Source organism: Amphiura filiformis, chromosome 7 (assembly GCF_039555335.1).
Source record: "Amphiura filiformis chromosome 7, Afil_fr2py, whole genome shotgun sequence".
Lineage (NCBI taxonomy): Eukaryota > Metazoa > Echinodermata > Ophiuroidea > Amphilepidida > Amphiuridae > Amphiura > Amphiura filiformis.
In genome coordinates, this window is record NC_092634.1 from 19263795 (window position 1) to 19335883 (window position 72089).

Below are 72089 nucleotides of genomic sequence, written 5' to 3' on the forward strand. Positions count from 1 at the left end.
CAGAATTCAAGTAAATGTCTTTCATAGGTTAATCAAGATGGTGATCATAAGTGAAGATTCTGCTGGAATTGGAGTATTTTTGACCATTTGTGAATGTCTTCCATAGGCACATCATGGCCTTTCACAATTCCCACTCTTGTTTTTTCGTTTATTTTAGCAGCCGGAATTTCACCTAATCTCAATGTCTTCCATACCCTCCAGCCGGAATCTTTGCTAAAAATGACTGCTGGAATTCTAGATGCACATCTCAATTCCAGCTGGAATTGTATTTTTTTTAAATGTCTTCCATAGGGGGGGGGGGGTGCGGAATACATCTGGAATAGCCCAATGCAGATAGTAATCGGATACATCCCATTGATTTATTGCGTGTGGACAAAGTGATTTTCGACCCATTTTTAGACAGATATATATTTAAAATATGTGAGTGGACACTACGAATGAGCCGTAAACTCTGCAAATTGTATTCTGAGATACATAGGTGTCTCAATTAGGCGCGACATGTTTCTCATCATTTGATAGCGTTTAAACCAATCAATAATCCTATTGCTGAAGAGGATAATAATCTTCTACATATAGAATCATTAAATAGTCTTTATTTGCTTTGGCTAAATCCTGTTTAAGTGGTGGGTTACAATTACATTGTATTTTGTCTGGGTACGTATAACAAACAATTAACAATGAGAGGATATTCCCGAAGCTTGTTGACTTGGGGATGATTTGAAATGACCGCCAATTATGACTTTATTACTTGCAATGTGGAAAAAGAGATACATGTAGAACCGAAAAAAGTACCATTTTGTTGAAGGAGCAGAGTTCAACACACCATAACCTTGCTTCTGGAAATCGTTTGAAGTCAAATGATATACCATTTTAAAGCTTATGATATATATTTTCTAAACACGAAATAAAACAAGATTGACCGGGGACCGAGTTTACGGCTGATTCGTAGTGTCCAATCACATATGTAACAACATTGGGAATGAATTCTGAGAAATTAAGCTTTCAAATTGGGTAAAGTTCTTTTTGGACCACACTGTATACAAACTACAGAGAACGCCACATAAAGCTCACAGAGCAGGCAGCAAATTCAAAATCTAATTACAAGCAAAAAGTGAGAAACCATGGAAAGCAAAAATCCAAACCATGGCAAAGAACAAACCCATAGCCAAGCAAATGGCAACCAGAAGAGCGAAAACTAGCTCTGGACCGCACAGACCAGTGGTGTCAATCTGACATTTTTAAAAATCCCATGGAAAATTGCTGAAAAACGACTTGTGCCCCCAATTAGATCCGGTGCCCCCCAATCATGGTCGGTGCCCCCCCCATGTGATGGCCACGCTACTGGCACAGACATGCATTTGCCACACAAATTTTGAGCCAATGGCAGCACTGATGCTCAAATACTTAGCAATGGCTTTGAAATTCAACTATATATGCCTTTTTCGATTGTTCATCAAGGATGTGTTTAAGTCCGGTTTTCTATGTAGGCCTACATAATGACATACACACATACACCCCTACAGTAATATTGAATTGTTATATTTAATTCATCCAGTAACAAATATCAGTAGACCTGTAAAAAGGCAGGCAAACCTGCTTGGCCACTTAAAGGCACATTATAGAACATCTTAAATTGTGATACGATCTGGTCCATGGAGGCCAAACACGGCAAATCTGAAATTGAGATAAAAGGCAAAATATATGGAGCAACTAGAGCGCGGTTACCACACCATAGCTAAACCATGGGCCATTGACAGCGGTTTCTGAGAATTGAAAAAAACAAAAAAACATGAAAATTGAAGGAAAAAACTGGGGGGAAAATCAGCCAATCCACAGTGTCATCCACTACCTCGATCTCAAGGGCTTAACACCCAAGCAGGTCCACTAAGACGTAGTGACCACACTTGGGGGTTTCTCTTCGTACAGCATGATGAAGTGGGCTGTCATGTTCAAATGTGGAAAGGAGAGACTGGATTACGATCCCTGCCCACAGGAAAGCCAGCCACCATCCCCACAGGGTCTAAATTGACAATTCTTAGAAACAGCTGACTGTCAAGTGTCAAGGTTCAATTGTCTCCAACAGAAAAACTAAAAAAAAAAATTACTTCAAACTTTCTATTTAATCATTCAGTGAACTGCAAAGAAAATCAGTTACAACTGTATAGCTCATCTTCTACTTTAAGTCACAAACTTATCAATTGCCCCTCATATCTACTGAAGATAGCACATGAATACAAAACAATCGAAGTGCTCTCTTTAGTAGATAGCATGCATGTAATACAAAACAACAATCTAAGTTATGATCTGCAGTAGTAAGCATGTGTGTAATACAAAATCTACCTGGTATGTGCTATCTTCAGTAGTAAGCATGTGTGTAATACAAATCTACCTGGTACGTGCTATCTTCAGTAGATAGCACATGTGTAATATAAAACAATGTAAGTGATATCTTCAGTAGGAGATTGCATGGGTTTCACACAAAACAATTTAGATGCTAATATTAAGTGCTAGTGACAAACCAGCAGTGGCGTAGCAAGCACTTTTTCAGAGGGTATGCAAATAGGGGGCAAGGGGGAGCCAACTTTTAAGGGGGCAAAGATTGCAAAATGGTCAAAAATGAAGGACAAAACTAATCTTCAGTAGATAGCATGTGTAAAATACAAAACAAACTACGTGCTATCTTCAGTAGATAGCATGCATGTAATACAAAACGACAGTCTAAGTTATGATTTTAAAATCTGATCGGGATATGTTCATTTCAAGTGAAATGTTTACAAAAAGGCCATGTGTCGTGAACTAATAATAGCACAAATTATACATTTTCTTTCAAAATAAAAGGCAAAAATATGGAGTAACTAGAGCGATTACCACACCATAGCTGAACCATGGGCCATTGACAGTTAGCGGTTTCTGAGAATTGAAAAAAAAAAAAATCATGAAAATTAAAGGTAAAAACAGGGGGAAATTCAGCCAATCTGCAGTGCCATCCACTACCTTGGTCTCAAGGGCTTAACACCCAAGCACATAATACCCTTGTATCTACTGAAGATAGCACATGTATACAAAACAATCAAAGTGCTATCTTTAGTAGACAGCACCATTATGGCATGCAAAACGATCCAAGTGTAACCTTTAGCAGGCTTTTAGTTTAAAAAAATTAATTGAGGTGTGTGATAAATAGCACACCTCAATCTTGTGAGGAGTGCTATTTTGTGAATCATGAGTGTTAAGCTTAAAGATTAAAGACACTTCTTATGATAATTTAAGGAGTGTTGTGGAGTGTGATCACACTCGCACTCCTTAAAACTCAAAGCCTGCTTTAGTAGATAGCATATTTGAAATACAAATCAAACTATGTGCTACTATTAATTTGTAAGCACTCTTTAGCAAAGTCATAGCTCATTGAAAATAGTAACCTTTTGCCCACGATTTGTAATTTAAGAGCCAGTCTTCCTTATTATGTACCCAACTGCGATACAAAAAATAATTAAATTTTTTCTAAAAAATTATATTGGTACATATTAACACCAACAACTCACATGTACAATATGAGCATGCACAGCGCCTTCATTCAGCTGAAAAAATCTTGAAATTTCGGCCTCTGTGAGCCTAGTTTACAAATGGCAAACTTTGGAGGGGCATAACATCATCATCCCAACCTGCGTTTTGCATTTTTTTGAAGTACCAAATGGTTACATCACAAAAACCAAGAAAAAAAGTTCTTGATGGTACATAAAAACAGCAAATCCAATGTTTTGATGAAAAGCGCCTCAGGCAAACTTCAAAGCATCATAATGGGCCATGCAATCGAGACCCCAAGTCCAAACAAGTTTGTAATTACAGACCTCCATGGTAAGTTTCATTTTCCAGAAAAAACTTTTTGGGATTTTGATGGCGCACAGAGTTAATAAAGGTCAAAGGTCAAAATTCCCTATTTTCGGGCATTTTTAAGTGCCTGTATTTCTGCGCGTCCCATCAAAGAAGACATAATTTTCTATCAATTAATATAAAAATTAGCTTGGGATCTCTTGATCTTCATATTTTAATGATTTTTTGAAAATTGACTTAGCCTGATTGTGGAGGTCAATATTGACCTCAATTCCCTTGAACAATGACGCGCAGCACAATGTGGGCTTTTTACTGCATTACAAAAAGATACGCCAATAACAATAAGATCCCAATTTCATTTTTCATGATCTAGCTTCTTTGGTGACTAGTAGACAAAAAACAAGCAAAAGCTACTTGGGCGCACTGATATAATAGAGGTCAAAGTTCATGCTTTGTGCCAAATTGGCATTATATTGCCTTATGTGCAGCACAATATGGTATTGATGATAAGAATTCTGTACAGACTTTGTCAAAACATAAACTGTATCATCTTCATAATTTTAACTTCAGACTAATGTTTTATCATCATAATCAAATCCCCAAATAAGCAAATATTGGGTGTATCGATGTGGAAACTGCATAGATGCATTTATGAGAGAATCGTTTTCATAGTCAAACCTGTCTTCAGTAGACAGCAATAGCATGCATGTAAATACAAAGCAACAATCTAAGTTATGATCTTCAGTAGTAAGCATGTGTGTAATACAAAACAATCTAAGTGATATCTTCAGTAGGGGGCTAGTAGAATGCATGTGTTTCATACAAAACAAGTTAGATGCTAATATTAAGTGCTAGTTTCAAACTTGCAGTGGTGTATAACAAGCACTTTTTCAGAGGGTGGGCAAAGAGCGGGCAAGCCAACATTTAAAGGGGTAAACATTGACAAAAATATGCCACTACAAACTCGCAAGCCATCGGTTAGCAGGCAGTCTAAGTCTGCAATCCAGTCTTAGACCATGCTCACACTGCTGTTCAATTAAATTATATCAACTGGGGCAATGCTAAAATCCTATGTAAGGAGTCCACATGAGAATATACAGGACACATTAAAGAATCAATTTTGATCAGAAGACAAGGACCCAATGTCATGAACAAAGACAAAGGGGTCCATTTTTTTAAAGTCATGTGAATGATCCACTCCTGCCTAATAAGACACCATCTTCAGTCAGGATACATCCAAAATTAGAACATTTCCACTTTTTGCAGCTATTTTGCAAAAAATTGGTTGATTTTGCCCACCCTCTTACTGAAATTCACTTTGCCCACCCCTGAAATTCACTCCCCCAATAAAATTAATTGTGCTGTCACTGACCATGATAGGTGAAACCGTCAAGAATCAATTTTGATCAGAAGACTTGGACCCACTGTCATGAACAAAGACAAGGGACCCACTTCATAAGTCATGTGCATGATCCACTCCTGCCTTATAAGACACCACCTTCAGTCAGGATATATCCAACTGGAGGAAGCACCAATCATCATTTTGATGATGCCCATCGATCATGATCAGTGGCGGAACTACAGGGGGCAGGAAGGCATTTCACCAAAATTGGAACATTTCCACTTTTTGCAGCTATTTTGCACAAAATTTGTTAATTTTGCCCACCCCTCTTACTGAAATTCACTTTGCCCACCCCTGAAATTCACTTTGCCTCCCCCCAATAAAATTCGTCACTGACCATGATAGGTGAAACCATCAATGGCAAGTGAAAGTTTTGGTTTTGTTTAAAAGAAACCTTTCATATTGTCTACCAATAACCTTGATGAATCTATTTATATAGCTAGCACCTGTACTATCTTCAGTAGATAATACCTGTTTAATACAAAACAATCTATGTGCTATCTTCAGTATATGGCATCTGTGTAATACAAAACAATCAAAATGTTATCTTCAGTAGATAATTATATTGTTTTGTATGATAAGTGATATCTTTAGCAAATGCATCCTTGTATAACATGTAGAATGGGGTTCGAACCCACAACCTTACGATCATGAGTCCAATGCTCTAGCTACTGCACCACAAAACCCGGAAGTGTATCTTCAGTAGAAAGCACTAACTAATAAAACTAATAATAGCAAAAATTATACATTTTCTTTCAAAATAAAAGGCAAAAATATGGAGTAACTAGAGCGGTTACCACACCATAGCTGAACCATGGGCCAACTTTGAGAAATTTGCACCAAAAATGGTCAAAAAATGCTGATTTTTCAAAGAAAAATCATAAAAAGCCAGATTTTGGCCCAAATTTCAAATATTTTTTGGTGAAATTGGTCAAAATTCAAAAAAATGAAAAAACGGGTCCTAGATATTTTGATCTAGTTTTTAAAAATTAATAAAAAAAAAATTTGGCCCAAATTTTTTTTTGTTAGGATGCACGAAAAAGAAGTGGGCCAAAAACCGTTATTTTGGGGATTTTGGGCCAAAAATGGCATTTTGGCCCAAATTTGACCTCACAGATGAAATTATCAAGTCTTTGCCATTCTAAATAAGTATACTTTTATATACTTTAGACCAACAATTTAGAAGTTATGAGGCCCGAAAGTTTCCATAATTCCAGGGTTCAGACCAACCTTAAATACAAAACATCTTATCTTTAGAGTAAAAATTTCATTTGAATGAACAAAGCTGTCAACAGTGCGATGATTGTCCACGCATACTGTGTGATTAATTATTGCATGTGTCTAACAGGGAAGAGAATCAAACTCACTTGTGATTAGCTAGTGTTTTTCATTAAGTATGCAAGGTTGTGCATTTGCATTGTGTTTTGAAATAAGATCGGGGATATGTTCATTCAAGTGAAATGTTTACTATAAGGCCATGTGTCATGAACTAATAATATGATTATACATTTTCTGGAAGGAAAAATGGTATCTACATACAGTAGTAGGGGCAAGTCTTAAGCAGTCCAAGCAGTATTCTTGTACAGTCCTCATCTCTAATGAAAATGTTGTGTATCATAACGATACATCAACTTGGTGCAACCTTATCAAAGTTTACAATTTCAGATGAGCCATTGCCCCCACTTTGCACCAATAAGGTTGTTTTTGATAGGTGCTATGGTTTTGATGCTACATATTTTTGATGAGAAGCTACTTTGTGACAACTTTGTGATAAAGTTAAAACTTTATTTTGTTTTCAAATTTAAAAGAAGAAAATATGATGCAAAGTGAAAAGTGGCAGTTATGAATGTGGTTAATGACTAAGTTGCATCAGGTATTTTGAGGGTATTGTAAAATATCTAAACATTGTGCTTTGCACTGCTCCTGATATTCCTTGATTCCAAAGCACAATGTTTTAAATAAAATTATTTTACAATACCCTCAAGACAAATGATGCACTGTCATTAACCTCTAAACAAAATGGACTATATTCAGTAGCACCTGTGTAATACAAAACAATCAAGTAGGTAGAATCTGTTAAAATAATAACATATGTGATGCGATCAAGCAACATCAGTCGGAACTCGGAAATATTAATTTTGCGATATAGCCACACAAAGTAAATATTTCCTTTTGTTTCTAGTTGCTTTGATAACTCTTTAGTTGCTCATATCTTTGGAATTGGTTGTTCAATTTCAATGCTGTTTTCTGCAAAATCCAGATTTGTAAATGTTTTTACTATCCTATAAGAAACAGAAAATTTAATATTTCCGAGTTCCAACTGATTTTGCTTGATCACATCACATATTAATAACAAATTACAATATTGCTATGATCTTCAGTTGACAGCATGTGTGGAATGAACTACTTGGCATAGCTTCAGTAGATAGCATACAGACTATCTTGATAGCATATGAAACATACTTAGCATTAGCTTCAGTAGACAGCATGCAGACTATCTAAGTGCTACTTTTAGTGGGATAAAAGTTATTGTGAATCAATTTTGAGGAGATGAGTTTACAGGAGCTTGCAGTGATTATAGTTCTGTTCTCTATAGAATATTTTAGTCTCAATTCCATGAGACTATTAATACCAAACTACCAAGCAGCCCTATATGAATATTCGTAAGGAACGCTTCCTTTCTTCCGGTATAAGGTTGGCTAGCAAGTGGATGTCATCAAGCGCCCATCACCTCTATGGAATTCTCCTCTTTTGAGACAAACAGCTGCACCTCTTCTGTTCGACGCATTGTGATTTTGGTATGGCGAATATGCATGATCACCTGTGATAAAATGAAGATTTATGGAAATTAAAATTAATAAAATAACAGCTCAGTGGTTAACCCATCTTTCTTGGAATCATCAGGCTTTCAGTTCAAGTTTAACACAAATAACACAATACATAATATAGGTTTTTTACTCTTGTAAATCTTCAAATCAAATTGTGATGGAAAAAAATAATGTGCAAGGGCATCAGTATTTTGACTGCTCTGTGCCATAAGTAGGTAAGCGCAATAGCTGCCCTGTGACCATTTTGGCAGTTTACACACAGTATTGTACTCATACTTCACATGGCAGCTATTGCACTTACCCACTTCTGGCACTGAGCAGTCAATTTGGCATTTGAACATCAACAAACTTGTTTCAAACAAGCCCCATACTAAATAGGGACGGGTACATGTAGCAATCAGTAACTACTGATGTGACGGGTCACATATTCTTTAAATTTTAAAAAAAGGTGAGGAATGGCATCCTGGGCAAGTGGCAAGAAATGGTGAGGTACTTAATTCCAGCACACTCAATTGGTCATAACCTTCCTGGGCTGTCTGGCAGGAATTACTGTTATAAAAATTAAAATTGTTAATGACCAATTGAGTCAACATGATAACAATGGTGTTAATTGGGTGCTACTTATGGGTGCACACCACCAAATAGATTTCCTATTCATTTATGTGTTAAAAGGTATGGAGGAATTGATCGTTTTCTCATTGTTAACCCTCCTGGTTCATTCAAAACACCCTTTTACCTAATGTTTATGATATCTTCTACAATATAACCAACAAATATTGGGTAGGTAAGCAGCTCAATGGTTCTTACAATAAAAACACTGATTTTTTACCAGCCATTTACCTTGGTGGTGTGATTTGGTGGTGTGGAATCTACAGGGTTAATTTTTTTCTTAAAACCCCATTTTACATGATCTGCAGCCTTTCTCAACATATCTTGACCATTAAAAGCGAAATTATTCAAGTATTTATGCCGACTCAAATTAATGCAGCATGTGTATTGCTAACCATGTGCTATCTACTGAAGATAGTAACATTAAGATATGATAATCAGGCAGTAGTCAAGCAGCAAACTAAATTCCGTGGCCTTTTTTTTGAAGACAATGTGCCACCTATCCTAACATGTTGTTTGGGTCCCAAGTAACATATTTATGCATGTTTACAAAAATCCAGATGCAGCAGATGGCGGCCATCTTGTTTTTTCAAAAAATGGCCATTTTTCAATAATTTTCCAATATATTTCAAACTGACCTTCCCATTGTGAATTTATTGATACAATAGCAATTGTTTTAGGCCTAGGATATTATTTATGACATGTATGCACTAATATTGACGATTTTGATATTCAAAATGGCCGCCAAATTCAACTTGTTTCCTCTATACATACAATGAGCATTATAAAATATAAGTTTAAGCAAGTAACATGTTAATTAATATACCAACAGATACACAAACTCCACTACACTGCAAATACACACCACACCACCCCACCCCCACCCACCCACCCACCCCCCCACATTCAAATGCTTACCTATAATTCACTCTCTATGATAACATTTTATTTTAAAATAGTTCCTGAATTTAAAATCTGTAACTTCCACCTTAAATGTCTTCATGCCTCCTCATCTGGATATGATAATAATAATTATGTTCCCGCTAAGTTTGATGTACCGGGGCCAGCCCATACTCATACCCGAACCCTTAAGCCTAATCTTTACCCCGATCACCCCTAACTTGGTATCTAACTCATAGGCCCTGTAGGCCTACCCTGTTAAACGTATCGTACTCTGATATCTATACCCAATAACATGTATCCCGTACTAGTACCCGAATGTCCTACCCTAATACCCTCCTCGGTTCACATAACCCTGTATTCTTGGTACCCCTAACCCCATCCCTGGCCAGTAGCACTACCCATCCCTGGGGCCCATAGACCCAGCCAAGGGACCCCTTAACACAACACTGGAACCCATAATCCACTGCCCAGTGGCCCATAACCTGATATGTTCTATAGCTAAATTTGATGTACTCGGACCAGCCCATAACCACACCCTTGGCACCCTACCCATATCCTTATTACCCTAGGTCTCTTACTCCAGTACCCTTACACAGTCCTCGGTACCCCTAACGCCATCCCTGGGACTCCTAAAGCCAAACCTGGAAACCCGGAACTCCATCCCCAGTACCCCTAACCCTATTCCCAGGACACCTAACAACAACTATGGGACCTTTAACTCCATTCTTCCTAGAACCTCTAGTCTAATCCCATCTTTGGTACCGGTAACCCCACATCCGGTACCCCTTAACCCCTTTCCTGGTACCCATTACGCAAGTTCACTTGTGGGACCCCTAGGCTAACTTCATCTCCATTACCCTAACCTTATTCCTGGGACCTCTAACACCAACTTTGGGACTTTTAAACTCCGTTCCTGGAACCTGGAATTCTCATAAGACCCATACAGACCTGCCAACTGTCCCTCATTTTGAGGACTGTCCCTCATTGGGGTTTTCCAAAGTGAAAAAGAGGACAGTCCTGCTTTCTGAAAATTTCAGTGATGGCAAATTTAAATGTAAGAACAGAAGAAAATTATGCAAATGTCACTTTAAAATTTTGCTATAGCATTCTCTTTAGTCTATTGTGATAAATTTAGACCTGCAAAACCTTCCCTGAATTCTGAAAATATTGCACACCTCAAGTCTTTGAATTTGTCGGTACCTGGTTTGTGTACATGTACACAATTTTGGCCTCAATGTCTCTCTTTCTTACTGCGCTAGGTTGGCAGGTCTGCCCATAACCCGTCCCTGGGATCCTAATCCCACCTTTGGTACATGCAACCCCACAACCTGTTTACCCTTAACCAATGCCCGGCACCCCTTACTCTGTTCTTGGTACCCATTTAATGGGCTACCCCAACCCTGGGACCCCTAATTCTATCACCATTACCCCTTACCCTGTTCCCTGGAACCTCTAACACCAACTATGGGACTTTTAACTCTATTCCTGGAACCCGTAACTCCGTCCCCGAGACCCATGACTCATCCCTGGGACCCTAATTTTTCAATTTAATTCAAGTTTATCTGGTTTCTTCTCAAATATATACAAATTATTATTAAATACAGATAATTAAATACATTATAAATTATATATCCCATCTTTGGCTCCTGTAACCCCACATTTGGTTGATTGGTTCCCCATATTCAATGCCTTACACCCCTTACCCTGTTCCTGGTACTCATATCCCTAACTCTTGGCCTCCATCCCCATTACCCTATTCCCGGGGACCTCTAACACAAACTATGTGACCTTAAACTCAATTCATGGAACACCAAACTCTGTCCCTGAGACCCGGCCATGAAACATCCTAATACCATCTTCGGAACCTGTTGGCCCACATCTGGTTCACCATACCCAATGCCCAGTACCCTTATTCAGTTCCTGGTACCCATTTCTCCAACCCTGGTACCCCTCACTCAATCCCCAGTCACCCATATCCTATCCCTTGGACCTCAAACACGCCTCACGATCATGCGACCCATTCCTGGACCCATGACCGGTCATCTCTGAAACCCCTAGCCCCTTCACCGGGACCCATAACCCGTTACCCTGTCCTCAGTACCCCTAGCACTTCCTCAGTGCACCTAACGCTGTCCCCGGTACCCATTATCCAAACCCTGGGACCCTTTACTCCATCCCAATACCCCTCACCCTATCCAATATTTTTCAAATTGACCCTTCCCATTGTGAATTTATTGGTACAGTAGGCATTGTTTTAGGTGCCCTAACACCGACCATGGGACTCTCCCATTCCTGGAACCCCTAACCTCATCCCCCGAACCCCTAACCCTGTCATTGGTACCCCAAACCCCATTGCTGACACCCCTAATGTCACCCCTGGAACCTAGAACCTTCACCTGGATCCATAAACTATTGTCCCTGGGACCTACGGTACCCCATCCCTGGTATCCAAACTCCATCCCTAGAAACCATTGAAAATTCCATCCCCCGGGACCCATAAACTATTTCTGGGACCACTCTGTACCTTTACCCTGTTCTCAATACCTCTCAATGTCTGGCCAATGCCATATCCCTGGGGGGTCTTCCTGTTTGAAGGTGTACAGGAAAGTGCCACGGTTTTGGGGTACCTTTTTCAGCGATTTTGGTATATCGATGGGTGGGTTTTCAGTGGAGACCAGTGCAACCAACTGGGCACATTTGGGCAAAATTGTCCTTAAATGGTTCAAATTTTTTGAAGATCCATGTACCCCTGCTGCCATGTACTTATGGATGTAGTAATACAGCCTGTAGCCCAAACTAGCACCACCAACTGTTCTTGTATAAAGGATACCCATTATGAGCCAAGAAAATGTTTTTGATACATTTTTTGTGGCACTTTAAAATAATAAACGAAATATACTGGGGTGGAGGGGTGGGTAAGGGTGTGGGGTGGGTGTGCATTTAGTATGGGATTTGTGTGTGTTATTATTTTAATATTCATGTCATGTGTCCAATCTCATATGTTACCAGATTGATGTAGGCTTGTTGTATGTTTGAAGGAAATAAATTGATTTCTGTGGCCATTTTGAATTTTTGGCGGCCATTTTGAATTTTTAAATCATTAATATTGGTGCTACTGCATGCCAACATGACAAAACTACTATAACAAGCCTAAAACGATCACTACTGTGCCAATAAAATCACATTGGGAAGGGGCAGTTTAACAAATATTGGAAATATTTTGCCAAAATGGGCGCCATTTTGAAAAACAAAATCTGGATTTGGATTTTTGTAAACATTTTGTATAAATATGTTACTTGGGACCCAAACAACATGCTAGGATAGGTGGCACATTGTCTTCATCAAAAGGCCACAGGCCTTAAAAACTGGGTAGTTTGCTGCCCGACTACAGGGCCTAATTTTTGGCTTCTCAGCCTTTCAGATGTTTTTAATTGAGTCACAGAACACATATGTTAAAGTTGAAACAAAGATTAATATAGCCGTACCTATTGTCAAGTAGGCAAAGCGATAGTTCAGTGAGTTGGACTTACCCATGAAACACAGCATCACAGATGGTCACATACATGGTCATATCTGAACAAAAACAAAATTGAAATCAGACAGATTACTGCAACTGCATTAATTAAACCAAACTCAGTCATGTCTCAGAGTCAGTAACTAGTACCTAGCCTACTTGACAAAACCCCAATTTTTCAGGTTAGGCTTATAGGCCTTAATTGATATCTTGTGCAAGAAGAATGGTCTTGACTAGCTGATAAATAATTACATGTACTTGGGCATGGTAAGAATACTTTTTCAGGTAAGCTTAAAGCCTTAATGTACGATTTCCTTCTAAATTTTAAATTTGAAGGAAATCTTTTAACTTTCAAAATTCAATCTGAAGCCATTTTTGAGCATATTTCCAAATCCCCTAGCCCCCCCCGCCCCATGTAATGCAAATTGCAAATTAGCAAAAAGTTTACCCCAAAACAGACAAATCTGGTTATATACTATTCCACAATTTGTATTTTATCTTGCTCGGTGATCTAAATATAGTGCATCCCCACACAGTGTTTCTAGAGTATCTGTCATACATGTCAAATACAGGGTTAAAAATTTGCTTAAAACCCCATTTTACATGATCTGCAGCCTTTCTTAACATATCTCGACCATTAAAAGCAGGGTTTTCTTTAACGCACAAAACACGCATATTTACGCGTTCAGGCACTTTTCTGACTCCTTCAAATCTCTAGTCCCAAAGTCCAATGCGTACAAAATCTTGAAAACGTACGCATTCAGATATTGCAAGAATTGAATAGAGAAACACCTGATATTGTGTATTTATTCTCGGCTTTTGGCATTTAGGACCTATACTCCAGATATGTAGGACAACGAAGGCTTTATGGACCGGCATTTCACAATTTGCAGCTTTTCTTCAACTGTTCAAATTTAAATTTTACACAGTAAAAGTGCCAAAATGGTCCACCAAATCGCTTCAATTAGGTCTTCATTTTGCAACATTTTCCAAGTTCTAAGGGGGGAACATCACCCTGCGTAGTTGATAAACAAATGGCCACTTTCACTTCTGCTTTCGACATTTGCCAATTTATGTAATGCCTACCATAATAGGGAAAACTTGCCGTCCACGAAAGACTCCATGGACTGCTCATTTCACAAATGTTCAGCTTTTTTCAACTAAAATTTTACACATTAATATTGCCAAAATAATCCACCAAATTGCAAAATTGCCCCACCCCCTTCTGACTGCTCTAGATCCGCCACTGCTCCAAACAGTAGATTTCTTTTCGACTCGGAGGGGGTGGGGGTGTGGGGTGTGTCTTGAAGTATAGTGAATCCAGCACCTTTTGGAGAAAGAATAAGTTTATGGTACAAAAAGTTTTACCATTTTCAACCTAAACTGTTGAAATATGGTGCAAAAGTGGAATAAATTAGCGAGAAGCGCAAAAATGTGCACTTTTGGGGCTAAATGGCCAAATATGAGGTTAATTTGGTCAGAAACCCACATACAGAAGCGTCAACATTGGGGGATGATTGTATGGACCACCCCCTGGCAAAATATTGGGGGAGATCCCCCATCCACACCCCACCCCCCTCCGGATCTACGCCTATGGCTCCACATATTGTTAAAAATGTCTTCAAAATAATATTATAAAAGTACCCCTTGGGCAATGTTTTTGACTCCTTCAGAGGAAAAATTCACAATTGAAAGGGTCAAAAAAATTTGAAAATACCCCTTCAGCAAAATGCTTAAAGAAATCCCTGATTAAAAGTGAAATTATTCCAGTTTTAGTATTGATGCCGACTCAAATTAATGCAGCACGTGTATTGCTAACCATGTGCTATCTACTGAAGATAGCAACATTAAGATAATTATGATAATCAGGCAGGGCCTAATTTTTTGTTTCTCAGCCTTTCAGATATTTGTAATTGAGTCACAGAACAAATTGAAACAAACATTAATACAGCCATACCTATTGTTAAGTAGGCAAAGCAATAGTTCAGTGAGTTGGACTTACCCATGAAACACAGCATCCCCTTTTAATGGCTTTTCTTGTTTGCGGCGGTTTTCTTGTAAATAGTCAAAATGCTTGTGTCTGAAAGCCTAAAATTTGGTTGTACATGATGTTTTGTTTGAAAAATTAATAAATGATCCCATCAAACAACCGTGGGTTCATTCAAAACACCACGTTACCTAATGTTTATGATATGTTCTTCCATAAAACCAACAAATATTGGGTAGGTAAGCAGCAGCTGCCAGCTTGATTTTTCGCAGTGACGTGTTGAAAAATATGTACATCCTGTCAATCTTACAGCACACTGATTATATGTAGTGACGTCATCTGGTGAAGAAGAACAAAATAATTGTAACAAATGTAATCTTTTTATGCTTAGATATTGAGAAAACCATCCACAAAGTACAGCTATCACAAAGATAGGCACATGAGCCTTCTTTTGAAACTTTTTTTCCATTAAATCAATCCCGGTGTGGTTCTTACAATAAAAACACTGATTTTTTTTTACCAGCCATTTACCTTTATGGTGTGATTTGGTGGTGTGGAATCTTATATTCCAGACAAGTGTCTGTGGCAGGTATGGATGTGCTGGATGTACCTTGCCTTTCCTTGCCCAGGATCTGAGCAAGATTTAATCTGAGCCATTCCTCGCCTTTTTAATATGCTACCTTGCCTTTTACCTTTTCTCGCCTAGCCTCGCCAAATATGAGCACTTTCTTGTCTTTGTGGGTTTCTAGTGTTTGGTCTGGCCGGGTCTGTAAGCTGTAGCCACTACAGTATTTACTCGTGGTGATGTTGCATTTTCAAAGAGGGGGCATTTATTAGGTCTTTTTCACAACGGTAATTCAAGAAAAAATAGGTAAGCTTAAAAATCACACCAAAATGACTAACTATATTTGGACTTCGGTTCAAATGTTTGGTTGAAACAACTGATGGGGCATTGATGGGTGGGGGGGCAAAAATAGTGTAAATACGGTCTATAATACGTTCAATATCTAGTTCAATAGCCCGTTGAATGCAGGTGCTCAATAATGTTAAAATTGTAGTGGATTTATTATACTGCAATAAGGCCAAAAAAAAAGTTGTTTGTTTGTCCTCCAGTGCCCGCTCCTCAGATCAAGGCCTGACCATTTTTTTTTAAATTTATTTTTTATAAAAATAAGTAAAAGTCAACATTTTTTCAGATTTGGAGTATCTCTGGACCTAGCTAGAGCTAAATACTAAGATCTTTCATGGTTGAAAGTAAAAAAAGCCCCCCAAAATATTTTGTGTCTTCAATATGCAAAGTTATAACTTTTAGTGACTTCAAAATACATTGGATATGAAACCATTAAAAGACTATGACATGAACACAAATTATAACTTTAACTGCATATTAAATACACAAAATGGTTTTTTTTTAGGTCACCATGAATGATTGTAGCATTTAGCTCTAGCTAGGTCAAGGAATACGCCAAATCTGGAAGAAACAAAAAAATGTCCGCCCGCCCACACGTCCTCTTTCAAAGCTGTGGAGGACAAACAAACATTTATTTTTGGGGGCCTACCTAACAATTGATTTATGTTTTATACGCTAAATACTGGATAATCTGGCTCACTATAAACACGCACATAGAGTAGTGAAGTAAAAATAGTCCTATAGTAAAATAATAAACTAAGCACAATTTTGATTTATCATTGCCCAAATCAATATAAAATTCAAATAACATGGTGAAGTTTTTAACATGGTGAAGTACATGATTTAGGCCTATAATTATGTCAACACTATTATAGTTGATTGTACGAACAACATAATTTTTTTCTAACTCCTTTTTCTTTCATGGCAAGTTTCTTTGAGACGCGAATCAGAAATTCATAATATAAATCTTAATGACCAATAGTCTTAATGACCAATCGTCCCCTATTTGGGACAATGGTCGAGGCCCTTGTCGAGGTCCAATGACCTTTAACCTTTTCCCATCACTCCAACATGATATGGAATCTATATCAGTATCAGAGAGAGCACAGAGATTGCCCGGGAGAGATTGCCCCCCCCCCCCACCCCTGCATTACTGGCTTGCTTTTCAATTTCTTACCTCTGGAAACCTCGAAGTCTGTAACTTGTGATCGATATATACCGCCATTTCTATATACTTTCCTTCTACATTAAGGTTCTTCTAGCTGTAAAATCAAAAATACAAATTAACAAAGAATAATGAAGAATTAAATTTTACACTCCTGTGTAATAAAATAAGATTTATTCCTATTACTTGGCAATTAAAGCAATGTTCAACGGTTTTAGTCACAGGTTTTAAGAGCCTATGCATATGATCCTAGTCCCAATTCTGCTACGAAAAAAGGAAATACTCCTGCTGATCCCTATACAGTCCAACCTCTTTTATCCGGCCATGATGGGACCAAGCATTGTCCGGATAAGTGAAAAATCCGGATAAGTGAATTACATGTAGGCCTAATTCTGCATTGACTGACCAAGTACTGAAATTGGGAAAAAAAAAGATTGTTTCAACACTAATAGATATGTCATTCCTGGCATTCAGAGCATGGAATTAAGGTGTCAAATTATCAAAAACATGTTCTCTAGTGAAGATTTCTAAGCCGGATATAAACAGAGATCCGGATAAAAGAGGTCCAGATAAGAGAGGTTGGACTGTACTGATAAGTTGACAAGGATTTACAAGCATGTCCACTAATTCAACAATAGTCGTGTTCACATTTTGAGTTACACCCGGCGTAAAGTTACGCTAACATTGATAAAAATTCCACAAATTTTTTCGCTACGGTACTCCTACCGCGTGTCCACACCTAGCCTACTCCTAGCACTACGCCGACCAGATCCACCAAGCATTCACTTCTGGTCGGTGTAAACATCGACTACCACTTCCAGTGTTTCTGTGACCTTTTTCAACCATGCAATATGTAATGTCTTAGTTCCAACCAACAAAAGGTGAAACTTACACCGGGTGTCAGGAGTAGCAGCGTTCACATTGCAACTTACACCTGGCGGAGGTTACACCCAGCTTGCTACTCCTGACTTTTGTCAGGAGTAAATCATTGGAAGTACGCCTGGCGGAACTTACGCTGACCATCGTTCACACTGCCAGTACTCCTGGCAACGCCTACCGCTACTCCCAGCAACTTACGCAGGCCCCTGGGGGGTCACTCCCATTGTGGCCTGTACACCATCCGCGATAATGAAAACGCGTAAAAAGGGTAGTTTTTTGTGGGTAAGCACAATAAGCGAGTAGCAAAATTGCAATGAAATACGGGTTGTTTTACAATCTGGGTACATTTGGGCTGAGCACCATATTGTGCCCTGTTTCAAATATTAGATTAACTTATGATTAAAAGTTGCCATGCCTAATTATTGGCCCCTATTAGTTCCACCTACAGCCACAAAGAAACTGTTTGAAATGCTTAGCAAATGATGAAAATATACATTTCTGTATGATTTTGGGACAAAATAACCGTCTCATTTGACCTTTGTGAACTTTGCAAATGATATATCACTGCCAGCAATAACATAAAAACATATTTTGACAGTTCAGAAGTAATGTTTGAAACATGATTGTTCAAAATTGAGAACCACATAAGATTGCGACTGTTTCCTTAAGGTTGGTCTGAACCCTGGAATTATGAAAACTTTCGGGCCTCATAACTTCTAAATTGTTGGTCTAAAGTATATAAAAGTATACATATTTAGAATGGCAAAGACTTGATAAGTTCATCTGTGAGGTCAAATTTGGGCCAAAATGGCACTTTTTTGGCCCAAAATCCCAAAAATAGTGGTTTTTGGCCCACTCCTTTTTCGTGCATCGTAACAAAAAAAATCTTGGGCCAATTTTTTTTTTTTTTTAATTTTTAAAAAACTAGATGAAAATATCTAGGACCCGCTTTTTTTTCATTTTTTTAATTTTGACCAATTTCACCAAAAATATTTGAAATTTGGGCCAAAATCGGGCTTTTTTATGATTTTTTTGAAAAATCAGCATTTTTGACCATTTTTGGCAGCAAATTTCTCAAAGTTGGTGAAATTCAAAAAAATGAAAAAGCGGGTCCTAGATATTTTGATCTAGTTTAAAAAAAATAATACCGTAACCACTCGGGTATAAGCCCATCCCCCTATATGGCAGATTTCACTTCAAAAATGGAGGTGGGCTTATAACCGGGGAGGGGCTAGTACTTGAATTTAGAAATAAGAAAAATCATCCCCATTTGTATATGCCCAATGTACCAGTAATTTCTATCATCTATGTCAATTTCTTAAAATTCGAAGTGTGGAATGTTAATTATCAACTGATATTTTTTATATTGGTTCTTAAATAGAGAAAAGCATTGATTTGATTTAAGAACTTGGCCAAAATTTAGTACTGGGCTTATAGCCGAGTGCACCCTTGTTCCCAGAATGTTTTGAAAAATAGGGGGTGGGCTTATACCTGAAGGTGGGCTTATACCCGAGTGGTTACGGTAATAAAACATTTTTGGCCCAAGAATTTTTTTGTTGCGATGCATGAAAAAGAAGTGGGCCAAAAACCGTTATTTTGGGGATTTGGGGCCAAAAGTGCCATTTTGGCCCAAATTTGACCTCACAGATGAACTTATCAAGTCTTTGCCATTCTAAATATGTATACTTTTATATACTTTGGACCAACAATTTTGACTTATGAGGCCCGAAAGTTTTCATAATTCCAGGGTTGTACCATTTCTTCAAATTTATGTTGAAAATTCCGTCAAAAAATGTCCTCTCCGAATACAAGCTCGTAATCCATAGTTAAAATTGACCCAAGACTAAAATTATATTTTCTTGAAAAACACTTATAGATATCCTACAAACTCATAATAAACACTAAGTCCACTTACACTTAGTTTCCATGTATCACATGTTTGAAAGTTGGACGTCAGGTTTCCGTCAAAATGTGTCCTCTCCGAAAAATTAGGTACCGGTATACAGAAACATGTGTATCAAAAACATGTTTCTGGCATAACTTGAAACTCTGAACACTTGACGCCTAAAATTTTTACAGATTTCCTATTTGACCCATCTACAACACAAAAACAAATAAATTGAGGAAAAACTAGACACTTCATTTTTCACCCCCAGTGAGACAATCTGTGTACCCTGATTGTAAAACAACCCATACGCGGAAATGAAATTTAGGGTATGAAATTTGATGCAAGGAATAAAATCCCTGTTAGGGTGTGAAAACACTTGTTTAGGTTATTGTTTTAGCCAAGGGTTAAATCCTTGTTTAGGGTGCTTAAATTCAAAAGTTGATTATCGCGGATGCATGTGTACAGGCCACAATGGGAGCCCCCCAGGCGCCGGCCAAGGTCCGCCGGGCGTACGTCCGACAACGTGAACACAACTGATAATCATCCTTTTCAGACTATTTACAAATTGACCTGAAATGACCTTTGACCTTAGTATATGTGACCTTGAATACCACCATTACATGCAAGCTCTCATATCGTTGCAATTGGATGTAAAGTGTAAACTATTCATTAGATACATGTACCAGATTTTTTATTTTCAGCCTATTTACAAGTTGAATTGTCAGAACTAAACCAGATGAATTCTCGTGTCTTTCTTGTTCTTTACTCACATAACTGGGTATTAATCTTAGATCACAAAATTACTTCACAAGGGCAGTGGTTCAGCTCTTCTTCTTCTGCAGTGCAAAATGGGGCAATTTCTTTTTAGCCATGTTATAGAAAACTGGTGAAAAACTGGTGAAACTTCGATGACAACATGATGTTTTTTTTTTTCTGAAAATTGTCCTTGCTATCCGCAGCCCGTAGCCAAATGTCTAAGGGCGCGCACCACCAACTTGCTATAATGTAAATCGTGTAAAAATCGGAATTTTGACGAATGAAATAAGGGGGGGGCTAACTCATCATATTTTACAATATTGCTATAAATAATTATAACAAGTTTACTTTACAAGTGACTATAACTTTGGAATTTAGAGTGCTCAAACCCATTACATAAATAATTATATATATTTTTTTTATCTAACTTTATGAGTGCCTTTTTAATTAATTTATTTTTTTAATCTTCCAAAATTTGAGAGCTTATAATTAGCAAAAAAATATTTGTCTTTTATAATTGTCACTGTGCGTGTCAACTTACATTAAAGGAGGATTTCGTGATCCTAGCATCCTCGATCTTTTTATGACATTTTGCAATAGATATCTACGAAAAAATTTCAGTTGCTTCCAATTTTGCGTTTATGAAGTTATGCATGATTTAGTGTATTATACTGCACTGCTCCATAGGCCACTGTTGTAATTTCGTTCTGGTATACCAGTCCGAAGGAAATTCAAATTTGGTGATATTTTGGCTAAACAAATTAATCTGCAAGAACTTTTTGGTACATATGGGGCTGTGCAATCCCGGGTGTACAATAATTATGATTTCCAAACGGCGTGCCAAAAATCGCTTGCCCCCTCTCTCGGCCTGCCAAAAATTGCTTGCCCCACCCCCTCTCGGCCTGCCAAAAAATCTTTGCCCCCCCCCCTTGCACATGCCAATTTGCAAACTTTAAATGGTCTATATACACATGTTGCGAGCGTAGCGAGCAGGAAAATTTGCATATTTAAGCATTTCCGTACGGTTTCCCTACGGAGGCTACGCCTTTTTAGAGCGTTTTATTTAAAAGGCCCCCAAGAACGCGTGCCAAAAATCTCTTTGCCCCCCTCTCAGCTTGCCAAACATTGCTTGCCCCCCCTCGACTCGCCAAAAATTTCTTGCCCACCCAATTTTACCCTCCCCAGGCCTTCATGTGCTTTACAGATTATTCCAATTGAATGAACACAGCCTGACATAGGCATAGAATGACAAATTTGTGCGTACACTGCGCGATATACGCCACCGTGTACGACTGTTCATGCAGGCCTAACACGGACCCATCCATGCCAATGCACTCATGATTGGTTGGTATTGTATGGTACCGGTATCCATTGTGCGCTCGACCGCTCGTGTTGTAGTTTGAAATACGCAATATAGGATGATGATCGCAGTTGCATTGTGTACAGCTGTTGAAAGCTGCATTCATTCAATAGAGGCTGTCAGTGTGACGTCATATGCCGCCATATTGTGGGTACACGCTGCGATTGTCCTTCGATCTCCATGTGTGATGATGCATGATAACAGTTGCATGGCAAGCTGCGCCCTGCGCGTAGTGTCCGATGCATTAACACGCGCAGGGGTAGCGCTAGGTTGCTTTTTGGGGTCCCGGACCCACCAAAATAGGTTTCGGACCCCCTGTTTTTAAATTTTCTGCAATTTCAGGGGTCCCTGTGGACCCCCCAGTTTTTCAATCTAGCGCTATTGCAGACATACTATTTATGCTGCATTTGTGCAACTCGGACTCGCCAATCTCTACTCCGGACCCCCTACTTCTTAATTTTCTGCAAGTTCAGGGGTCCCTGCGGACACTGTAGTGTTTAGTTCTAGCGCTACCCCTGAACACGCGTATCATTTGTACCCACAAGATGGCGAAAGGCTGACGGCGCGGCCTAATTCCCAATGTAAACAATAACATGAACAAGTGGAATAATTTGAGATATTTGACTTAATCTCAACTCCCTCAAACAAATAGCTTGCCAACTGCATCGGCACTAGCTTTGAAATTGAAGTTCAGCATATGTTATGCTGGCTTATGCCCCCAGCATACTTTCCTGCCGCTTTGGCAAGCGGCAGGGCGTTTCAACCAATGACAAGCCTTGATTGTGTCTGTTTGTCTGCAATGCGTTGCGGCGCCACGCCGCTCAGCGGCAGGGTAGTATGAAACCAGCTTTAGCGTGGTTTCTTGTGTGAACATAATTTTATGCGGCACATTGATCGCCCGCATAAAAGTATGTACATGCACCAAGTAACGCTCTGTCCGGAACACGCTTAACTTCAAAGCTAGTGCCAGTGTCTCGAGGTAGATAGACTATAGATAGTGTCACGCATGCATGGTGAAACTAAAACCATGTCCATGAATGATGAAAACAATCAATATTATTTTGTATTTTATAGTATACTATTAGTTATTAGGTGAAGCGGAGGTATAGTGCGGGGAAATTATCAATGGCGAAGTGTCATACTGGGTGAAGCCAAGGCTGAACCCAGTATGACACTGAGCGCACGATAATTTCCCGTACCATCCCGACGCTGAACCTAATAACGATTTTATCATACCACTAAGTCATTCTAAATATTGAAATAATTACGTTTTTAAACATTTTAATTCCTGCTAAATAGGAAAAATATTACAAAAATAGATGACTGTTCGCGTATTACAGGTTGCGTGCATTTTACGCGCCCGGTTTACGCTGATTCGCCTTTATACGCGTACCTCGCCGTACACGCAGATCGGGCTTGCGAAATACGCTCTCACTGACTAGATATAAAGCGTAAAATACGCACTCACTGACTAGATACGAAAATATATCAGGTTAGCGGTGTTCTTTGATGCTTACCTTAGACTAGTGGTATGATAATGTCATGACTGTACACACTGCACAGAATGTTAGTGCAGTTCATGTGTTACTGTAAATAGGCTAAAATATACAAGGTGTATACTTACTTTGCTTAAATCAAATCTGTTTTGTGCATCGACTGTCAGTACATGGTTACAGATTTGAAGTCGCCATGTCCGTACATACATGCATGGATGTATCCTGGAGATATTTTTGCCACTGAGCAGCAACTTCTGATTCAGAACGTGACGTCGAACGGATCTATCCAAATAACATGGCGGGTGCGGGTTGACTATTGTATACGTTCTTAATTGATTGAGGATTAAGCTGTTTAATTTGAAATGAATTCTAGATGCTTTTACAGCCATTGCATATGTTTAAAATTCTACAAAAAATGTTTACAAAAAATAAATTTCATAAATGATTGAAAAAAAAAAAAATGTTTGTACAAAAACATAAAAATTAGGCCCCATGAAAATATTACGGCAGTACGGGGAATTTCGAAATCATCAATTTGGCGACACAAAATATCGGGAGTTATTGATAACAACATCATCCCAAAGACAGACAAATAATACTGTTTTATAATCAAATTTGATATTTTTGTGACATTTTTACACACAATTAGTATTTGCAGTCGCTCAAGTTAATATATTGTATCGTAGTTTCTGAATAATAAAGGCCACTTTTAATGATATCATCGAATTTCATATGAATGCCCTAAGTCGCCATCTATACTTTGAACGTAAATAGTATTTAATACGCATTTTCTAATAAAACATTCTTTCTCCCTAAAAAAAAAAAAAAAACCTTACAAATACAATATAAAATCTTCGAATATAATGACATTAGTTGGCAGAAGTAACATGACTGAAAAATAATAGAGATTACGTGAGATACACGGAAGTGAAAATTAGGGCATATGCCTTAACTGCTAGTCAACTTACAAATCGCGAGTTGGGGCATTTTTGAATGCCCTAACTCGCTATTTATAATAATAATAATAATAATAATAATAATAATAATAATAATAATAATAATAATAATAATAAAATTAAAAATTAAACGACCCTGCTTGAAAGGTCCGTCCGCCCGCAGAACATGTTTTTTGTTGTCTCTGGCAATCATAACATTATGCCTTATATGTAGAAAAATAGTTATCAAGCACGAATCACATCGTGTTTTTTTTAAACAAACCATTGACCATATAAACGAATAGCCAGCTCTCAACACGCGATATTCAAAATTCCCGCGCCAAAATTGTCTAGTACAATGACGTGTTGAGAGACGGCTGTTTTTATTCATTTTAATGGCCAATATGAGTTCGTTTAAAATAAAAATTACGCGATTTGTGCTTGATAATTGCCGGAGACATGTTTGTTCTGGCAAACTGTGGTCAAAATTGTTCAAAACATATGGCTACAATGGCTCATTATTAGATTGCCAGAAAGAAAGATTACAGAAAAACGCCAGAAGACATATTCTACTTGAAAGGTATGTACACCATAATTTGTAACCATATTTGTTCTGGCATGATCAGCATCTTAATTAAAATGCAGCAAAAGTCATTTTGCAGCCTGTTGCTATAGTTGGTCGGTAACTCAATTTCTTGGAAGGAATATAGTCGTGAATGGCTTTGGTGCAAAAACACCTCCGTATGTTCCTTCAAAGGTTACACGTGCCACGTCGTCTGGTTTGACAAGTGAAAATCGGTGAAGGAGATGGGTGAAAATGACATATAGCTCCATTTTGGCAATGTTTTCCCCTGGACACATGCGCCGACCTGTTGAAACGATACGAAACACACAACATAGTAACGATCATCTATGATACCTGTTGATAGGTTAACATAATCATTAATATTTTGTAATTATCAAAACTATCAAGTACATGCAAGAATTCAATTTGCCCCCTGTCCTCCAGTGCATGATAGTTTAGGTGCATGCCGACGTATCTTATGATGCTTGGGCATATGAAGATTAAACTGGTTATCCAAATTTATGCTTGTTAAGGCAACGAAAACTAAATTATTCAGATTTGTGTTTGTATATCTTAAACGATTACTCGCAAATTCTAGTATAATTTAAGTAAAATGTAAGTAAATTCAACAATATTTACCAAGTCCGAAAGGAATAACTCTGCTCTTTTCAAAATACTCTCCATTTTCATCGATGAACCTTTCAGGTCTGAACTGGTCTGGTTCTGGAAATGCAATCGGGTCTCTCATCACGGCGTAAGCGTTTGAAATGATTGCCGCACCTTTCGGAATATGGTACCCAGAGAGTGATGTCTCATAACCAGCCGCGTGATAACCACCGAGTGGTACCAGTGTCACATGGCGTTGAATCTCCAGCAAAACAGCTCTGGTGTATGGCAGGTTGTTTTGATCAGAAAGCAACGGAAGCCGATTACGGCCTACAACTGAATCTATTTCTTCCTGAACCTTCTGCTGGATATCTGGATGTGCCATCATGTATAAGCAACACCATTCTAAGGTAGTAGACACCGTATCCCCTCCTGCTAGAAACAAGATACTCAATACAGCTTTCATATTACGTTTTTGCAGGTACGAGTACGGGTCATCTGGTTTTGGCTTTTCAGCCATTTCTTTCAAACATAGATCAATGAAATCAAGTGGGTTTTCGGCATCGAAGTTTTCGCGGTGTTCATCAATCAGTTTGTCGAGAAAGGCGATTATTTCTTCTTGAAGCTTTAACAATTCCTTGCTGTCTTTGCTTGGAAAATAGTATGGGAGAAAAGCAGACCAACCTCCAGATCCAGCAAGTCCCAGAATACTGTGATTAAGATCAAGCAGATGACGAAATGTGTCATCATCGTACTCATGACGCTTCCCAAACAAGATCTTAAACAGAACGTTGGCAGATGTGTTCATCAAGTAATGATGTGGATTACACGGTATTCCCACTTGGGTGTTTAACTCATCTACCAAAGCCTTAGATTCATCCACAATATCGGCTTCATAGCTACGTTTTCCGATACCCAAACTTCGAAAAGCAGTGAGGAGAAATTTCCTCAGCTCATCGTTGTGTTTGTAAGAATGCACTGATAAAAAGACGGGAATAAAAAATAAAACAGCAGTTAACAAACAACTTGTCATTTTAATGTGGATTATTTCTATACAATAATTGGTCGTTGGCAACTTGACAAGGTAAACATAACAGTTACTGCCATAAAACATTTAAAACGGAATTGTTGATGTTGTTGTTGACGTTGTTTGTAATTTTCTGTTTCTTTCTTTGTTTCTGAATAATATTATGAAGTTAGGCCACGGAGTTAGGCTACAATGGGTTTCGGTATGCGATTATTATATTCCTCATCCCCATTCTTATTAAAAGCAAGACTAAACTAAGGATGGCAATTTTAAAGCAATACATAATTATTTGCACATTATGATCCTGTGACAAGTACACATATATATTATTTGTTTTGTTACTGTTAGGGAACAAGCCAAAAGATCGATGACGTCCTATAAACGAGTTTCGTTTCTCGCCCGACCCCCTCCTTCTCCACCAGAAACGTAATCCTGAAATGTTGGAAATTTGCCAGGGCTCATATATGTATACTTTACAAGGAATTAAACTAGACAATGGGCATAATAGGTTACCCTTTAATGTTGTGGAGGGTATGAGGAGGGTAAATTAAGTTCCGTCATTTCTACAAAAGTGAAGACTTTTTACTTTGTCATAATTTTTCACCTATAACAAAAACATAAAAAACTAGAGTCAACAGACGCTGAATACAAGCCGCAATTTGACCCCTATAACTTGACCCCTGGGTTACGGATGGGGTCAACTGCTCTTACATTGTGCTTAGGATGTCATAAGAAATATTCCTGGTGAATTTCAGCTTAATCGGAACTTATACATGGATTTTGATTTTTGAAAATTTTTGATTGACCTTTTGACCCCCTTAATGACCTTTGACCTCAATGAAAAAACCCTTATATACACCGACAAAATGCATTGTTCCAATTTTAATTAAAAAAATTCTATTATGTTTAGTTGTCGAGATAAAAATTCTTAAAGTTATTTAGCTAAAAACAGGAAGTGACCCCTTAATGACCTTTGACCCCCAAAATAAAAATACCATACATACATCAGGTAACACTGATTCATGTATGATGGTTATATTACTCTGGTCTGTCTACATTTTGAGACAAATTTTTTTGAACATTTTTGATAATTTTAGTTTTAGACCGGAAGTAACCCCTTAATGACCTTTGACCCCAAAACTGTAGGCATCCTAAAGACCCTGGCTAGTAGCAATGCATATGTGCTAATGGCGACTCTCTGCTATGTAATTTGTAAAAACAGTGATTTTTTGAATATTTTTTAGACTTTGACCGGAAATGACCCCTTAATGACCTTTGACCCCTTATCTGAGCACACCCTATAGACACCGACTAAAGTCGAGTCACATGATATAACCATGTCCTCATCGCATGAAATTTGTGGAAGGAGTAGCATTTTTGTGAAATCACATTTTTGACCATTATAGCTAGGTCAAAGGTCACAGCAAGGTCAAAGTCAAATGGAAGGTTTGGGCTAGCCCAGTGGTCTTTTGGGTCAAGTTTGGTTGAAATATGTCAATCCCTTGCGGAGCTACATGCAGTTGATTGCGGTTGCCAGAAAGAAGAAGAACTAGTGGCAAATGGTGGTCATAGACCACAAACCTAGCTGGGGCATGTTGGTGTTGTGGAGGTATCTGACCCCTGTAAAATGTTCCAAAAATGTTTCCCTAGTCATGAGGTTTGTTGTCACCGAGTTTGAGTCCCGTACTCCTAACAGATGTCCAGAAAATGCAATTTTAAGATTTGACCCCAAATGACCTTTGACCTGAACTGGTGACCCATGCAAAATGTTCCAAAAATGTTCCCCTGGTCATCAAGTTTGTTGTCACCGAGTTTGAGCCCTGTACCCCTTACAGATGTCCAGAAGATACATTTCTAGGATTTGACCTCTGCATGACCTTTGACCTGACACCTGCAATATGTTCCCCTGGTCACGAGATTTGTTGTCACTGAGTTTGAGCCACATATCCCTTACAGATATCCACAAAATGAAATTATAAGATTTGACCTTTGACCTGACCCCTGCAAAGTGTTCCCCAGATCATAAAGTTTCTTGTCACCAAGTTTGAGCCCCATACCCCTTACAGATGTCCAGAAAATGCATTCCTAAATTTGACCTCTGCATGACCTTTGACCTGACCCCTCCAAAATGTTCCCCAGGTCATGAGATTTGTTGTCACCAAGTTTGAGCCCATACCCTTACAGATGTCCAGCTAATGCAATTGTACGATTTTACCCCCTTAATGACCTTTGACCCCAATTCTGTATGCAAGTTAGAGGCGCGTGGTATAGCTGATGCATATATGCAAATGACATCATTGTACTATATAATATGTGGCAGAAGAAGCATTTTGAAGGTATTTGGTTAAATACCGGAAATGCCCCCTTAATGACCTTTGACCCCAATTCTGTTTAGACACTATGGGCACTGGATATAGCCGATACATATGTGCAAGTTACGTAATTGTAGGATGTAACATGTAGGAGGAGAAGCATTTTGAAGTTTGTTGCCAGAAAGAAGAAAGAACTAGATCTGGTTACAGATCTGGACCTAGCCGGAGCCGGAAATGCCAGTCTTAAAGTTTATGGACATCTCATACCATTAATGGTGCATCACTGTAGCATGTAGGGGCTTTATCCGTCTTCCATAGGCTGAGATACAGCTACTTTTCCGTAGTTTTAAACATTTTTTTGCAAATTTGACGTTTTGACCTCCTTAATGACCTTTGACCCCAATACAAAAAAAACCTCATATACACCACGAAAATGTATTGTTACAGTTTATATAAAAAAAATCTAATATGCTTAGTTATGGAGATAAAAATTCTTGAACTTATTTAGCTTAAAACCGGAAATGACGTCTAAATGACCTTTGACCAAAAAATAAAAATACCGTGCACACATCAGGTAACACTAATGCATATATGAAGTTAATGCAACTCTGGTCTGGTTATGTTTTGAGATAAAAAAATTAACATATTTGATGATTTGTGGTTTTTGACCGGAAGCGACCCCTTAATGACCTTTGACCCCGAAACAGTAGACACCCCAAAGACCCTGGTTGGTAGCAATGCATGTGCTAAAGACAACACTCTGCTATGTAATTTGTAAAAACAGTGATTTTTGAATATTTGTAGCTTTCAGACCGGAAATGACCCCCTTAATGACCTTTGACCCAAATTCTGTGAATAATTTATAGGCACTGGATATAGCCAATGCATATGTGCAAGTGACGTCATTGTAGGATGTAACATGTAGGAGAAGAAGCATTTTGAAGATATTTGGTTTTATACCGGAAATGACCCCTTAATGACCTTTGACCCCAAATTTGTGAACATCCTATAGACACTGGATATAGCCGATGCATATGTGCAAATGACGTCATTGTAGGATGTAACATGTAGGAGAAGAAGCATTTTGAATTTGTTGCCAGAAGAAGAAAGAAAGATCCGATAGCATCACAAGACCTAGCCGGTGTCCCGGCTAGGTAAAGAAAGAAGAGGAATCGGATAGAAAAACAGTACCTAGCTCGGGGGGTTGAAAACCCCCCAGCTAGGTAAGAAGAAGAACTGAGAAGAGACAGCACAAGCCGACGTTTGACGTCGGCTTGTAATACCTTGATAACTAATTATTGAACTACAGCTTTGAACTTCTTGATCCGCCATTGTCTGGAAAAAGGGGATTCTAAAACACAACATGTTATGATGTGTACAATGTATACGTACGAGAAGGCCTATGGCTACTTTGAGATTCCAGTTTTAGGTTTCCGCATTCCTCGAGGCTAGTGAAACAGGGTCCCAAAACAACCAACCCTATCAGGTGTGTATCCGGCACGATTTGGCGATTGGTTGTACGTATTGTTACCAGGGGTAGTGTTTTAAGGCGTCTTGGGGTCCAGGTCTGATTTGACAGGTCTGCGTGATTTGGACCGCTTAATTTTGTACGTCTGTGTAGAATTAGATGCCTGGACACCTCTATTTGCCAATTTGGACCCAGGGGCTTAACCAGACCTGACATTCGGGGGGGGCAAGATTGAAAAATTTCCCAATTTCTGATCAAAAGTTGTAGTATTTTATGTGCGAACGGCTTGCCGCGAAGCGTTAAACGGGTGGGGTCCAGGGGCCCGCCTTAGGGCCCCTGGGGGAGTCAAAGCCCCGGCGGAGTCAAGGGGCGGAGGCCCCTGAAGATCTTGGTTTTGGGCATATTAGAAACTAAAAACTCAGTGTTTCAGAGTACAGATTTCACAATGAAAGTATAGTATACATGGTATAGATCTTCTTACTTCTTTCTTTCCCTTTTCTCTTCCTCCTTCCCCTTTTCTCTTCTCTTTTCCCCCTTTTTCTTCCCTCTTTTTTTCTTTTCTTCTTTTCTTCTTTCCTATTTCTCTTCTTCCCTCTTTCTTTCCCTTTTTATGTTTAATAGCTTACTGTGACTACCGAACCATTCGGATTGCAAGAAGTTGTTGTATCCCCTATTGTTCAGCGCAGGGTCATTCAAGCCTTCTTGCATACTAGAGAAATCGTTGATAACCACAACAACCAGTCCGAATAGATTAAAGCTGTAAATCTTTCCATATTTGTGTCCAAGTCGTGTCAATATCATATGCAACTCTTCTCCTTTGTACATATACCACATCAATTGAGGAAAGAAACCCAGTATTGGGAAACGCCATGGTCCTGGTGGCAAATTTGCAGCCACCACGCAACCGTAAAGAATACCAACAGCAATACGATTGACTTAACATTCAACAAATCGATTAAACTACTAAGTGTCATCTTGAACACTTAATTGTGATAGAATTCCTTATAAAGTTTCATAAAGTATCAACTATAAAATCTGTAAGTTTGACTTGGTGCTATACAATATACATGACCAACCCCGGATGACGTGTAGCTTCAACATGCTGCGGTTCAATTAATCGCATTAAAACGAAATCCGAGACCTTTTGTCATGCAAAGTGTATACGACACACATGGACAATAAATAGCAAGTTTAGAGAAAGAATATGTTCACGGTTAAGCTCATTCATTCTGACCTGGTATTTAAGGGACTGTGCAATAATTATGAGCCCTGGGGGAGGGTAAAATGGGGGGGGGCAAGAAATTGTTGGCAAGCCGAAGGGGGGCAATTTTCGGCCAGCCGAGAGGACGTGGGCAAGCGATTTTTGACACACATTCATGGGCGCCTTTTAAATAAAACACTCTAAAAAGGGCTTAGGAAAACAGTACGGAAATGATTTAAGGGGATACTACACCCCTTGATAAATTTGTGACTATTTTTGTATTTTTCTCAAAAAATAATAAAACACTAGTAACAAAAGTTATGTATATTATAGGGACAAGGAATCCAGTTACTACGCTGGAATTTCAGTGACTAAAGACAAGCGGTACATTATTTATGATAAGAAAAGAGGTACATTCTAGCCATTACAAACTATCTCTATTGCAATGAGGACATTTGATAATTAGGTATGATGTCATGGCTCAATAGAGCATTCAGCCAATAAGAATAAACCCTGTGTATGTATCACGCAGACACTCACTGATCGATTCACTTGACTGGTCAAGTGGCTATTGTAAGCATTGTATTGTTAACTGATTTTGGCTCGATGTTTCGATCAACTTGCAGATCGGTCAAAATTTATGAATATTGATGGGTACGGTGGGTGAAATTTTGTTAATGATACCAAAATTAAGCTCGAAAATAGGAGATGGTCGACTGAAATAGTAGAACCAGGTTTTTTATGAATGAACATCGTATAGCTGAATAACAAAAGAATCCACACATCCAGGGTTTGTGCAACCTCGGAATAGGATCGATGAAAAGTCTATGGTCATTAGTGTGTGACCTTGTAGTAAACTGAGCATTCGATCAAGTAAAGTGTGGTATATATAAACAGAAAAATGGCTAGGTACGGTGGTAAAAAGTTCAGTTTTTCTATAAAATGTTGTATGGTTGTTGAGAAAAGGCATTACAGATTTTGGAAATCCAGGTTTTTTTGCACAACTTTGCTTGTGGAGCTCTCTACGAGTTGACAAAAACATGCTATGTACAATTTCCCTATACTAAAAATACCATGCATGAGTGGTCTATTATAAAGTTGACTGCGTCTATGGAGTTTGTCCTCTGATAGTTTATAATGCGGTACCTCTTTTCTGATCATAAATAACGTACCGCTTGTCTTGAGTCACTGAAATTCCAGTGGGAGAGGTGTAAAATGGTACTGCATGGGATGCAAGAAGATTGCTTTCAAAAGGAATCGAGAAAGATAAAGGCCAGGAAAATGTTGAAAGATGCAAAATGTCCTGCTTGATGCGGTCACGTCACATGAGCAGGCCTAGATAGACCAGAATCATATGAGGAATATGTGTCTCCTCTGGTGGGGAAATAATTTTAAAATCATTCTTCCCGTTTATCTCTTTCATTTGACACCACCTGGGTGGTCATAATATTCTTGGCATATTGGGATGTCCATACAAGGAAATTGAACAATCCAACAAGAGGTTCAGAAACACTGTCAGATGTCTAATGCTACATTTATTTGAATGAGACAAAACATCAACTGACAGTGGTACATGGGTATAATGTCATTAACACATCTGTGTTACCCCTACATTTTATGTAATTTTCTTATAGATCAGAGTAAGTACATTCCAGCAATATAAAAATGTTTGGGGGGTTATACCTTTCATAAAATGATACAATTCATAAAGTGACTGAAATCAAATGAAATTTTCTTATTGTCTTGGAGAACAGATACCTATCATATAGCCTAAAGCAGCTTATTATTTTATATTTTTACAAAAACACCTGTAGATAATTATGTCAGCTTTCCTTTGATATCAAATTTATTGATAAACAGTGATATTATTTTTAAGGAAAATATCAACACATTTTGCACACTACGAGGCTCCCAAAATGAAAATTGCCTTACAATTTGTACCGCCAGCACCCCTACTTTATTTAGCCAATTGGATTGAGTCCCATTTTATAGATGTTCAAGATATCTTATTGGCAGTTTCTATAGTTAATCATTGGTATTTTAGTGATCATTTGTTACAAAATTTACTATTTCTTTTTACTCCAATGATACATGAAAAAAACTAACTACCACTGTGAAAATATGACGCCACTCACCCATTTTAGATGTTGAGTTCAACCACATACCCCTATTTTTATTTAGCTCAAGGTAGTTTATTGTTTCAACTATTTTACAGAATAGAAGTTTAGATAATAATGTCAGCTTTCTTTTGATACCAAATTATTGATATACACTAATCATGCTAATTTGTAAAGAAAATTTCAAAATTTTTGCACTGCGAGGTACCAAAAATGAAATTCACCATATAGTTTGAACATAGTGAGCCTCCACCATGCACCAACGACTTGGTCAATTGAATTGAGTGACATTCTGCATCTGTTCAAGATATCTTATTGAAACTTTCCTATAATCAATCATTTATCTCAGCTTTCATTATGATACCAAATTACTGTCATATCTTTTTTAATTCCAAAGATATGATCAAAAACAAAAAACGAAACGATCACAGTGAAAAGTGTGACTCCACCACCCTTTTTGGGTGTTCAAGTCAAAACGCATGGCCTTATATATTTGTTACACGTGATCTTACCCGCGTATAAAAATAGCAAGCCGTCGTCTCATACCAACGTAGATATTATAAGAGTTCTAACTATTGCTTTGTTTCTGTAGTTAGTAGTAGGAACCTAAATTTCGTACTAAATTCCGCTACAGGTTTTTCTCTTTCGGGAACAAAGCCCACACAGTATTGTTACTATGCGTTCGCTTTGTAATATTTCATCCAACTGAAACTATAGCATTGCAATATACAGGGAAATCAGATACATGAGTTTGTGGACTCAACACGGTTTATATGCTAGTCTCAGATGAAATTCTAAGCTCAATGTATTTATTTTTTTAGGCCTAATATTTCTCATGATATTGATATACATATGAATTGTAATATCACAATTGTCTAATATATATATAAAAAAAAAGCGGCTGATTTTATCCATATGTTTAAAAACCATGAAATTTGTAATACAGACTTGACATTTAATATGGAATATATTATATTATGGTGCTAATAATTTAGCGAATTTGTCTAAAATGGCGGATTTTGGGAGGCTGAATTTGAACTTTGTGGAAGACACAATTTCGGACCATGTTCTGTTATTATCAAATTTATTGGGGTTTGAGGTGATATTTCCTAAACTTCGTCAGCAATTGGCATTCATCACTGCTTAAATACACTTGCAATGTACCAATTTTTTGAACATGGGAGGAGCTTAAAACATGTCTCTTAAAAGTGTTACATACTCAGAAAGTTTGAATGGCCACCATGAGGTCAAATGCTATAAACTTACGGCAAAAAACAACTGCGCGGATTCTTGGTCGTCCACTGAACTCACGCTTTTTCTTTGTGTACAGTTAACTACAGTAAGTTTATAACATTTGGTCCCAGGGGCCATTCAGACTTTCGAGTGCGTACCACTTTTAGAGCCATATTTTTAAAGCTCCTCCCACTTTCAAAACTGGTAGATCACATGTGCATTTCAGTTCTAACGAACACTTATTGGTATTAAGTTAGTAATATCACCTCAAACCTCGATAAATTTAATATATTAGAATAATGTTCCTCAAAATCAGAAAATTTGCCCCCACAAAAATCAAATTCGATCTCCTTAAATCTGCCATTTTAGGCTAATTCACTGCATTATGAGCGCCATAATGTCAACTAAAGGAAAGCATATTTTCTGTCAAACAGTATTTTACATCATCTCCCGACACACCCCAATGAAAATTTACTCCGTGCGGTTTATGCGGACACCTTCCACCTTCCAGACCAGTCTTGGAGTTTTGCGAAAAAATATTCCATACTAAATGTCAAGTCTGTACTTAATTTGGAATTTTTTTCTGTGAACAACAACAGTATGCGTTCTGTCCATTAAGAGCGTTTATAGTCCCTTTTCTCACAGCGGGCACATCTCATTTCATGACGTCACCGTTTTTCTAGGCCAAATCTATCTCGTTTGAAGGAACTCACCGCTTAAGTTGGTTTTTTCTTTATATCAATTTTAAACGTCTTATTTTCTCAAAAAAGGAGTAATTTTCATTGTCCTCATAATATTAGCTTGCCAATGATATGATGTTGTTTTTGCTATAGACCTGCCCTTTAAAGAAGAACAAGGAACTGACACATAGCTCAAAATTATAAATAAGACAATTTTAACACTACATATCAAATACACTTATCTGCCATGTAAGTTTGTTCTGGTTTTACTGGAACATTTGCTCGGCTATTTTGTATTTTTGTTGCTACATTTTAACCCCCCCATTCAGAACTCCAAAACTTGTATGACCCCGCCCCCCCCCTACATATTTTTCAGCCCCCTACCAAGATATTTCTGAACACTCCCTTAGGGTGTAATATTTAATGGGGTTTTCTGCAAAATGCAGCTTTGCAAATGTTTTTTACTGTCCTATAAGAAACTGAAAATTAATATTTCCGAGTTGCGACTGATTTTGCTTGATCGCATCACATATAGCCTACATGTTTTTCCACCACCTCTTATTATTTACATATTTTGTGATATTGGTTTCCTTGCATTTAACCCCGGCATTTAACATCACAGGTATTTCATGAAAATAATAATGGTGCTGCTTTAAATACCAGGTCAGAATGAATGAACTTGAACGTGAACATGAGCATGAACATGTTCTTTCTCTAACTGGCTGTTAATATTGTGTATGTGTCGTATACACTTTGCACAAAAGATCGCGGATATTGTTTTTACATCTGTACATATCAACAATTCAACATGATCAACTGAACATGCATGTTGAACCTTTTGGTCATGCATATTGTACAGTACCAAGTCGCACTAATAGTTGATACTTTATGAGATTTTATAAGGAATTCTATCACAATTAAGTGTTCAAGATGAGACTTCGTAGCTTAATCGATTGCTTGGATGTAAAGTCAATCGTATTGCTGGTGTTGTTATTCCTTATGGTTGTGTGGTGGCTGCAAAGACCACGCAATTTGCCACCAGGACCATGGCGTTTCCCAATACTGGGGTTCTTTCCTAAATTGGTTTGGTATATGTACAAAGGAGAAGAGTTGCATATGATATTGACACGACTTGGACACAAATATGGAAAGATTTACAGCTTTAATTTATTCGGACTGGTTGTTGTGGTTATCAACGATTTCTCTAGTATGCAAGAAGGCTTGAATGACCCTGCGCTGAACAATAGGGGATACAACAACTTCTTGCAATCCGAATGGTTCGGTAGTCACAGTAAGCTATTAAATATGCATAAAATTAATATACAACTAATAAACAAACTTAATAATATGCTTAAGGAACTGTGGAATAATTTGTGAACTCCCAGGAGCGGGTTTGTGGGAAGCCGTGGGGGGGGGGGGGAGGCACTAAATGATGTAAGAATGGGGTCAGTGGGTAAAACAATCTTAAAAAGAAAGAAGGAAAATGAAATCAGGAGAATTTGGTGAAGTATTGTTTTAGAATGCGGAATATGGGTCCTAAATGTTATTCTGGCCCAGAACACTGAAAAAAGTAAATTTGACCCATTAAGTTGTTTTACCGACTGTTGTCCCCTATAATAAAATTCCGAAATCTGACGTATCAACGTTGTATCATAAACAAATAATTTGACACGGATTTATGGCCTTTATGGTAATAAAATATGTATCGATTAGGGAATGATTACAGCAAGATGTTTTGATGCTGCCGTACTCCTCTCGACAATCAACCAATCAGAGAAAGTCTCTCTAATCGCTCGTACTGCCGTTCCCGCTAACTTCAAAAGTAGAAATCGCATTTTGCACATCCAACATGTCCAAAAATCAACAATACAGTTAGGGCGCTGGACAACCGATTGTTATTGTTCTGCAAGGCTCACTCAGTCATTTACTAAGGCAATACAAACGATCAAATTTGGTATTCAAATGAACAAAATTTTGAGTTACACCTTTTCAGTGTAAAATTTTTTTCTCTGCCAAATGAAAAGCAATAATTTTCATTTTTTCAGTACATGTCAGGAAAAACTGTAATGCTTGATACTGTATTTTTTTCAAATCTTAGTGTTAAACTTAGTCGTGAAATTCAGTCATTTAGTGTAAGATTTACGATTTTGATAGGCTTCAACTCTGCCCGCGAGCCATTTTTTGGATCAACCTTTTAGCTTTTCAAAGTAATATAGTTCGCTAAAGAAGGATTTTTCCCAACTTTCTAACGCACATCACCGTGAGCGATATATCATAGTTTTGTCAGAATTTCCGTTTTGATTCCATAATTTTTTACTACCAGCTGAAAAGTTTTCAAATCCACGCGTGAAATCTTAGGCTAATATAGCATTGTGGATCGATATCTCTGGGTGCCCGGCCTGGATACAGTGTTGCCAGAACTTCAATATAGCAATAGTGTTTCAATTGTCATGAAGGTGACTGGGTATAGTGCCTTTTGTTTGTGTTTGTCTGAAATTGCTTAAACCCACCGAAAGTCATAATGAAGCAGCCAAAACAATATAAGGTTAAACATGGAAGTTTATAACAACCTATTATAATGACCTAAAGGAAAAATCATTTATGGCAACAATGAGCCTTGCATTGTAAGTCATGGTTAAAATGTGTTGAGTACCCACCCCACCCCCCATAGGCCTACATAATATTACATACCGGTACCTTATAATATTTATATAGCACGGCTATAGCTATACATTTAGAAAGTAGGTCCTATAGCGCTAAATTATGACAAATAGGCCTACACAAACCCGAACGCAAGTCTGAAGGGTGTAATGAAAATGCCAACCCGCGATGGGGGGGAGGTCATTCAAAATTCACCTGGAGATAGGAGGGACAGAAAATTAAAATCCTCTAATAACACGCGAATTTTTCTAGGTTTGGACAGTGGATTTTCCCATGGACCTCATCCTAGGTAAATAAACAAACAAACAAACAAACAAACAGACAAAATGGTTTTCATAATCATGGAATCCATAGCCCCTATAAATTGAAATTGCAGGCTATCACGGGAGCAAATTTCAAAATTCACCTCATTTACCAGAATTGGGGATTTGGGCTACCAAATCGCTGGTCAGGCAATCCTGGTTTTCAATGGAAAAGGGACCTGGTTGACAACAATTGAAATATCGATTATTTCTGCTGGTTGCTCTCGAGATAAAGTACTGAGTTTGACATTTTCGGAGCATGAAGGGAAAAAGGGTAAAATAAAAACGGAAATTCTGACAAAACTATAATATATAGACCATACACGATGTGCTTTACAGAGGTGGGAATTATCTTTCTTTAGCAAACTATATTAGTTTGAGACGCTAAAAAATGAATTCCGTAAAAAGCTCGCGGGCGAACTATCACACTAAAAGACAAAATATGATGCTTGAATTTTAACACCAAGATTTAAAAAATATGTATATCCAAGCACTATGTCTTTAACTGACATTACTGAAGAAAAAAAAATATTGCTTTATATTTGACCGAGAAAATAAATTTAATAGCAAAAAGGTGTATCTCTGAATTGTGCTGATTTTAACATGTATCGATCGACTTTTAGCGCGACTATGCATTTCTAAAGAATTGGTTGTCCAGCGTCCTAACTGAATAAATTGAAGCAAAATTTGAGGAAAAAATATGCTGATTCAATTAAAGACCCATTCAGAACTATTCAGAGATTTGCTCATCCGGATGATCGTAAAAATCATCAAAATTCATATTTTGGTATCGTTTTCATTGTCATCCAAGGCATTTGTTTCATATACAGTGATATAGGTCTAATTGACAACATTTTATGCAGAACAAGTTTATTTGGCTCTCAATCGCTAACATGCATGACCACATTGTCGACTCCAATTCGTTTATTTCACTGAATACTGTGTGAACTATATCTAGGCCTATACTCACACGCAAAATACGGGAGTTGTGAGAGATATATCAACTGACTATGCTGACGGCCAGCATGAAAATGATGACGTAACAGCTGTTGCTCAGTCGCTAGTATGCTTGACTCGCAATGCATTATGGGATTTCACTCTCATGTAATCTCTTTCTCAGTCAGTTACTGACATATGTAAAAGAAACCCATGACAAATGACTGTTAAAAAGACCAACTATGTTTAATCTCTTCCTCAGTCATGTACTGCCATACAAAACAAACTCATGCCAAATACAGAGTGTGCATGCGCTTAACCTACAATTTTCGATCTCATTTTGAGCTCGACTATGATTTTGAATGGTGTATCAACAATCGTATGCAAGTCATTTCGGTGAAATTAAATAAGGAAGCATCGCCTGCGGGCGCTGCGTCAAAAATATCAGTACAGGAGGTGCATAGGAACAAAAGTTGAATGATTTTCGGGGCTGTGCAATAATTATGAGCCCTGGTGGAGAATAAGGGGGGAGGTAAGAAATTTTTGGCAATCCAAAAGTGGGGATGCAAGCAAGTTTAGGCAAGCTGAGAGGGAGGGCAAGCCGTTTTTGATATACATTCACGGGGTACCTTTTAAATAGAACACTCTAAAAGGCTTGGAAAACAGTACGGAGCGGGGATTTTTTGGCAGGCCGTGAAGGGAGGGGGCAATATTTGGCAGGCCGAAGGAGGAGTGCGATCATTTTTTGGCACGCCCTCCCGAGCGGCTCATAATTATTGCACAGCCCCTGGGCACAGCCCCTAATATATCTGCTGAACCATCTTCCAAACACCGATGGTTTAATTGCTTTTCCAGCTGTTTAGTAAGTTTTAAAATTGACCTCCAAACTACTGCAAACTTTTGTTCGTATATATTTGTCCTTAAAGTTTCACGGTCATTGGTGGTCATTGGTTTTAGGAACAATAACACGAAATCTGTTCATTATATTAGAATAATCCAATCTGGAGATCCAATGACCCGTAAGATCTGTTCATTATACATATGACCTTAACCTAGTCAATTTTGTAAGGTAAAGGAGACGATCCTGTATAAACAGTGATCGGAGTGCCCGTCTCTCTTTCATTGGCGATCGGATTGGGCCAGACCCCTCCATGTAATGTTGCTATAGGGGTATTGCTACACTTCCTCTACAGCGAGCCTGTTACCTTCCCAGCATTTAAGAATGCCGGTACCCATTTAAACACCTGGTGGAGAGGAGTAATCGAGATAAAGTGCCTTACTCAAGGGCACAACACGATGGCGTCGCCGGGGCTCGAACCCGCAACCTTCCGATTATGAGTCAGTGCCCGTTCCGCTAGGCCACCGTGCTCCCTAAATTTTGTACAAATGACTATATTTGATTATATTTTATAGGGATTTTCAACGTGTTCCGATATAATGACACCAAAAACTCACAAAATTAAGAATAAAACCACAGAAAATTTGAACTTAAAGAAACCATTATGTGTATGGTAGAGTGTATTCATATATCGCCTCTAAAACTAGTGTCAACTAAAAAATAAATTTAAAAAAAAACACGCCCTAAAAAGGGTCTATTATTCCAGGCTGAAATTTATAGCTTTTGATTGTGGCCAAAATAAACAAAAAATGCCCCTTAAGAACGTCTGCTAAATATTCCCATGCCTGTCAGCAGGACCTGCCCACTCCGAACGATGGTAACAAGCAGGGTTAGCGGTGACCTGCTGAGTCCAGGGGTCCAAACAGTGGCGTAACTAGTGTGCGGGCAGGGGCAGGCTGCCCCTGGGCACAAAAAACTTGGAAGAAGAGCAAAAAATTGGAAAGGGGGAAAAGGGGGAAGGAGAGAAAAGAGGGAAGAGAAAGGGAAAGAAGAGAAAAAGAGAAAAAGGAAAGAAAGAGGAAGAAGAGAAAAGGAAAGAAGAAAAGAAAAAAGAGGGAAGAAAAAGGAGAAGAAAAAAGGGGAAGAAGGAAGAGAAAAGGGAAAGAAAGAAGGAAGAAGATCTATAATACTTTCATTGTGAAATTTGTACTCTGAGTTTCTAATATGCCAAAAACCAAGATCTTCAGGGGCGGAGACTCCGTCGGGGCTTTGCCCCTGGACCCCACCAGGGTCCCTACCAGCTAACCAAAAACGTTTTCTGAACGTTGTGAGAACGTACCGTTGACGTTTTCTAGACGTTTTGATAAAACGTTTTTAAAACGTAATTTTGTTGAAGGTTTTGACGTTTTAAAAACGTTATTAAAGACGTTCTAAAAACGTTTTCACAACGTAAAAGACGTTTTTAAGACCTATCTTTCCGTTACCCAAGACGTATCCAGGACCTACAGAAAACGTATTGGACGTTCTAGCACGCAACTAACGTGCTAAGAACGTTGCAGAAACGTCCAAAACGTCCTGAAAACGTTATAGCAACGTAAAAAACGTATTGGAGGATGCATTACTCACCACCAGAAAACGTATGTTACGTTTCTACTACGTTTTTAGAACGTTTTCTTGACGTTTTAGTGACGTTTAGAAAACGTGCTATGTTTTATTACTTTAAGACAATGAAAATAAAGCGAAAATGTAATTTAATAAAAGTCCAAAACAGATATCAAATATTATTAAATTAGGCTAATACAAAATTCATGAAACAAGTTAGTTTGGCAAATTAGTGATACTTACGACTTACGACACATAATAAATCACACAAGACAATTGATGTTGATTTGATGTGTGATTCATTAAACTTTATTCCTGTGTATGAATATTATTCTTCATTCATTTTCGTTGAAAATACTGCTGAAACATAAATTAATTTATACAAACATGCTATGCAAAATCACCCCATGGAACATGTGGAACTTGTGTTACCATGTATCGAGTCAACTATTGTCATGACCACTGATGACTGTTTATACACTCTATAACTCGATTTATAATAATTATTGTTTAATACATATGCATGGATGGAATACTCATGAAACCCGATTATTGTACATTTATAGGATAAAGTTTTAAAACATGATTTATATACATGAAAACTCTCAAATATAAGTTACTATTTATAATTGAAGACAGAATAATATTCAAAAGACTAGTTTGCGTATAATGTCCTGTCAACCAGACCAAAAATGCCGTTCTGCGTAGGTCAGCAACCAATCACACCGCGCCTTTGCCCTGACGTCAGACGCAAACTAATGTTTTCAATTCGGTCTTCAGTTAAATTCGACAAACTTAATTGATTACTCTCACGTACAAAGCGCAGTTAACACACTAAGAAATAAAAAGTTCTAAAAAGATTCTAAAGTTGTCCTCTCAGGAGAACCCTTAGAGGTTTTCTAAAGAACCAAATATGGTTCCAAGACCATCGAAAATGCCCCCAAACTAAAGAACCTTTTAGAGGTTCAAGATCTAAGAGGGCGGGTTCTCCTGAGAGGACAATTATTTCTTAGAGAGTTGATGATGACTAGACTTGAAAGTGCTGGTAACTTTTGCCAACACTTTGCTCAAATTAAGTCATAATTATTGTTCATGGTTTACTTTAATTTTGTAGAATTTTGCCATAGGCCTACTGTGTTCGTAATGAGTTATAATGTCTAGCCCTCTCTAATTTAATTAGCATTTATGCAAAGTAACGTGGTCCGGTTTGACACTTTGACAAGAACGTATTTGCGCGATGTTGACAAGTCGCACAACGAATATATGGCGACGGAATTAACAACACGTATTTTGATTGACCAAGTTTTAAGGCAGAATTCTGTAAAATAAAAGTACTATGAACATTTTTAAATGCATTTATTTTAGGCATAATATTGGCAAATGTACAGTTCATGAGCCTTTTCACGGCTCATTACCTAAATTGATTAAACGCAGGCCTATAAAGGTGATAAGTCTGCATTTCCCTTATGGAACTAGCCCCGTTCTCAAACCGCGACGCCTCTCGAACAGCGAGCGGAGCGAGCAGCGAGCGCAGTGGAAAATCATCATACAGGTATCACAGTACAGAGTGCTAGGAACTACGGTACCCAAAGCATTAACAGCAAATTAGTCCTATAAACGAAATTACTTTCGTTTTCGGCCATCATCTCCTCCCTGCCAGAAACGTAAATCCACAAATGTTGAAAATTATCTTCTTAAAAGAAATATTTTACAAACGTCATTGAGATTTGAAACCCACTCCCAAAAACCTCGATCTTTTTTGGTTGTTCCTTTAAGGGATGGGGTATGAACGTTTGGACAAAATTTATTGTGGGGCATGAGAGCATGTCGAATTGCATTCTGAATACGAAGAATGTCCTTCTGATATCAATTTTTTTTTTAATTCGCAATATAATACACATTTTATGTGAAATGATTAAAATTGATATTTTGAAAAGTAACAGTACTTGCAGTTAACTTTATAAATTTGATGTTTTATACTTAAAGTGTATTTATTTAGGATAAAAAGCCGACGATCAATTTAGAAAATTTTGACCTTTCGTATTGGAGATATGGATTTTTTTTCTCCCAAACACCCAAAAAATAGGTCTTTTTGGGAAAAATTCCATATCTTCAATATGGAAAGTCAAAATATTCAATTGATCGTCGGCTTTTCCTCCCAGCTACATACACTTTAAGAATATATCATTACATTTATAACATTTACTTCGAGGACTGTTAATATCAAAAATGTGAAAAATATCAAATTTTAATAATTTGTCATAAAATTGGTATTATACCGTTAATTTAAATAAAATTCCTTTAAAAGGGAAAGCCAGCCTCAATGTAGAAGAGGTCTTGTAATTAGTTTTGGTCAATGTGAAAGGCATTTTTAGGATCACGCTTACATCTACATGACAGTCCACCAAACCATCAACGATGAGAACATGCACACTGAAACAGCAGAAAACATTAATTCCTAATCTCATGTCAACTCTTTTAATTCATTACATGTACTCCAAATTGTTCTGGTCTGTTTGTTTTGTTGTTGTTGTTGTTGTTGTTGTCGTTGGGTTTTTGTCTTTTCAGCTTTTTACCCACGATATCTCAATTTCCAATTTTGTAATACCAGAACTTACGAACTCAATATCTTCGCTTAGGAATGTCCGATTTCACTGCTTTCGATATATACACTGCCGGTTTGAGTTAACTTACATGTACATTTTATTTTAAAATAACTTAATTAATTCGCAATGTATAGTTTAAGCCTACTATATTATAATAGATAGTGGCCAGCACATTTATAAAGGACTGGTTACTCACTACAATCTTCACTCTTAAACTGTGTTTTTCTGAATGTGCTGATCATGTTGATTGCTAGTCGGAAACTCCTGCGAAGCTATGGACATGGCATCTTACATACTCCATTCTATAACAGTCTGCCTAGTGCCTTGTGTGTTTTCTCTTCAATCATTTTTGTTGAATGTAATTTTATGAATCAAATAGTTATGTGTCATTTTATTTATAATAAAGAAGTTATTAAATTAATAAAGTAAGACAATTTATTTATCTATAAGTGCATGTCAAATGGGGTACATTGTTCAATACTATATGCATAAATTATGCCCATATTATAGCTAGGCCCTAAAAACTTTATTTTGCATCGGATTTTTCCGTTGAAAAGACAAAACTGATATTTATGATAGCAACCATTTCATCAATAACATTTTGAGTCATTTTTATCCATAAAACGACACAGGATATGATAGATAACTACTTTCACATCAATATCGTCCATATGATCACAGATTGTTGAGAATCTGTGATATGATCCGGGATATGATGAAGATTTTGATTCTATAGATCTGTTATCAACATGATATCACGCTGTTCAGTGGTCAAGGAGTAAGGACCCCAGTCAAGGACACTGATATGACATCATAGGTGATGTCAGATTTTCTTCTGCTGACCATATGATGCTATATTATATTAACTATTATTGTTACATTTAGGCCTTTAAACTTTTAAAGTCATAATTAATTAGTTCAAACATAACTTTGGTAATACTCACTCGTTTTCGTTCGTTGAAACTGCAAAACATACTTACTTTTCCTAACAAATCGAATTAAAATATTTAAAAAAATTTAACCACAAAAGTAAAAAAAAAAAATCATTCCAATACCACTAAAATATAATCTCTTGAGTAAACTGACCCCAAACCTGAAACAGGTACCAGCCCCGAATGGGCTGGCGAAAAAGAAAGAAAATTATTTGATATCAGAAAGACATTCTTCGTATTCAGAATGCAATTCGATATGTCTGATGTGCTCTCATGTCCCACAAAAAATACTGTCGAAACGCTCAATGTCATTAAACACGTCAAATAATTTGAATACGCACAGTCTAGTCTCAAAGATAAAATAAAGTTCAATTGAAGTGTTGTGTGAAAACTCCTCAAATTGAATTATTACCTCTTTACTAGTGTCCCCAAATACAACGTAAAAACCACTAATTTACATTGTTTACGCAACATACCAATTATTATCTTCACTTCCGTTGCTGATGGGCAGAGCGATTAACTGTAAAGTAAACCGTTGAAAAGAGCGTACTTGCGCGATGTTGACAAGGCGCAACTTGCGAGTATGGCGACAGAAATAACAACACGTACGGCGTGCAAAGCACACATAGTAGGCCTACGCTTCGGATCGGAAGCGCATTGTGAACATCGCGAAAGTATGCTCTCGTCAAAAGTTTTACAGCAAATTAAAATCACGGTATAGTTACTATAATCGATAAGTCGCTATAATCTGAGGCAGAATTTAAAAGTCCGAGTACCGGTACGACATTTTCGGTCTGGTTGGCAGGATGTCAGACGCAAATTAGTCTTTTTAATTCGGGCTCAGATTATAGCATGCCCTCGAGCGTCAAGTCGCAAACCATACATGGCCTTTAATGCAACTTTGACCAAAGGGCCGTTCATATTACGCCGCAATTGCGGTGCGGTGCGGTGCGGTGCTGCACTGCAGAATACTTACGATATTGCAATGAAGTTCAATACATTTTAACTTGGAAATGCGACGAGTAGCGTTGAGTTGAGGCAAAAAGCCCGGGGCAAAAAGTAATCGATATATCGGTACCGCATCGCACTGCATTGCGGCGTAGTTTGAACGGACCTCGACGCTGCAACAATAAGGCTTTTTGAAGTATGACGGGCACAAATGGAGATGGTGTACTTTTATTTGGGTAATCTTGTCGAATATATATACTTCAATAGACAGTGAGCACCTTGTCCGACAATGTTGTAATTAAAACTAGCATGTTTACCAGTACAGTGTCTGTGGTCTTCAGTTTCAATGTGTCCCCTAGTCTTGTTCTTCTCTTCCTGTTGGGGCCACGTTCATTTTCAGCTATTTTCGCCGCGCTCATCATCCTCCAATTCCCCTACAGGTACCGCTGCATCCACATTCCCAGCTTTCTATAGATAATAAAATGGTAAACAATCTATTTATAAGCATGATCATCATTTTGGGAAACATCATTTTTTAAATTGAACTGAAACCCGATTCCCCTTAAATCTATCAGCTCACTAAAATAGCAGCCCTGATAAAAAATATATATAAATAGGCATAAGAAATTCTATGAATAAAAAAAATTCTATCAGGTTATGGTCACCCTTAGATATCCAGACAACTTATTTATATTATCAGTATCATTAATTCTGAGTAATTTTCAAGGTCTGTATAAACCATAACGAAATCATAATGCGCGCGTGGGGTGTGTGTAAGGGGAGGGGGCATGGTGCCCTAAAAACCTAAGAGAAGTGAAAATAAACAAAAATGCTCCATAGAGAAATTAACATCACGTAGGTGTGTGAAATGTAAGGCCAAAAAGTATGTCTCAGATACATTTGGTAAAATAGCTTTGTGCTATGCTTTATTATTTTTTTAAACATTATTTTTAAAAGAAAATGAGCTGTGCGATATGCGATATTTTTTTCATTTTACATTCAACGAACAATATTTATGCACTTTTGATATTCAGATACAGAAACATAGTAATACACTGCAAAAACAGTGTCTAGAGATTGAACACTTTTTTTTTTGTCCTCAATTTGTAAATACGTTTTAAAACCTAAACACGAATGTCAAATTTCAAAACATCATATGTTTAATATCTAAACACAAGACATATTTAATTCCTAAACATGTTTAGCATTTAAACGTGTTTACAAATAGAGGACAAGGTGGTGTCTAGAATGAGTGCTTATATTATAATCCCTAGACATTGTTTTAGGCCTACATGAATTAAATAAATGAATTTGGCATTTCAGCAATGATATTTGAACTTACTTTATACTTTTTTCCACCTGGAAGATTTGGTGTTCTTTTCAGATAATCTCTAAGTCACTTCTCTATCTCAACCTCCTTAGCTTGAGGATGATTCTTCATGCAAGCTTCTATAGAAAGGTGGAAATGATATGAGTTCAGTATTAAATTAAACTCCTTTATCAAAATAAATGGTCTGTATCTCAATATTAGGATTTTCCAAAAGCCTACATGTCGACGTGTTACCATACGTGCGGTCTGTGGTCTTAGGGGAAATATTTTTTATTTGATAAGTTTATGAATAAAGTATACACATATAATCTAAAATAACAACAACAAAAAACAAGTTGGAAACAGATGTCCGATTTAGGGGTCAGATTTAAATATCCATATTTTAATTTTATAATCACAGAATGTGAGTATATTAAACCCACTATGATTGGTTCAGACAGCATGACAAATTATATGCATTCATAGATTGTATCTTGGGCCTATGAAACTTACTGACGATAACTTTGTAGAAAGGGCTATCTTTAATGCTCAGCTTGCCTTTTCTCCCTATACACTGTAGGAGGACCACAAATTGTTCGTTCCCAGCTTCCTCATCATCCTCCTGATGGTTTCGTTGAGATCATGTCCTCCAACAAGACTAAGGTGTCGTATCTGGAATAAAGACATATGAATCAAAGCTAAATATTTTAATGCATTATCGCATGGAATTTGGAAGTCAATATCGTTTATGATGTTGCCTTTGTTAATGGTTCAGTATCTTGTGATACTTTGACCCACAACTGAATAAAGTTATTGTGATTTTCATCGCAAGTGCAAATGTCAAACATATTTTGAATTATGGCCTATTTATGAATGATCATGATTATTAGTACTTCAATTGTGTAAATCAACCACAATTTCATATTGTGTACTTTTGATCACACGAAAATGGCATCTTAATTCATAATTTTGTTTTTAAAGCTAGTATTGGGTGGAGGCAAGGGAATATTTTGCACAGGTTATGATTGTTTGGTATAAAATGCCAGTTCCTGAGAAATATTAAAATATTTAAAGAACCTCTTGTGTCTATTCGATATTCCTATATATTTTAGGAATAATTTTGGCTGAGTGGAATTTTAATATAAAACCACATATGCGGCCCTCATGTGCATGTTTTGCAAAAAGCAAAACTTATAGTTAAAGTGCACCAAAATATTGACATAGTTTTTTGTATTTCAATCAGGTACAATAAAAAGCTATCTTGTCATGTTTCTCTACAAAGTTCTAATTGATAACTAACTAAACTGCAGATTGCGTAACTCTATCAATGTTGCAAAATATGGAATATGGATATTTTTCGACAATGTTCTTAGCACATCGAAAAATGTTTCAACAGAACGAAGGACAATATCTTGAACTTCTGAACCAGCAGTTACCAGACCTTAAGGCCTATGATATTATGACATGTTACATGTACAAAATAAGTTACAAAATTAACTTGCTTTTAAAACTTTATACGAAGGAGAACAACTAAGATTACAAGAGATGGTAATATAATACTAATGGATATGCGTTTTCCCAGTCGCCACCCAAACAGGGTGATGGGTTATGTATTTTTAAATTGTGATCTGTTTAATTAATAAAATGTCATATTTTGTTTTGGTGTCATTTGAAAGCTAAAACACCACTAACATTAGTAACAACCCTGTAAATATGAACAATATAGCTTTTCAACTACTGGAGATGTGTGGTTGATCGAAAGTTGCGAGGAAGGATGGCGATGGGGAAGAGGAGCACATACAGTCTATGGAACAGGGCGTTTCGCATGTGTAACTTGAATAAATTAATGACTACAGGGGCTACATGAACTTGATTTGGTCTTAATTTACAGCTAAAAAATTCTACTAGTTGTTTTAATCATTTTGAACTCTTATGCATGCATACCTAGGGCTAAAGAATCGTCCTGGTCATCGTTCTCTTTGATTTTTTTTCAGACAGAAGCGCAATTCAGACGTCCCATTTTAATTCAGTACTTTCAGGCAACACAAACCTAATTAATTACACTAAAATAAAAACAAATGTGTTCCACTTCCAAGCAATCAATATACATCATTATTCATTTGCAATCATTTCATAAATATTGCAACATTCCATTGTTTAGGGCAAAAATTAGCGTACTTGAACTTATCTGGGTAATATATGATTTATAGGTCATACCATCTGTTGTCTTTAACCATGGACTTGGAGTTTGTGACTAACCCAGAACATAGGTCTAGACTGAGGTGGTACAGGTGAAGTTCTGGGTGCACAAAATACACCTCTGGGTGCAATAACCGGCAACATGATAATCATTTCAATGGATTTCCAGTAAACCCTTCTGTCTGACTTTAAAGCAATTATTCAAATTGTGCGGTTTTGGGCGCTAAATACTCCCTATTAATCACATATTGCTTACATATTGGGTAACAACGGCCACTCTTTTTTGCACTTGTAATTATTAATGTTACTTCTCACGTGTTCTGTTTTATACTTGATGACTTCTCTTACTACTTTCAGGAATTTGTCTGTGTAAATATACATATGATATAGATGAGAATAATAATATAGCCTACTTAATTGTAATTAAATCAGGCACTAAGTTGTCCGACGATTTGATGATCGAGTGTCATGAGTGTCATGTTAATATAATACTCATCTAACACATTATGTCAGATAGACTTATGAAATAGGTTTAACAATTTGACAAACATGACAAAACTCAAGTCAATAAACCACCTTGAATTTCAATCAAATAATTAATTGTAGGCACGGCCTTTCAATTCTGACAACATCGTCGATCTTTTTCAATTTTGAGATTGCAATTTTATAAAGCGCTCAATCACGACGAATAGGCCAGCCCCTATACGAATGCATCACGAACATACAAGTATTTTATTCAGTAGTACCAATACGGAATTAAACCATGAATATCATCAAACCTTACAACATACTTTTAAGTCAAGAATGGTAAATAATTAGAAAAACAATATCCTATTATACACTTCTAGTGCCGTTTCTATTCATCGTTATGTATTCTTCCCCCGTGCATTATTTTCGCGAACTACCCTTCACAGCCCAAATTATATAAACCTGCACGCTAAACAATGCATTATCTAAAACCTGCACGCTAAACAATAGATTCTAGATAATACGTGCACGCTCAAATACTAGAAATACTACTTTCACATAACCATAAAGTAGAGTTAGGTGGCGCTTTAGACACAGAGATCACATAACTATATAATTGTCTGTTCGATATATATACCAACAAAAAGTACAAATATACATTCTGTTTTTTTTTAATGTATACGGTTACCACCGTGTTCTATAATAGTGTACAATCGCCGCTAAGGTGCGATATCTCGCTAGACTAGACCAGTCCTCGTTTACGGAGTTTAGGATTAGGGTTTAGGGTTGGGATAGGGCAGTCTTGTAATAAGACTAGTAGAGTTGCACCCTTGCAAATATCATTGTCATAAATTATGATTAATGACCTTAAATAAATCAAACATCAAATGAGAATATTCGAGCTTCTATTAATTAAAAAGGGCCAAAAACAGGTGGATCATAATTATACAAGATGACACCATTGCAAAAATATTCAGCATTTTACAAATGAAATACATGTAGGCCTATATCTAAAATAACATAGCCGGGCCCAAGAAACACACACTAGCGCATAATATCATGATCATGCTTTATAATACCATAGGCCTTCAAACACATGTGTTTGAAGGCCTATGATAATACTGAACAAATTGTTAAATCCCAATGTCGTGTGTTTTAATATAAGTAGTTCAAATTATAGAGCTTTAATACACACGGCTCAGCCATTCTTACCCACTCACGTTCTAATCCTTGGCCATTATCCTATACATAAAGTCCAGTTGATATTCACCGTAGTACTAGTCTGACATCTAAATCGATCGTTTCCAACTGGTTCAGTGCTCTCTGTGTTCGAAACCACAATATTAAATGATCACAACATAAAGTCAAGTCAATTAAACCATGCGTGAATAAGTTACCTAAGTATGACGCATGGCGCAAATACCATTGATTACAGGGATTGATTTTCTTTACCAGTTAAATGCTACGTAGTTGGTCAATGTCCTGACGGTGTTTTTAAAATGTAAGATATTTTCCCTAATATTAAAACTAATATAATGAATGCAGCAATTAATAATTGTTTTAATAGCCATTCTACACTCAAGTGTATGACGGATATCGTACTCGTGCAAATGCATTCGTCAAGATAAGAGGTATTTAGCTCGAGCCATCGGCTCTCAAGCTAAATCAACAATAACTCCACGGCGCGTCGATTATCTTGGCATTGCACTCAATTATCCTTATCAAAAACATCTTATTAAGTTTAAGTCCTCAGCTTTTAAAACTTTCCTCGAATCAAATTACATCAACCGTCATTATATTGTGGATGCCATATGTTACTCATTATACTTCACTGATTAAATTGACTAAAACATACACGCTTTATCATGTTTAATGCAAATATAGTAATAATAAAACACAATCTTACCTTTGTTTGGTAGAACTGAACGAAACAGATATAGTTCCTTTTGATGAGCAACTTGATGTATATATATTCCTTTTAATAGAACCGCATGCCATGATCGCATAAACGATCGTGTGAAACGAATTCCAGGTTTGAATTTTGGGTTGCAGACGATTCACAAAACATAAAAATATATCACACTTAAAGATGTCCAAGTCAAACACCTGGGTCATACATCACCTCTAAGACACAGTTCCTCACTAACCAGAAGCTTATGCAAGGCTTAGGCTGACTTTAAAATGTTAGTTGCAAAAGCTTTAACTCTACAAATTGAGATCAACGTCCGAAAGGATGTAGTCGAATGCATATAACGTGCTGTGATGATGAGATTGTTATAATCAAAAAGGACTGCGTGAAACACTTGCCAAATTAGGTACTTGTTTCCTGATTGATGCACATATATAAAGAATTAAACAGTTAAACTTGTATTCATCAACAATATGTGACGTGTCATGTCAAAAGGAGACACTTTTGGGCAGGTTATCAATTTTGAGGTTTTTCCATATCTTAAATATAGAGATATTTTGCTCCACAACGCCGTTTTCCCCAATGAAATCGGACATTTAAGCGAAGATAATGAGTTCGTAAGTTATGGTATCATAAAATTGGAAATTGAGATATCGGCCTTTAAAAATATTGGTGACAATGATGAGAAGTAGGGAATTACATTGAAAAATATCTCAAAAAAATACAAGATGCCAGTTATATTCCGGTCTGACAATATCAGACAATATTTTTAACATTTAACATTACAAATTCGCAAAAAAACCCAAAGTGTGAAAAATCACCCCCGGGCAGATTTTTGGCTATTTCTCCATTATGATCCTGCCCAAAAGTGTCTCCTTTTGACATGACACGTCACATATACAGACATCATTGACTTCACAATTGCTGAGATTTATGCGCGCACAGCAGGCGAACATTAAGTTTCATATTTTGAAGTGAAAGTTGATAACATTTGGGTTCATTTTCACGAAGCGCGCAAAAATATGCAATTTTACAACTATTTTATACCAAATCAAGGCGTTTAGGGCTATCTATAAACAACAACGAAATTTTTTCTTTCACTTATCTTTGAGATGTCGGGGGGGGTTGTCATAAGAATTCAAGGAATTATTTAATCCCTGTTGATTTAATATTTAGTCGGCTTTGTCATGTGTATCTTGTCTTTTTTTTTTTTTTTTTCAATCCTTCGATTCCGTCCTTTTCCTCAGTCTTCTGACATGATAGCTCCTCTTTTTCCTTTCTGTTAATTGCTGATGTACCAGATATCAGGGTATGCCATAGACAAATTGCTTTTTTTTACCGGTCAAGTTTACGGGGAGATGCGCGTATTATTCACACAAAATGTTATACTATTTTGGCCCCTAATCACGGTGAAGTGGATGAATATGAAGGTGAATTTGAATTCGATGAAGTACGCGGAGCGCGAGAAAATTTCAATTCTAAACTATTTCATCCAAAAATCAAGGTATAATACCGAATAGGCCTATTGCATGTATTTTTTTAGAGTAAATATACTTGAACCAGGGAAGTGTTTGCCTGAAAACGGGTGGGTGACATTTGATATCCCAAAGTGTATGCGGATGTCCTCCTGTCCCCAGGATTTACGACTATACAGTGCCTTAAACCAGGCTACGTGTTAATACATTTTGATAATATGAAATAATAATTAAACGCTTTAGAAAGACTTTAATTGACGTTGCACAAAACGTTCGGAAAACGTTCTGGAAATAACGTATTATTGGCAAAATAACGTAAAAAATCGCGTTTAAAAACGTTTTCTGAACGTCATGGTAAAACGAACAATATTTTAACCAAGTCGAAAACGTTTTTAAAACGTTTTTAAAACGATTTTATAAAAGACCAAACTCGTTTTCTAAACAATTTTTGTGGTTTGCTGGGTAAGGCGGACCCCAGGACTCCACCCGTTTAACGCTTCGCGGCAAGCCGCTCGCACATAAATACTACAACTTTTGATCCGAAATTGGGACATTTTTCAATCTTGCCCCCCGAATGTCAGGTCTGGTTACGCCCTGGGTCCAAATTGGAAAATAAAGGAGTCCAGGCATCTAATTCTACACAGACGTACAAAATTAAGGGGTCCAAATCACACGGACCTGTCAAATCAAGGAGTCCTGGACCCCAATACGCCTTTAAAAAAACACTACCCCTGGTATCAAGACGTACAACCAATCGCCAAACCGTGCCGGATACACGCCTGATAGGGATGGTTGTTTTGGGACCCCGTTTCACTGGCCTCGTGGAAAGCGGAGACCTGAAACTGGAATCTCAAAGTAGCCATAGGCCTTCTCGTACGTATACATCGTACACCGTACATGTTGTGTTTTAGAATCCCCTTTTTCCAGACAATGGCGGATCAAGAAGTTAAAAGCTGTAGTTCAATAATTAGTTATCAAAAGGTATTTTTTATGTTTTTTGTTATAGGTTAAAAGTGTAAGACAAAGTAAAAGGTCTTCACTTTTGTGGAAATGACTTAATTTACCCTCCACATACCCTCCACTACATTAAAGGGTAACTTATTATGACCATTGTCTGGTTTAATTCCAGTTTATATAAGAGCCAATTTTCAACATTTCAGGATTACGTTGCTGGCGGAAGGGCGAGAAACGAAACTAGTTTCGTTTATAGGACGTCATCGATCTTTTGGCTTGTTCCTGACAGTAACAAAACAAATAATATGTGTACTTGTCACGGGATCATAATGTGAAATAATATGTATTGCTTTCAAATTGCCATCCTTAGTTTAGTCTTGCTTTTAATAAGAATGGGGATGAGGAATATAATAATCGCATACCAAAACCCATTGTAGCCTAACTCCGTGGCTAACTTCATAATATTATTCAGAAACAAAGAAAAAACTGAAAATTACAAACAACGTCAACAACAACATCAACAATTCTGTTTTAAATGTTTTATGGCAGTAACTGTTATGTTTACCGTGTCAAGTTGCCAACGACTAATTATTGTATAGAAATAATCCACATTAAAATAACATTATTATGGGAAAGAAAAAAAGCAAGGTACACCAACTTGATGTGGGGTAACAAGTAAAATGCAGACTAGACAGTATGCAGGGGGACAAAAACAGCAAACGTAGGCAGAAGAAGTAGGCAAAGTTCGATAGCCAAACATTACCATTTCAAGGCCCACAGAAGTAAGTGCTGAACCTGCAAAAACAACAAGGATCAATGGTAATACAAAACTGCACTAGAACAAGTGATGAAAATCACTGTGCATATAAACAGACACGCTAAACCAAACATCCAGAGTAGGCACAAAACAGGCAAAGTTCGTTGCCAATTCTAGAGCCCACAAAAGTGTCAGGAAAACAGTACACTGGAAGTGATGAAAATCACTGTGTACATTTTTTTTAAACATTATTATGGTTTTACTTAACTGCTGTTTTATTTTTTATTCCCGTCTTTTTAACAGTGCATTCTTACAAACACAACGATGAGCTGAGGAAATTTCTCCTCACTGCTTTTCGAAGTTTGGGTATCGGAAAACGTAGCTATGAAGCCGATATTGTGGATGAATCTAAGGCTCTGGTGGATGAGTTAAACACCCAAGTGCGAAAACCGTGTAATCCACATCATTATTTGATGAACACATCTGCCAACGTTCTGTTTAAGATCTTGTTTGGGAAGCGTCATAGAGTACGATGATGAAAAATTTCGTCATCTGCTTGATCTTAATCACAGAATTCTGGGACTTGCTGGGTCTGAGGCTGGTCTGCTTTTCTCCCATACTATTTTCCAAGCAAAGACAGCAAGGAATTGTTAAAGCTTCAAGAAGAAATAATCGCCTTTCTCGACAAACTGATTGATGAACACCGCGAAAACTTCGATGCCGAAAACCCACTTGATTTCATTGATCTATGTTTGAAAGAAATGGCTGAAAAGCCAAAACCAGATGACCCGTACTCGTACCTGCAAAAACGTAATATGAAAGCTGTATTGAGTATCTTGTTTCTAGCAGGAGGGACACAGTGTCTACTACCTTAGAATGGTGTTGCTTATACATGATGGCACATCCAGATATCCAACAGAAGGTTCAGGAAGAAATAGATTCAGTTGTAGGCCGTAATCGGCTTCCGTTGCTTTCTGATCAAAACAACCTGCCATACACCAGAGCTGTTTTGCTGGATTCAACGCCATGTGACACTGGTACCACTTGGTGGTTATCACGCGGCTGGTAATGAGACATCACTTTCTGGGTACCATATTCCGAAAGGTGCGGCAATCATTTCAAACGCTTACGCCGTGATGAGAGAGACCCGATTGCATTTCCAGAACCAGACCAGTTCAGACCTGAAAGGTTCATCGATGAAAATGGAAAGTATTTTGAAAAGAGTAGAGTTATTCCTTTCGGACTTGGTAAGTATTGTCGAATTTACTTACATTTTACTTACTTTATACTAGTATTTGCGAGTAACCGTTTAAGATGGACAAACAAATCTGAATAATATAGTTTTCGTTGCCAATAACAGGCTTAAAATTGGATGACCAGTTTCATCTTCATATTATGCCCAATCATCAGAAGATACGCCGGCATGCACCTAAACTATCATGCACTGGAGGACAGGGGGCAAATTGAATTCTTGCATGTACTTGATTTTGATAATTACAAGATATTATTGATTATGTTAACCTATCAACAGGTATCATAGATGATCGTTACTATGTTGTGTGTTTCGTATCGTTTCAACAGGTCGTCGCATGTGTCCAGGGGAAAACATTGCCAAAATGGAGCTATATGTCATTTTCACCCATCTCCTTCACCGATTTTCACTTGTCAAACCAGACGACGTGGCACGTGTAACCTTTGAAGGAACATACGGAGGTGTTTTTTGCACCAAAGCCATTCGACTATATTTCTTCCAAGAAATTGAGTTACCGAGCAACTATGGCAACAGGCTGCAAAATGACCTTTGATCCATTTTAATTAAGATTAAGATTATCATGCCAGAACAAATATGTTACTAGGAGACAAAACATTCGCTCTGCGGGTGTACATACCTTTCAAGTAGAATATGTCTTCTGGCGTTTTTTCTGTAATCTTTCTTTCTGGCAATCTAATAATAAGCCATTGTAGCCATATGCTAGTCCGACGAGTAGGACCTGACTATACTCTAACTCTGATCGCTCAAGAAAAATACACTAAATTACCAACTATACTCTAACTCTGATCGCTCAAGAAAGATTAACCACAAAAATACACTAACCGCCCCTCCCGCCTCCCGAAAAAGGCGGCGCTGTCACTGGACTTTCGCGATTCGTCTTTCTTGCACCATGTCAGATAGTGATCATAGTGTGAAATAAGTATAGTCCGGTAACTTAGAAAAAAAAAAGTCCTACTCGTTGGGCGGCGCGGTCACTGAACTTTCGCGATTCGTCTTTTTTGCACCATGTCAGGTAGTGATCCTAGTGTGAAATGAGTATAGTTTGGTAACTTAGAAAAAAATGTCCTACTCTTCGGACTACCATATGCTTTGAACAATTTTGACCACAGTTGACCAGAACAAACATGTCTCGGCAATTATCAAGCACAGAATCAAGTAATTTTATTTTAAACGAACTCATATTGGCCATTAAAATGAATAAAAACAGCCGTCTCTCAACACGTCATTGCACTAGCCAATTTCGGCGCGGGAATTTTGAATATCGCGTGTTGAGAGCCGGCTATTCGTTTTTATGGTCAATGGTTTGTTTAATAAAAAAAATCATGTGATTCATTGCTTGATAACTATTTTCTAACATATAAGGCATAATGTTATGATTGCCAGAGACAACAAAAACATGTTATGCGGGCGGACGGACCTTTCAAGCAGGGTCGTTTTATTTTAATTTTTTATTATTATTATTATTATTATTATTATTATTATTATTATTATTATTATTATTATTATTATTATTATTATGATATTTTAGCTAGTGACTCTAAAAACCGTGGCACCAAAATCTGTAAATAAATTTTTCAGGTGATTTTTATGGAAATTCGTTTCAACGCAGACACAAAGAAAACTTTAGTCCACAAAAAATATGTCCAGATGCCTTTAGAATGGTCACCAAATGGTTTCTGTAAGGTATTCATAACCTCCGCGTATCACGCCGTATGTGCGTCCCAATTAAATTGCTCGTTAGATGATATACGCACACCGGCGCGGAGGTTATTGATATCCATCAATGACCTCCGCGTATGCTTACGCGATACAATGACTTCCGCGTAGTGCGCATATGTTGCGCCGAAACTCTATACTCGCACGCAACTACCATATTTGCACATGGCGTGATTGCGCAGTGCTGTAATTGGCAAGTCCGTTTTAGCCTGTTTGACTTTTTGAAGGGCGAAATATAAGTTTTGATAAAAATTGTTTATTTCAACAAATTTCGGAGAATATAATCTTGAGATTTGGTTGAGTGATGAGTTAAAAGTGACGGTTATGAATTCGGTTAATAACTTTGCATCAGTTATATGTCAGGTGCGCCCCTCGGGATATTCCTCGGTTCCAAAGGCAAAATGTTTAGATTTTTCACAATGCCCTCCAAATAACTAATGCGCAGTTATTAACCTATAATTCATAATCTCCGCGTATCACGCCATATGTGCGTCCCAATCAAATTGGTCATTAGCGGCGCGGAGGTTATTGATATCCATCAATGACCTCCGCGTGTGCGCATCTGTTGCGCCGGAATACTTCACGCGCACGCAACTACCATATTTGCACATGGCGTGATTGCGTAGTGCTGTAATTGGTAAGTCCGTTTTAGCCTGTTCGACTTTTGAAGGGCAAAATATACGTTTTGATAAAATTGTTTATTTCAACAAATTTCACAGAATAAAATCTTGAGATTTGGTTGAGTGATGAGTTAAAAATGACGGTTATGAATTCGGTTAATAACTTTGCATCAGTTATATGTCGGGCATTGTGAAAAATCTAAACATTTTGGACCTCGGAATATCCCTCGGGGCTGCGCCCTCGGGATATTCCTCGGTTCCAAAGGCAAAATGTTTAGATTTTTCACAATGCCCTCCAAATAACTAATGCGCAGTTATTAACCTATAATCAGGATAACGGTTACGGTAGAAGGTTGCACGAAAATTGTGCTTGAGTGAAAGTAACACTTAGGCCTCGTATCCATAGGCTGTTCCCTTGTGGCGTGTGCCCTTGTTCCGGGTTTACTGTTTCCCATGTGACCTGCCACACAGACAACGAACCGTAGCGGCCACTAAGCAAACCAAAGGTTCGTTGTCTGTGTGGCAGGTCACATGGGAAAAAGTAAACACGGAACAAGGGCACACGCCACAAGGGAACAGCCTATGGATACGAGGCCTAAAAGGTAACCGACGTATTGGATGTGTTGGGGGGCACAGGAATTTCAATTGTAATAAGGTCCCGTGTTACTTCACAGAGGTAAACACCACTCCTCCCAACGCCATACATAAATTTTACTTTGTCCCATTTCCTTAAAATTAAACTTGGCAGAGGTGGGCCTCGAACCCATCCATGCCGCCTGCATGGCTATCGAACTAAAAACGTCAATGTATGGTTCCGATGCGCTAGCCCGTTCGCCCACTGAGTGTTAAGTAGCCATTTTGATACGAAGCTATGTACATATTCCTCAACATATTGGGTATAGAATTAACAATATAATGACAGAAAACGTACAATATTTTCTGAATTTACCTTAAAAACATTAATGTGTATTATAATAGAGCTACCACTATTAATATTGTTGGTGTGTTTGGTATGATTCAAGGTCATTCGTTACCGCTTTACACCTGTGTGGATGGGACTCTTCATGTTTGCATGTTTTGAAAGCGCTTGATAGTAAACACATTATGCTAACTATCGAGTTTTTACGGTATGATCATTATACCTTAACATGTGTACATGAGCTACATAGGTCAAACATAAATTGGCCCAAGGCCCAGTAAATAAAGCACCTAAAGTCCCGGGTGGGGGGCACCCCAACTTTGGAGGTGACGCGTACGTAGGGCTGTTAAGATCCCCCTTTTCAGCATCGCTGTCACCCAAAGACCCCATATTTTTTTACGAACACATGCTCAGTCACCCGAAGACCCCTATTTTTCCATTTGATCTGTCACCCAAAGACCCTTACAAGTTCAATTTGAACAGCAACTTTCATTTATCACTGATTTTGTTACTTATTTTGAAAAAACGATGAAATTTGAAGCCATTTAGAACTAGAAATTCGATTTTCGAGGTTTTTGTGGCGCTGTTTCGGCTCACACCCAACGATTCCATTTGCTCTCACCGAATGCCAAAAATCATGCTCTCACCCAATGACCCCATACTTTTTACATTTTACTAGTAAGTACTAAATATGCATAAAATTAATATAGAACGAAAAGCTAATAATTTTTAAATGACATTTACCCCAACCCCCTAAAACACGCATTCATGATTTTCGCACAGTATGTAGTAAGGAGTTCCAGCTTTAAATTGACAGCTTACTGGTGCGTGCATGTGGTTGTCCAAGTTATTTTATTTTATTGGTTGAAGGTTTCGGCCAATGCAATGCTGCCACCTTCTTGGGTGACGAATTCAAAACGCATGGCCATATACAAGATCGAATAATGCATTTCCTGTGGTGAATGCTTAATTCCGACGAGGCGACAGCACCATCGATGGTCTTGTTTTGTGATCGATTTTAAACATTGTTAACAACCTAACACCAATGTCAAATTCCACGGCATGTTTCTAAATAAAAGCCGTCAAATTCCTAAACATCTTTAATTAACATTTTGCATGTTTACAAATTAGTTACAACAAAGATTTTAGGAAAGTATTTCATCGATGTTCTTGTTTTGAGATCGATTTTAAAAACTGTTAACAACCTAACACCAATGTCAAATTCCAATACGTGTTTCTAAAGAAAAGCCGTCATTTTCCTAAACATCTTGCATGTTTACACAAACCCGTGTACCCATTGTAGCCTAACACCGTGGCCTAACTTTATACTGAAAAAACCCCAAAAACAACAACAACAAAAAGAAACAAACGCAAATAACGTCAACAACAACATCAAAATTCCTTTTTATGTCAGTACCTCTTGTTATGTTAGCTAGTCAACTTGTCATAATTATGTGCAGTTGTCTAAATAACTGTTATTTATGTGTGTTTTTTTCAAGAAGATATAATCGCCTCTCTCGAAAAACTTATTGATGAACACCGCGAACACTTCGACGCCGACAACCCACTTGATTTCATTGATCTTTATTTGAAGGAAATGGGTGAAAAGCCAACACCAGATGACCCTTACTCGTACCAATCAATCAATCAATCAATCAATCAATCAATCAATCAATCAATCAATCAATCAATCAATCAATCTTTATTTTTCATCAATCTCATAAAGCATACAATGTAACAAGAGGTAAATTAAATTATTGCACATTAAGGGTAGATGCAGTATTGTTGGTCGAAGCAGCCAAAAAAATCGATTTTTTTATTGTCTGAATCAATATATTAGTGAAAAATAACACTGGGATGTTTTGCAAAAGTTCATTCTACAAATCATATACTTTGAAAACTTGCTTAATTTATTGTTGTTAATGAGTTATGTACATTTTACAAAAGTGTTGTTGTTTCAGCCCTCTTTACAACATAACTCAAGAACCACAGGACCTATCAAAGCATTTCTGTGATATTTGAATTCTTCTACACGCTCGCAAGGAAATGAGCAATGCAATTTTTTGCCGAAGCTCACTACCATTCGCAAGATGTTGTGAACTACCAAATCGCAACACTTTAAAATAGTGTATTACCTTAACAAGTATTGATGAAGGCAGGTACATCACAAGGCCAAGAGGCCTGAAAACGATGTACCACCTTATAACATATAATTATAATTGTACATTAAATAATTAAAACATTAATTATACACAAGAACATAAAAACATACAAAGAACCCATCTTAAGTTATAAAAATACAAATTAAAGCAAACAAATAATTAGCAGTGTTTGTGTGATAATACATTATGGTGAATTGTATGCAGAGTCGGCAAAGACAAGAAATTATGAGATTATGAGAGGTATTAATTAGATTTTAAATACCTTATAATGCTATTTTTGAATTCATATACCCGTTTAGCTTCTTTAATTTCACTTGGCAAACTATTCCATAGCCTAGGACCAAGTGTTAGAACATCAGTCATTTTATGGATATCAGTACGATAATTTTCTTTCTTTCTGGTATTATAATTGTGAATAGACTTCATGTTTATGAACAAATTGTCAAATGATCTTGGTAATAAACTCATATGATATTTGAACATAAAAATACCCAGTTATTTATTAAATAGTTGACATATATTAAGTAAATTGTACTTTTCGAACAGTGATTTAGTGTGGCAAAGATACGAACTATTTGTGATAATTCTAACTGCTCTTTTTTGGAGCTTCACAATTCTGTTTAAATTATATTTATTAGCAGAGCCCCACAATACTATACCGTAAGTTAAATTTAAGACGCCAATATTCCTAGAACAAGTCTTACAAATGTTGTTAATGCGTGACCTCCAAGTAAGGTTTTCATCAAGTGTAATTCCCAGAAATTTGACATCATACACACGTGAAAGTTTGCATCCATCGAGAAATATATTGTGAACTTCAGTTATATTTTTTGTTTGATGAGGTGTTCCAATAAACATAAGATTTGTTTTACTGGCATTTAAGGATAACTTGTTACACTTAAACCAGTTAACAATTTCCTTCAACACTTTATTCAAATTATCACAAAGCCTCTGAATATTGTTATCAGAAAGAAAAACAGTTGTATCATCTGCAAATAATATGAAAGATAGAAGTTTTGATGTTTCACTGATGTCATTCATATATACAATAAATAGTAGTGGCCCCAGGATGGAACCCTGTGGCACCCACATTTAACACTGGTATGAGATGAATTTGCAGAATTAAAGGATACATATTGTTTACGATTTGACAAATAGTTTTCGAACCAGTCATATGATACACCACGAAAGCCATAATGGTACAACTTTTGTAATAAAATGTCATGATCAATAGTATCAAAGGCCTTTGAAAGGTCCATGAGGATACTTGCAGTACACATATTTTCATCAATAGCCTTATTTGTATCTTTAATAAAGTCTAATACAGCCATAATACGTAGAATGTTTATGACGGAACCCGTATTGTCTACTGTACAGTAATTCTTTGGCATTTAAAAAGTTACTACATCTTTCATGAACAATTCTTTCAAGAATTTTGGAGAAACAAGGCAACACAGATACTGGTCTATAATTACCAAATGATTGTGGAGAGTCTTTCTTGTATATAGGCACGACCTTTGCTATTTTCATGGCATCAGGAACTATTCCTTCTGTGAGCGACTTGTTACATATGATTTTCAATGGATATACAATTTCATTAGCAACCAATTTTACCACATCAGACTTTATTTGATCATAACCTGGACTTTTTCTATTACCCAAATTATTAATAATCGTCAGGATTTCGTTTTCGTCAGTTGGTTGGAAAAAACAAGTAGAGTTGCAGCTATTAATTAGGTATTCATCAAAATTTTTACCTTGATGTTTTATAGAAGCAGCTAATGTGGGACCAATGCTTGCAAAAAACCCATTGAATTTGTTTGCTACTTTAGGGGGGTCAGTATAAGTTTCGTTGTTGCTTACAAACTTCTGACAAGATGTCTTTTTCGGACATCTGAGCACCGAATTCAAAATTTTCCATGTATTTCGCATATTAAACCTTTCTTTGTTCAGTTGAGAACTGAAATAATTTTGTTTTGCCCTCCTTAATAAGGAGTTTAACCTATTACGATACATCTTATATCTATGTACATTTGCATCAGTAGGTTTTTGGATTTGTTTTTTGAACAGCTTGTTCTTTCTACGAATACATTTCAGCAGAGAATAGGTTATCCAAGGTGCCCTAGGCATCCTATTTTTAGTACGAGATTTCTTAACTACCTTTTTAGGAATACATTCATCACAAACCTCTTTAAATTTATCAATAAACTTGTTGTATGATACATTAGCATCATGATTTTCACACACATTGGCCCAGTCAACCTTGCGAAGGTTATCTTTAAGTGTATCAATGTTTTGAACACTCATATCCCTAATTTCTATAACAACATCATTGGTATCTTCACCATAAACACTTAGGTTTGTAGACACAAATATAGGAAGATGGTCACTTATATCAGTAAGAATAATGCCAGATGTTTGATTTGCATAATTGTTGGTAAAAAAGTTATCAATAAGAGTTGCTGATTTTCTAGTTATCCGAGTCGGTTTAGTTATACTAGGGTATAAAGAGTATGATGTTATACAATGTATCTCAGTCTACGCAATCATCTCAGGTTGAGTTACCAAACATTTTTCTCAGTAATACACAATCTTTGATGAACAAATTTGATGAAGCAAAAATCATCTTTGAACAGCAAAGTGTTGATGTGGGCGTGATAACAGAATCATGGTTCAAATCCAGCTTTCAAGAACACCAGTTAAACATCTTTGGTTATGAACTGTTTACCATAAGTAGAGACAACATGCGTGGAGGTGGGGTTGTGGTGTACGTACGAGACTCTTTGCCTGCGACCGCCATGGATTGCATCGAGGTCCCTAAAGATTTAGAATGTATCTGGGTGAAAATTCGACCAAAAAGACTCCCACGAGGTATCTCTGCAATCGCTGTATGCGCAGTATACATCACCACTGATTCACCATATCAAAATCTGCTGGAGGAACATTTGATCCAAAGCATCGATCTACTGCGAACCAAATATCCTGAAATTGGGATAGCAATTCTTGGCGATTTTAATCGAATGAACATATATCCTGTTACTAGGGGTAATGACTTGAGCCAACTTATTGATTTTCCTACTCGTGGTGATGCCACACTTGATTTAATTCTCACTAACCATGCACTTAAATCTCGGTATAATAAACCCGTTCCAATGTCACCCTTAGGGTTTAGTGATCATGTTTGTGTTTTGTGGAAATCCAAGTTTCAGGCCAAAACAAAAACACTTTTAAGATCAACAAGTTACGCCCTTTGAAGAAATCTGGCATAAGTGCTTTTGGTCAGTGGGTTCAGGATCAAGATTGGCATGAGGTTCTTGAGTGTTGTGACACACAAAATAAAGCAGATGTGTTCTATTCAATGCTAGATATCGCCAATGATTCCTGTTTTCCTGTTAAGAAAACAAAAATGCACAATAATGATAAACCGTGGCTTACAACACATATTAAAAAGCTTATTCAGGAGCGTCAAGTTGCATTTGCAAATAAAGACCAGCAGCAGTGGCGCAAACTTAGAAATTTAGTGAAACGTGAAATTGAAAAAGCTAAACTTCACTACCATGCCACCAGAATTAGGAACTTACAAACAACAGAACCTAGGAAATGGCATCAACAAATTAGAACTGTTACAAACTCTAGTAAACCTGATCTCAAGATAAACATCCAGGGTATTGAGGACAAAGATTTGAAAGGCATTGCCAATGCTATTAATTCCAAGTTCGTTCATGTGTCTGATTGTTTAGATCCTCTTGACTGTAGCAGGTTACCATCTTATCTTCCTGCTGAAGAGCCAGTTCCTCAGTTATACCCATGGGAAGTTTATGCTGAGTTAAGCAAACTTAAATCTGCCAAATCCTGTGGCCCTGATCAAGTTCCACCCAAACTGGCCAAAGAGTTTGCATATGAGTTAAGTGTGCCTCTTACCGATATTTTGAATACTTCATATCGTGAGGGTTATGTTCCCGAGCAGTGGAAGAAGGCAATTGTCATCCCTATTCCTAAACAGTACCCACCAAGTATTGACAGGTTGAGACCTGTTTCGCTCACATCAATTTTTGCCAAAATAGCTGAAGGTTTCATTACTGATTGGGTTCTAAATGATATTCAAAATGATATTGACATCCGCCAATATGGTAACGTAAAAGGAGTGTCAACTTCTCATTATTTAGTTTCTCTTGTTCATTATCTTTTCCAGGGAGCGGAGAGGAGTCGCAATATAGGGACAGTGGTACTTACGGATTTCTCGAAAGCGTTCGACCTTGTCGACCACACGCTTCTTATTGGTAAGATCGTCGATATGGGAGTCCGTAGGTCCATTGTTCCTTGGATTTGCGATTTCCTCCGCAACCGTCAACAGTGTGTAAGATACAACAGTGTACTTTCAGATTATTCAACTCTTCATGGTGGTGTACCCCAGGGTACAAAATTTGGCCCAATTGGGTTTCAAATTCTTATAAATGAAGCTGCCCAAGAAGCTGGTAGTCGCTGTTGGAAATATGTTGATGACTTGACATTTGCTGAGAATTTTTCCGGTGGTTGTGCTAGTTCACTTCAGGATGATCTTGAACAGTTCTCAGAGTGGGCTAGTGGGCTAGCCACCTGAAATTGAATCCCAGCAAGTGTCAAGCCATGCAAATTGCTTTTTCTAATCCATTGCCACCGCATCGCGACTTAAGAATTGGTACTGAACCACTATCATACGTCACCGAAGCCAAAGTTCTTGGTTTGTGGCTACAGAACAACCTTAAATGGAATGTCCAGATGGACGCGATGTTAAAAAGGCTAATTCCCGGTTGTTCATGCTACGAACCTTGAAACGCTTTGGTTTCTCCACTCAAGAGCTTGGTGTCGTATATAGTGGATATGTCAGGCCAATTCTTGAGTACGCTGATGTGGTGTGGCATTCTGGTATCTCAGCTAAACAGTGCAATGAAATAGAAGCCATTCAAAAACGTGCATGCAGAACAATCCTGGGTCGGCACTATTTATCCTATAGTGATGCGCTTAAAGTTTGCAAGCTTGACACCCTTTCTGATAGGAGGGAGGAGCACTGTCTTAGGTTCGCCGAAGGGCTTGCCAAATCTGATCGAACAAGTTCTCTCATCCCTCCTACCAGAAAGGAGTGTCATGGCCGTTCTTTGCGTAACAGTAATAATTTTTCTCAGTTTAGGACTAGGACTAATCGTTTCAGAAATAGTCCTCTTCCCTTTTTTGTTGATATTCTTAATAAATAAGTTTTGCTTTTTCTTTGCCACCCAGAGTTGTTCTGCATGCTATACTTTTATATGATAATCTTTTCGTGTCATTTTATAATGTTAAAAAGTGCAATATTATGATAAATGTTTTACTGTGACTTTTATATATGCAATTTTCTTAAATAATGTAATTCAAATTGTATATTTTTGTGTGTGTCTTATCATGTGCAATTTTTTGCTTTAATATTTAATTCTGATTGTTTTATATGTGTATTTTTATATTGTAATTTATTGTATGTAATTTGGCCCACGGGCCACGAATTTGCAATAAAAAATATCAATCAAAATCAAATCTACAAATTCACCAGTTGGTTTATGAACATCGTCATTAAATAGGTTAATGTTAAAATCACCCATTATATATAGAAGCTTATTTTCCTGACCCGTTATTTTACATAATACAGCATCAACATACTTATTAAACTCAACAATGTTTTGGTCAGGTGGTCTATAAACTACACCAACTACAATGTTTTGCGAATTACTTTTTTCAATTTATATAAACAACGATTCAGTATACTTCAGCTGATTTAGATCATTAATATCATGTCTAACATTATAAGCAATATTTTCGTCAACATACATAGATACACCACCGCCTCTCTTGTCATTTCTATTACACAATTCGAGGTTGTATCCTCTTAGATGATAGTAATCATGAGGCTTTTCGTTCAACCAAGTTTCAACCAGTCCAATGCTTTGAAAGTTGACATCAATTTCTGAGAGTAACTCCTTTAGTGCATCGAAATTTTTAGTCAAACTTCTTACGTTACTACAAAGTAAGGATAAATTACTGCTTTTGATACCAGCTGCTTCTTTTAGGTTATCGGTGGAAAAGTATTGTGTGTTGTTATTACAATCATTTACTTCAAATGCATCACTCTTGTCTAGAGGATTATACTTCATGTTTTCAAAATGAGATTTCAGATATTCAGTATCAGCCGACATATCCTCAAAGCACCTGTACAATTCAAGTTGGAATTCACGCTCATCAGTAAAGTGATTAAAAGGCAGTGCCAGATTTTCATTACAACTAGAACAATGCCAATATTCGGTATAGTCATTACTTCTGAACTCCTTTGCAGATAGGTCACTGCAACATTTGTGAACATATTTGTTTACATAATTTGCATATTAACTTTCTATGATTTCTTTTTACAAGATGGGAACATATAGCACATAAACAAGACATAAAAATATGAAAACAACAAAAGGAACTAATTATAAAGCAATAACCTAGATATGCTGTAAACACAGCAAAATATTAGGGTTACACTTAGATATTACTTGGCTTGCGTATGCCATTATAATGAACATATTTATCAAACACAGTTTGCATATTAAGATAGCAATGAACATATTTATCAAACACAGTTTGCATATTAAGATAGCTACATACTCAATGTGATAGATGACCAACTTATGGAATAAACATAATATATTCATATAATCAGTCGCATTGGAAATACAAACATTCATGAATTTGAAAATACAGAAAATCATTAATGGAATCAACATGGATTCATATGTCAAGAACATTGTGTATCATTGTTCATAAACATATGAGAATTTCTAGCTACAAAAGATACATTTTTTAAAGAACCAACATGGATTCACATATTAAGCACGGTAAGTATTACACCGGTATTACATTCATTAGCTTGCAAAAATAGCATAGATATCATTTATAGAAACTACCAAAATGGGCTTATCATGCACATTGGAACATTACATCAACATGCATGGAATTATAAAGATAAATCACGTGGAAGAACATTATATTCATACATATATATGTTTAATGAATATAACAACATACATTAATTTGAAGAAATAATAAGGATACTCAAATTGAATCAATTTGAATTCATGGCATATTGTATCACATGTATATATGCATTTTAAGATACAGCAATAATTATCATATAACATAAAAGGTTGGACACCAAAGTACATATATCAGGCACAATGTGTGTATTAACATGAGACTGCAGATACAACAAGAATTGTAAACACATGTTTAACAAAGTTATCAGTGTGGTATGCATGTACCAACAATCAACCTATGATTTGTAATTTAACATAGGCCTACTGAGTGCAGGGTATGTATCAACATATCAATATTCTTATATAGGCCATTGTATATACATCGGATTTATAGATACAACATACTTTTTTGGAACCAACATAATTTATAATTATACATCAGGTTTAAAGAATATAACAACATACATTAAATTGAATAATGCATCAATGACACCATAATGGAATCAATTTAGATTCATACACCAGACACATTGAATCAGCATGCATGGATTTGAAGATACAACAACTATCATATAACATAGAATGTTTGACACTCTGGAACAGATATCAGGCACATTGAGTTGATCAACAGTATTAACATTACATTAATACATTAATTTGAAGAAATAATAAGTATACTCTTAGAATGGAATCAATTTGGATTCATGGCATGTTGTATCAAATGCATACATTTTAAGATACAACATAGTTATCATAAAACATAAAATGTTGGACACCAAAGAACATGTATCAGGCACAATGTGTGTATTAACATGAGACTGCAGATACATCAAGAATTGTAAATATATGTTTAACAAAGTTATCAATATGGAACCAACAATCAATCCATGATTCATATTTTAACATACTGGATGCAGGGTATGTATCAACATTATTCTTATATAGGCCTTTGTATATTAACATGCACAGGATTTATAGATACATGGGATTTATAGATACAACATAATTTTTTGGATTCATATATCAGACCCAATGAATCAACATGCATGGATTTGAAGATACAACAACTATCATATAACATATCATATAACAAGAAAAAAAAAGATACCTTATTAGTACCAACATGAATTCTTGTATCATGACATTTCATATAGATTGAATTTGTAAAGATACATCATACATATCATATGATATTATTCATACACCAGGTATACAACAGAGTCGTGAATGGTATAAATTCAACAACGAATCAGCAAAGATATCATTTGATGGAATGAACATGGATTTACATGATCAAGTACATTGCATATAATAATGTACAAGAATTGTAGATATAACATATCATATTTAACCAACACGATGATTTATACATCGGGCACAATTGTACTGTATTATAACATCATACAGCAATTAGTAAAACCATCAGTGAGATCACCATTTATGGAATCAACATGAACTCATATCAGTCATATTGTATAATTTTTTCACAGAACATGCTTATTTAGAACAATAATATTGCTATTTCATGATATTATTTATAGCAACATACATTGAATTTGAAGAAATATACATCATATATCATCAGTATGGAAGAAATGATTGCTCCATAGAAGTATAACTGAGAGGTATCATGCATAGCAAACATAAAAAAATCCATGTATCAGACATACCAGAGAAAACATTTACACCTGATACATTGGGCCCAAAATCATGAACCTGTGGTGATAGTGAACATGGATTTAAATAAATACCACATAATTTTTGGAACCAACATATATTCATACATGAGTTTTAAAGAATATAACAACATACACTAAATTGAATAATACATCAAAGATACCACGATGGAATCAATTGGATTCATATGCCAGACACATTGAATCACCATGCATGGATTTGAAGATACAACAACTATCATATAACATATCATATAACAAAAAAAGATACCTTTTTAGGACCAACATGAATTCTTGTATCATGACATTTCATCTAGATTGAATTTGTAACCTGCAAAAACGCAATATGAAAGCTGCATTGAATTCCTTGTCTTTAGCAGGAATTGATACGGTATCTACTACCTTAGAATGGTGTTGCTTATACATGATGGCACATCCAGATATCCAGCAGATGATTCAGGAAGAAATGGATTCAGTTGTTGGCCGTAATCGGCTTCCACGGCTTTCCGATCAAAACAATCTGCCATACACCAGAGCTGCTTTGTTGGAGATACAACGCCATGCGACACTAGCACTACTCCTTGATTTTCATGCGGCTGGTAATGAGACATCACTTTCTGGGTACCATATTCCGAAAGGAGCGACAATCATTTCAAACGCTTACGCCGTGATGAGAGACCCGACTGCATTTCCAGAACCAGACCATTTCAGACCTGAAAGGTTCATTGATGAAAATGGACAGTATTTTGAAAAGAGCGGTGTTATTCCTTTTGGACTCGGTAAGTATTGTCGAAATGACTTTATTTTATTTTATTGCATTATACTATCATGCACTTGCATGTATTTGATACTTTGATAATTACAAAATATTAATGATTATGTTTACCTATCAACAGGTATAACATGTTTAATGGATTGTTTGTGTTTCGTATCGTTTCAACAGGTCGTCGCATGTGTCCAGGGGAAAACATTGCCAAAATGGAGCTATATGTCATTTTCACCCATCTCCATCACCGATTTTCACTTGTCAAACCAGACGACGTGGCACGTGTAACCTTTGAAGGAACATACGGAGGAGTTTTTACTCCAAAGCCATTCACGGCTATATTTCTTCCCCGGGGGGTCACTCCCATTGTGGC

The 72089-nt window shown here is 37.1% G+C and overlaps 2 protein-coding genes and 4 long non-coding RNA genes across 7 annotated transcripts in view; 2 read left to right on the forward strand and 4 right to left on the reverse strand.

Moving 5' to 3' along the window:
* Positions 1 to 7413: 7413 nt before the first annotated feature.
* LOC140156845 (uncharacterized) lies at positions 7414 to 15155 on the reverse strand. Its single transcript, XR_011859599.1, has 3 exons — positions 15087 to 15155; positions 13101 to 13143; positions 7414 to 8051 (listed from the first exon to the last, which is right to left on the reverse strand). It is a non-coding gene; the product is annotated as an uncharacterized lncRNA (long non-coding RNA).
* An 85-nt stretch (positions 15156 to 15240) lies between these two features.
* LOC140156294 (uncharacterized) lies at positions 15241 to 24332 on the reverse strand. The gene is made up of 3 exons (XR_011859516.1): positions 23654 to 24332; positions 17159 to 17243; positions 15241 to 15410 (listed from the first exon to the last, which is right to left on the reverse strand). It is a non-coding gene; the product is annotated as an uncharacterized lncRNA (long non-coding RNA).
* A 128-nt stretch (positions 24333 to 24460) lies between these two features.
* Positions 24461 to 31321, reverse strand: LOC140156846 (cytochrome P450 2U1-like). Its single transcript, XM_072179842.1, has 3 exons — positions 31065 to 31321; positions 25665 to 26609; positions 24461 to 25329 (listed from the first exon to the last, which is right to left on the reverse strand). The coding sequence occupies exons 1-3, from the start codon at positions 31270 to 31272 to the stop codon at positions 25148 to 25150; spliced, it is 1335 nt and encodes a 444-aa protein (XP_072035943.1). The 5' UTR covers positions 31273 to 31321; the 3' UTR covers positions 24461 to 25147.
* Positions 31322 to 36416: 5095 nt separating this feature from the next.
* On the forward strand, positions 36417 to 57295 carry LOC140156847 (uncharacterized). Its single transcript, XR_011859600.1, has 3 exons — positions 36417 to 36960; positions 55869 to 56812; positions 57147 to 57295. It is a non-coding gene; the product is annotated as an uncharacterized lncRNA (long non-coding RNA).
* LOC140156295 (uncharacterized) lies at positions 46891 to 52402 on the reverse strand. Of its 2 annotated transcripts, XR_011859518.1 has the most exons (4): positions 52377 to 52402; positions 48317 to 48475; positions 47837 to 47943; positions 46891 to 46962 (listed from the first exon to the last, which is right to left on the reverse strand). It is a non-coding gene; the product is annotated as an uncharacterized lncRNA (long non-coding RNA). The 2 variants fall into 2 exon arrangements; XR_011859517.1 differs by lacking the exon at positions 52377 to 52402 and having other exon boundaries at positions 48317 to 48538.
* Positions 57296 to 71296: 14001 nt separating the features above from the next.
* LOC140157697 (cytochrome P450 2U1-like) overlaps positions 71297 to 72089 on the forward strand; it is an 8599-nt gene continuing 7806 nt past the window's right edge. The window contains exon 1 of the mRNA XM_072180937.1: positions 71297 to 71729. Coding sequence (XP_072037038.1) covers positions 71297 to 71729 — 433 coding nt within the window. The remainder of the gene's footprint in view (positions 71730 to 72089) is intronic.

Bases quoted from the DNA above. Each gene is read 5' to 3' on its own strand.
- LOC140156846 (XM_072179842.1), bottom strand. From the start codon at position 31,272: ATGTGGTATATGTACAAAGGAGAAGAGTTGCATATGATATTGACACGA. The intron at 26,610-31,064 runs GTAAGCTATTAA...TCTTTTTATCAG, and splicing joins CGAATGGTTCGGTAGTCACA to TGCATTCTTACAAACACAAC. The intron at 25,330-25,664 runs GTAAATATTGTT...TCGTTTCAACAG, and splicing joins AGTTATTCCTTTCGGACTTG to GTCGGCGCATGTGTCCAGGG.